Genomic DNA, 60,948 nt, shown 5'->3' with positions numbered 1-60,948 from the left:
ACATATTGGCGACAAAGTATAGGTACACTCAATTTGTACATTAGCAAGAAGCTGGTGCCAGGGACAGCCGAGGTTACCATGGTATGTACCCGGCAAAGGTCTTCAAACATTGCTTGTTAAATAAATATTATCTCAGGAGTATGATAATTAACTTGTCAGTGACAGTAACAACAATGACCCAATAAGGTCCATACGGGGTTAACATTTTTGGGAAGAGGGAAAGTTGTTATAATTGACATATTTGTGTGACGCGAAGAGCAAGATGATGAGAAATGATCAGGTAGGAACATCCTTAAGTGTGAGACGCATGAAGTTTCCATGGTATTTGAATCATACATGTTGTTTCTAACGTATTGGCCGAGAAAGTTGGCCTCAAATCAGTTCCTACGACACATACACACACTCACATACATACCCATATACACACACACTTACAAGCTTCAGTTCTGATCTTTGGTTGTGGAAAGGAGCATACTCCCGTTGGAATCTGATAACAACTCCTTTCACTGCTCATTATTCATTGAGTGCAATCGGTTGATATAAACAGCAGAAATCTGTCAGTGTCAAAACTAGAGAAGTGGTCAAACAATGCACCAACTGATGGCGAAATAATTACACTTATTGTAATGGATGTATGCGTTCTGTACGTGATTATTAAAAGGTAAAGTGTCAGATGAAAATATACGCTGTATGTGCCAAATCATTTGGTCGTTTCAGCTACTGTAGGTACCGGTACTGTTTGTCATTCCTTCTACAGGGTACATCTTGTCATTTTTTCATTTCCTTTTTGCTTTCGTATATTCATTTATTTGGTGAAATTGTGGCTTTGCGCAGCGTCTACGTTTGTGCACGAAGGATCTAAATCCTGGTGGAGCGAACGCGAGACGCTCACATGTAATACAGCGATGGAATTTTAAGACTGTGGATTTTAAGACGATAAGGTCTCAACTAGACCCAATTCTAAGTAGTCCCAGCATCTAAACTTCTGTGCGGACAAGATTATCTTGCGTCCGCAGGACTGATCTTTCAAAACACAGTGTGCACGGTAAAATAATTTACCCTGGCGTCTTGTCACTATATGAACATCACCGCAATACATAGTCACCTTGTCGGGTTGAACGCCGTTTCAATTTCTGTATACGCGCATCTCACTCTCGCAGTTATCTTCAACGGATTTGCCCTTGCCGTCCTTCGGAAGACCAGCGCCAATCTGGATGATGTATCTCACTTCCTTCTACGCGCGCTAGCAACCCTCAGTTGTCTTTATGGCGCTTTCTGCCTTACTACGCGGATCTGCCAGGCAATAATGCTGGAGAGGTATATCGTGATGGGTACCGCGTTCGTAGAGGTGGCGTTTATGATAACCACCCAGGGACTGTTTCTCTTGATCAATCTGAATAGGTACGTAATGGTCGTCAGTCCGTTGAAATACCCAACAATCGTCACACTTTACAGGGCAAAAGTAGCATTTTCCGTGGCATGTTGTTTTTCTCTTACATCCCTCATTTACATGCCGCTCCCAAATTCGCTGTCCGAAAAAGTATTTAAGGCATTCGTCACATGCGACGAAGAGACACTACACAACGTATTGCACTCATTTATTGTACCCATGTACATACCAGGTACTGGTTGCCCTGTCCATCGGGTTGCTGGCGGTGATAACCTTCGTGAATCTGCACACATTTTTCATCGCCAGGCGCCTCGTTCACAGAGTGACCAAGTATCAGAGAGTATCGGGGTTGGCGGGCGAATCCTCCAACTCCCAGTCACGTCCGGACGTTCTCGAAGGAGTGCGAGATTCAGGGTCTCACCCGCACTCCAAAACCTTTTCACTACAGTCAGCGTGCAGGATGAGGAAGTGTTTCAAGACCACCGTCACCCTGACTCTTATCTGTGGTTCGTTCTACCTTCAGTGGGTGCCCAAGATAGCCATCTTGTTAGCCCAGTCCATCGGGATCTTCCTGCCGATGCGCTGTATGGAGATCATAGGAAGCATGACGTACAGTAGCATCTGGTGGAACGTCGTCATTCTCTTTGCCACAGACCGGAAGTTTAAGAGGACCGCAATGGGTATGGCTGAATGCAGCCGTTATAAACGCTAGTGAACAAACCGATGTTTTAATTGCTTAATGGCTAACTCTCCTCTTCATTATATTCATATTATATGATAATTGATATGCTATATAATGATTGATATATCGCGTAGATCACAGCGGAAACTCGGTGTTGATGAGAATACAGTATATCACCTATCCCTAAATACTTAGTGTCGAGTATATTAATATTGACTAGTATGCATCGCATAGACCACTTGAATCTCATTGAAAAAAAAAAAATCCTGGAAGCGATAAACTTAGCTTCCGATGAGTGACCAGTGAGAGAAAATCTCTGTGTAATGAAGGTATGAAGATGCATCCATAGCAAAATTATTCTCTAGCTCATGACGCTATATAGTACATGTGCAACCGCATTAATTTAACACAAATACCCCGTAACAGACAATAGAACCCATGGTATCACCCAGAGAACGCAAGCGTTAAATTGTCACCTCGTGTCTGTTAACATCCCACTTTAAGACGCACACGGACAGCCTCGGAGTAGCTTCCAATTAATCTGGGGATAAAATTTGGCCTTGACTGTCCAGAGTGAGAACATCCGGGTATGCTGTCTGTTGAGACGTCTGCCATTGCAGGTAGATCTTACCTGGAGAGGTCAGATGACGGCAACTTTGCCTCGGGTCATGCCACAAGCGTTGCCGACGTTGTGACATAGGGCCTACTGGCGACAAAGTATACGTACACACAGTTTGTGTATCAGCAGCAAGCTGGCGCCAGGGACGGTCGAGGTTACCATGGTATGTACCCGGAAAAGGTCTTCAAACAACACCTGTTAAGATACTGTCTTAAGTATAATAATTAACATGTCTGTGACAGTAACAGCACTGACCTAGTAAGGTCCATACGGGATTAACATTTGGGGAAGAGTAAAAGTTGTTATAATTGACATATTCGTCTAAAGCGAAAAGCAAAATGATTAGAAATGATCAGGTAGGAACATCCTCTAGTGAGAGACTACCTACGCATAAAGCTATTTGAATCATACATGGTGTCTCTGACGTATTGGCCGAGAAAGTTGGCTTCAAATCAGTTTTCTGAGACCCATACACACACTCACACACACTCACACACACACACACACATTCACAAACACGCTCACATACAAGCTTCAGTTTGTGATCTTTGGTCGCGGAAAGGAGCATACTCCCTTTGGACATTGATAATATATAACTCCGTTCACTGCTCATTATTCATCGAGTGTTATCGATTGATATAAACACCGGTAATCTGTCTGTGTCAAAACTAGAGAAGTGGTCAAACAACGCACCAACTGATGGCGAAATAATTGCACTTGTTGTAATGGGTGTATACGTTCTGTAAGTAATCAAATGAGATTATGAAAAGGCAAAGTGGCAGATGGAAATATATGTGCCAAATCATTCGGCCGTCGCAGCTACTGTAGGTACTGTTTATTATTCCCTCTACAGTACACATCTTGTCATTTTTTTGACTTCCTTTTGGCTTTCGTATATCCATTTATTTGATGAAAACGTGGCTTTGCGCAGCGTCTGCGTTTGTGTAGTAAGGATCTAAATCCTGGTGGAGCATACGTGAGACGCTCACATGTAATACTGTCATGGTATTTTAAGACTGTAGATCTTGACGATTAGGTCTCAACTAGACCAAATTCTAATCCGTCGCCAACTTCATTTTAGCAACCAGGCTAGCTTCTTACACGATTACGATTATTCACACCTCGATCAACAGAATCTCAGATTCGCCGAAGCTGGAGCATCTAAACTTCAGTACGGACAACAGTATCTTACGTCTGCATGACTGATCTTTCAAAACACAGTTTGCACGGTAAAATAATTTACCATGGCGTCTTGTTACTATATGAACATCACCGTAATACATAGTCGCCTTGTCGGGTTGAATGCCGTTTCAATTTCTGTATACGCGCATCTCGCCCTCGCAGTTATCTTCAACGGATTTGCCCTTGCCGTCCTTCGGAAGACCATCGCCAATCTGGATGATGTATCTCACTTCCTTCTACGCGCACTCGCAACCCTCAGTTGTCTCTATGGCGCTTTCTGCCTTACTACGCGGATCTGCCAGGCAATAATGCTGGAGAGGTATATCGTGATGGGTACCGCGTTCGTAGAGGTGGCGTTTATGATAACCACCCAGGGACTGTTTCTCTTGATCAATCTGAATAGGTACGTGATGGTCGTCAGTCCGTTGAAATATCCAACAATCGTCACACTCTACAGGGCAAAAGTAGCATTTTCCGTGGCATGTTGTTTTTCTCTTTTATCCCTCATAAACTTGCCGCTCCCGAATTCGCCGTCCGAAAAAGCATTTAAGGCATTCGTCACATGCGACGAAGAGACACTACACGACGTATTGCACTCAGTAATAGTACCCATGTATATACTGGTTGCCCTGTCCATCGGGTTGCTGGCGGTGATAACGTTCGTGAATCTGCACACATTCGTCATCGCCAGGCGCCTGGTTCACAGAGTGACCAAGTATCAGAGAGTATCGGGATTGGCGAGCGTGTCCTCCAACTCCCAGTCACGTCCGGACGTTCTCCAAGGAGTGCGAGATTCAGGGTTTCATCCGCACTCCAAAACCTTTTCTCCGCAGTCGGCGTGCAGGATGAGGAAGTGTTTCAAGACCACCGTCACCCTGACTCTTATCTGTGGTTCGTTCTACCTCCAGTGGGTGCCAAAGGTAGTCATCATGTTAGCCGAGTCCACCGGGATCTTCCTGCCGATGCGCTGTATGGAGATCATAGGAAGCATGACGTACAGTAGCATCTGGTGGAACGTCGTCATTCTCTTCGCCACCGACCGGAAGTTTAAGAGGACCGCAATGGGTATGGCTGGATGCAGCCGTTATAAACGCTAGTGAACAAACCGATGTTTTATTTTGCTTGATGGCTAACTCTCCTCTTCATCATATTCATATTGAGTAATCATATGCTATATTATGGTTAATATATAGCATAGACCATAGCGGAAACTCGGTGCTGAATGATGAGTATTCAGTATAATATTACCTAGCCCACAGTACAAACTCAGAGTCGATTATATTAAAGGCAACCTAAACCCAAAGAGCGATGTGGATTGAGTGGAAGCAGCAACATTATATAGCACACTAACATCAGTGAAAGTTTTTTTTTGTCATGAAAATTACACATTCCATCAACTTGATATTCACATGTTAAGGGTAGCAATTATTTCCCCTGCTTTCTGAAAGCGGTTAGTCAAGTGCTCTTTCATTATGCTTGAAAGTGGATTTTTGTGAAATTTTAAATGAATGAATGAATGAATGATTTATTACCAAATTTAAGCTCAAGTTTACAATCACAGATAATTTATACAATCATTGAGGATACAATAATAATAATAATACAATTAACAGGAATACAAGACATGAGAGTATAGAATCAAACTTATCAACAGTATGAATATGAAAGTACAAACATATTTACAAGTTTGGTAAAAGGGTCTTTACGTTTTCTTAATATTGTTGTACACATATACGTCATAACCTCTAGTAGTCTCCTCATCCAGCGGTTCTAACAACAAAACTTTAAAAAATTCATAGATTTTGCATCGATTGCCCGTTGTTGGTTTTTTTTTTCAAACTTTCACTGGTGTGTTTTACTAATGCTGCTACTTTGATGCATTCTACATTGTTCTTTGGGGTTGGGTTTCCTTGAGGATGAGTTTGCATCGCACAGATCACAGTTGAAGCTCGGTGTAAAGAAGTCCTTGAGGCTGCGTTCACATAGAAGTATTCGGTATTCGCTATTCGGTATTCGGGCACCAAATACACCGCCACCCGCACCGTCAACTCACCATCCCATGCAGTGAGGATTTCTTCCTCCTACATCCCAGCAAATCTTATTAACAATTTCTAAACTGCATCAGAATGTCAGTCTACATGCTTATTTTTGCTAAAGGGCAAATCCAGACCAAAAGTGTCATTATTTCATAAACGAGAGACGGTATACGCTGCAAGAAAATCGAACAAGCTCGATTCCCACTTTGCTATACTTTTCGCAGCTATTCGTACTTTCGAATAGTGCCCTCCTATGTGAACCGGTGTGAGGAAATCCTATCGTTCGATTCAAGCTATTCGCGTGCCCTCGAAAAACGAGCCCGAATACCCGAATAGTATACTTCTATGTGAACGCAGCCTGAGACCAGGAAAACTTTTTATGAGGTCAACCATGGTGACAACCATTTGCGTGTATACGCCAACTCGCCTCTTTAGAGTGGATGTCCTTAACTTGATGGTTTGTGTATACAAGCTGTGATGACATTTCGTATCATGTATTTGCTCTGTATTTGCCAAGGATTTTGGACCGCGTGTATAACGCTTTCGGGCTTTTTGTGCCTACCGGCGCGCAAAACTCACAAAGGATTAAGGGACCCTTCAATAAAGGAACGTCAATAAAATGACATTTGTGCATTTTACAATTCTAAGCCTAAAACTGGGTTCTGAATATAATACCTAAATCCATTACAAAGAACCAACCAGAACACGGTAAAACGGCTTTACAGTCATCTAAAGTTTACTTACATTTCTTTTATTATTATTGTACACTTGATCTCGCGGGATCACCGCTACATACTCAACTTCCAATGCCTGTGATAACTCGTGCAGGTATTTTTTACAGACATGCTCTTTCTTGAGTGAGGGAGAAAGGCGAGAGAGAGAGAGAGAGAGAGAGACGGAGAGAGAGGGGAGGGAGAAGGAGCGTGAGAGATGCATTCGCCTTTTAGACAGTATAAAATTCTCTCGTGTACTCACGATTGTTATCTCTATTAGAAAAAAAAATCGTGATTGCTATCAAGATACTTCTGTCGTGTGAAAGCTTAATCAAGATTCTAAAATCTTTATTTGGAATTCGGAGTCTGGAGGTACTTTCAAATCCTGATTTGATCGATTCGTGATGCGCACTTATACGGTCTGAAAGACCTATTGACCACCAAAACACGATTTGGGAAGTGGACTATACAGCTCGACCTTGCATTAATATCCGCCCATACTTAGACCGAGTGAAATGTAAAGCAGTCTTCTTACCGTGCACTAGCTACAGCGCACTCTTTGCGAGTTTTAACCGACAAGTCAGTAGGTGCGTGCCTCCAAACCTCAAATTTAGACTAATCACGACTTGTAAAGATGATTACACGATGTATATGTCATAGTTGTCTGAAAGAGCTCAGAGATTGAACTTGAACTTTTTGAACATGAACTTAAACTTTATTCTGTTTCATTTTAGATAAAAACAAAGCTTTTGTGCAATAACAAACCGAAGACAGTGAACCGGCACACAAACATGCAATAGGCCTACATAACATGTAATAACTATAACTGAAACATGGAAACTGCTAACGACCAGGGGTCTTAGAGTAGTTAATTCTCAACAAAAAGAAGAACATAAAACAATATTGTTTTACAATCACAACATCAAAAAAAAATGAAAATATTACAAAAACAGATACAAAAGTAAAACTGTTATTAAGTAATAGTGATTAATCATTTACAACTACAAAATTATTTAAAATCATCATGTATTCCAAAATGGGAAATCTTACCATCTAACAAAATATCTTTTAAGATTCTTCTTGTTAGAATATGTTTGTAGTGAGAGAATTTGTAATTGTATCTGGTAAAGAATGTAAAGAGAGAATATATTTTAGCAATAGATTGCACATATTATCATAAGCTGTACATGGTGTCAAGTTGATTTTTTTTTTCACACTAGAGCAACAAAATAGCAAAATGATTGCCATATCTTTTTTTTAAGTTGGTGATTGATTCTGTGCGACATGGTGTGATACCTTAGCAGTGCTTTGCCACGACGTGTATAAAGAGAGCATAATCAGTCAAACAGAATACTATAAAGTTTCATCGTAATCGGGTTTAGAATTTAAAGTATGAAATAATTACGATTTAACATAATATCTGTAACAATTAATGTTGGTTCAACCACGTTATGCAACTTAGTTATTGCAAGGCGATTATCATCAAACCTCCTGTATCCAGTCGGTTTGTGCACAAAGTATAATCACAAATATCACGTTTTTTAAGCAATGATTATTACTAACAACCCATTTTCCTATAGTTATCATTGCTCTGCAAAGACTATTGCAACACAAAATCATTTGACGTGAATGACACATTCGTTCTGATTTCAGATTAAGAAGGGATTTTCAATGAAGAATTTTTTTGAGTAAGTTGGAGATACATCCGGCCATTAATGTTGTTATTCTGAAAATGACAGCAAGATTTACAAAACTTTCCTATAGGCCTACTTTAGAGCTTCTTTTTCATTCATATAAATTAATCATCATATTACTCTGCTATTAAAGTTCGATATACATTTTCTTTACATTGAACCAATCAAAAATGTTAGTGCCTAACTTTTTACTTTTTATTAATCAAATCAATTACTAGAAGTAAAAAATATTCATACAACATAATATGAAATGACAACGATGTTGCACTAGTACAGCAAGTATGTCTAAAGAGGGAAATATATTCCTATATAATTAATTAAACTAATAATTCAGTGATCATTAATGTACATGACAACCCCATAGAGAACATAATGTGCTATCTCGATAATACTTCGTCATTTTATTTACATATGTCACAGTGGCTACATTCATTCCTTTGTGAAACCACGCAAACCCTGACAATTTTACAATACTCTTATATTTGTCTTGTTTAAAAGAAACACATACATGTATTTCACTGTTATTTGAAAGAATGTCGTTTCACAAGTCATTTTATTTAATGGACTAGAATTTAACCATTGAGTATTTTATAGTTATAATGGTAAATATAGTTGCCGATTGTAATGATTTGACATCGTTTTTCTTGCTATCGTGTAGTTGCATGCGTACGTACAAATTTGTAATTACTCTTCATGGTTTGTCTATTAACACCATTTCAATGAAATGTGGTACTGTACAAAATTACCCCTAAGCCTACACCGTCATAAGTACCTGTTCTCAATCCTGCCTAAAATGAAGCTACAGTGTACTTTAGAGATTCACTATGTGTTTCGCAGAGACTCTAACCCCAAGCACCTTCTGATCTGGAGATTCTCCCGCCTAAGACCCCTAGCAAACGGAAGACGCCAACCTAATGTGCGCGAAGCGCGAAGTTCCTTGTGGCCGGGGTCCAGCTCTAGGGTTCTAGATGTTATCTCGTGCTATCTGAGGCTTATTTTTCAACATACGATAACAGTGAGCAAGAAATGAAATCATTTCAAGCGGGAGAAATTGGATATCAAGCGGAAGAACAGGAGATTTTGCAAAAAATGGGTTGTTGGCGGGAGATCTCCCGTCTAAAGCGGGAGGGTTGGAGTCTCTGGTTTCGGTAATCCAGATTTACATTTTCTATAGAAGAGTTAGACCCGATTCTTGGAAAATGAGCTTCAGTGTTTCCTTTTGTTGCCATATACGGCTGGGACTCCGGTCTGGGCTGAAGTCATCTGAATCTGGCGGCTGTAGTACTGAGCCCCGCTGCCGCCATGCACACCGTTGTCCGGATGTTCAGGTGCGCGAGGGTGGACAGTGTACAGAGTGTTGTCTGTCTCCTCGTAATCACACATGATGTCATGGTATTTAGCGCTCTCCCTCTGCCGAAAATTTAATTGGGCATTCCAGATAATTTATATTATGTCACATTGTATAGTAGATAAATCAACAGTGCCACATATAACAGACATATAACATATACTCTGAAGAAGGATTGTGACATCATAGGCTCTCATATTCCAGTTATGTAGCAATGTAGCTTCGTTACAATCACACTTGCTTTATATAGGTTCACCTGTGTAGAATTCATACATACGTTCGTTTTTTTGTTCTGCTTTCCCGAGCACCTAATCATGTTATTCAGTGTGAAGTTGCTCTGACGTCATATTTGTTCATTGTTATTTGTTATGAATTTTGATAACATTCTTACTCCTAAAAACAACTACTAGAAATCCTGAAACTCGTTTCAAACATGTTTCGCCATGCACTTTATAGATTTTTTTTTTATGCTAAAGTTTAAAAATGGTCTGGAGGTCTCCTTTAAGGTACAGTTGTGACATTCAACGAGGTCGCGTACTAAACATCTTTAAAAAATATCAACAACATCCTGCATCGTTTTTGCCTTGGTTTAAGCATTGTATGATAATAATACTGTCATCCAATTTATATGTCACGAATGGGTGAGGGGAAAATGCATTATGTGTTCAACACTCATGTTCATTATCTTAATTTGATTGTTAAGCTTAAAAAAAAAAGATCTTTAAGAAAAAATAGAAACAGATAGCAGTGAAAGTCACTGCGAAACGATAGCACGGCGATGTTTTAGCACGATCGATTACAATTATGTTCATAGTTATGATATAATATTTTAAGTTATGATATTATAATTACGTATTCCAAGCAATGCCAAAAAGTCTTCAAAAAATAGCTTTTTAAACGTTGGAAATGCCTCACTGCCCAAAAAAAAAAAAAAGCTCTTATATCCAAAGAGAGCTCAGTAGAGGTTTTTAACAAGTGAGAGAATGTGCCTTACAATACGATATTGACAGCTTGATATTACCATGGAGCTACAAAACATGCAGAGGACAACCGACAAGATGTGGCCCGAGGCAAAATGTCAAATTGATAATTAATTATAACAATAATAAAAATGATAATAATGATAATAATAATAATAATAACAACGATGATAATGATAATAATGATGATGATAATTATAATGATTATAGTATACAATAAAAAAAAATAATAATAATAATTAGACAAATTTGTATAGCGCAGCTATTATGTAAATACACTCTGCTGTGCTGAAATGTAACAGAACTCATGACATTGTTACTGATTAGACACACACAAAAAATATATATATATGTATGATTCGTCATACCCATCAATCCATATGATATTCCGTACAATTGGTGCATGGTATATATGAATTGATGTTAAAGGTAATCGAATGTATGTATTGCATAGGATTTCACATCGCATATACAACACTTGGCTGTTCTTGTTAAACAGTGTCAACACTTTGATCAAGGTCGTTGGAAGGTATAACTCCGTATCTTATGTAACTCTCGTCCAAAGCATGCAGAATTGGCGTCACACAATTTAGTACAGTATTACAAATGATCTGTAGTTGAAGTTGTATACAAAGTCCATGTCCATGCACCTTATACAATACAATTGTATACTAAGAGAAGTTGTCGTCATCTACACTTATTATAGTGTATTTTGAACGTATTCAAATTAGGCCACGTTGGTATTTTCACTGCAGTAAGTTTTTTTTGACTTATTTCGTTGATTGTCTCGTGATGTCATTGATTAAAAAAAAGAAGAAGTCACATTTCCCGTATCAAAACAGGAAGTTCGGTTTCTATTGCCATGTCGCACTCCCCCCCCCCCCTTTTTTTTTTCTTCTCTTGTCTTTGGACACCGATTCAAGTGTAACTTGAACTTTGAGGTAAATCCCCTCATTTTTAGAACGGGTGTATTGCGTGAAGAAAGTGAATAAATTGCAAAAAAAAAAAATACAGTACTCTGAAAACGCTGAAATTAAAGGGATACTATATTCATTTGTGTCACGATTGGGCTGCAACTTAAACATGTGAAATGTCAGTGTTATTTTCTCTTTTCATTTTTTTACAGTTCAATTACTGTATTTACATCTAACAAAAGGCAATGTCATAACTATGATGATGATTTAAAGCAATTGCATGGTACTGTATTATGTTTAAAATTGCGCATGATACAAATATATGCAAACAGAAAGAAAATAAGTGCAGCCTGTAAAGTGAAGTACGAAATGCACGTGTGAATGAATGAATGTTTAAGAATATGAGACAAACAATGCATACTTGGAGGATGTAAATAAAGTGATGAAAAAAATTGATCAACTAAAAAGCAGAGCTTCTAGACGTGGATCACTCGGTAAGCAATATGCAAGTAATCTCATATTTTCCCAAAATTTTCTCAGTTTAATGAAAACATATTTTGTCAGCTAGTATGATTAAAACATCTTATTGTCAACAATACTATATAGTAAAAAAAAAAATGTATGAGATTACGGGTGTGACGCAAGATATGAATATATATCGGTACAAACAATATCCATTAAGCCGTGTGACCCAGGGAAATATGGTGACAAGAAACATTAAGTAAATCGGGGTAGGGCCTACACCCAGTTGGTTACACAAGAAAAACAAAGGAAAAATATCATTTGTAAAGAAAAGATGTACTTATGGCAAGAACGAAGAAGACAATGACATTACTACAACACAACGAAGAATAAGGAGAAGGGAGAAGGAGCGGGGAAGAAGAAGAAATAGAAAAAGGAGAAGAAGAGAGAGAGAAAAGAGATGTCTGTGAACAAGCCATTCCAATGTCAGGGCAGAAGAAAGTTCGAAAATCATTACATAAATACGTGATAAACCAAAATGTTATGTAGTATTGTACATCTACTGCAATTACTCTCTCTGTTTATATCTAATGTTAGTAGTATCTAGCAAGCTCTTGTCTAAGCTATTCCAGAAACTTGGTCCTATATGAACAAATGTATTTGTGGTACAGCTCTTATTAGTGAAAGAGGAGTTGGAATCCACTTGGTAGTAGCGTGGGATAGTTGTGTATGACTATTCCGATGAAATAAATGGTAAGATATTTTATGTACAGTACAGCCCAAAAGTTTGGGGCCACCCTTAGATTTAACAGAAAATCATACAAAAATACTGTGTTCTACATTTCTTTCAAATGTACTGATACTGAATGGGGTAAGGCAGTTCCACTTCCTCAAACAAGCATGTTTCCAACATGAATTACAGCTTAATTACCCATTTTTCGGAGATTTTTTTTTTTTTTTTTTTTTTGCTCACACTTTGGATTCATGAAAATTCCCTCCATCTGCCCTGATCACTGCTTTACAGATTCTTGGCATACAAATCTAAAAGTATGATCCAGACAAATGGTGGAAGTTCTGATTCATCCAGGTAACGATCAATAAAGGTACAACATTAAATCAATTCGAACAATAACGTCGGTAGTGCGTCTGCGCCGATTGGCAACGAAGCCTTCCCGCCATCAAATCAGACGAGCTGATGAAGCGTGTAGGATCGGACGTGAAACCGTTGTCGGAATTAAAACAGTAAGTCCAGATGAATTGATTTAATTTTGTACCTTTATGATCCAGGCAATAATTCCCATGCTGACTTTAAGCATTCAAACATCTATTTTTCATTGCTGGGGAAGGAGCAGCCCTCCTGCCTATCAAGTTCATCCCATGCCAGTTCTATAGGAGACTGGGGCAGCCAAATCATGTTCCTCAAGACATTCTGCTCTTGAATGTATGTAGTTCTGGCAAAGCTTAGATGAATGTTTGGGAGCATTGTCTTGTTGCAGGATGAAGTTTTGACCAATGACTCTTAAGCCAGATGGATTTGCAGTATCGAGTGGTAATGCTCTTTGTTCATGTTTCCTTTGACCTGAACCAAGTCTCCAACTCTTTCTCCTCCAAAACATCTCCAGACCATCACTTATCCTCCACCATGCTTCACAGTAGGCACAACACAGCTGTTAATCATATGAGTATATGAATATAGGAACGACCCAAGTCCATGGAAGACCATTTCGAGTAAACTAAAAAAAACTTCGCATGTTTTTTATTTGTCCAATTATATTCTATTTATCTGTGATGGGAAGGCAACATTGCAGATACAAATTAGAACATATATTATTATGACAATTAACATTTACGTTAATCGTGGAGAGGCCATTTTGTGTGGTGGACTTGGGTCGTTCTTTGATTCATATGGATTTGGGTCGTTTTTTTATTCATATACATGATATTCTATGATATAATATGAATGTGAGAATGACCCAAGTCCTTCATTCTTACATTAAATAAGATCTAACTCATTCATTTCAGGCACTTCCGGGGGTAATAAGGATTTATCATTTATACACAAGATGAGTCCATGCATAAGCTACAAGTTCCCATGTTGAACTGAATTTGGCCAAAAATTGGACTTGGGTCGTTTTTATATTCAGGTCTTCATATGTTTTGTCTCCTGTCGCATCTCACACTCTTCTGTTTGTTCCAAATAACAGAAACTTGCTCTCATCCAGTCCAAAGGACCTTCTTCCAATCACCAACAGTCCAATTCTTGTGTTTCTTGGCCAACAACAGTCTTTTACTCTTGTTGACTGGGCGAAGGAGTGGTTCTTTTGCAGCTACCCTTCCACACAGTCCGGAAAGATAATAGAGATGAGCATTCCTTTAACCTGCTCTTTTTAAATGAAATTCAATTGCTATATAAAATCCAGTTGGCATATATTATTTGTTGCTATGTCAGACAAGCCTCGTACAAGCTTTCAGGTTGTCAAAAACACATAAATTTTGAATATAAAACCGACTGGGGTTCACAGAAGTACACTCAAAACCGGTTGGAAACATGTTTGTGTGATGGATGGAACTGCTCTAGCCCATTCAGTATCAATACGTTTGAATAAATGCAGAGTGCAGTGTTTTGTATGATTTTCTTTTAAATCTGAGGTTGGCCCCAAATTTTTGGCCTGTACTGTAACTGATTACAAGCACAATTGAACATATCCTGTCCAAATTGAAAAATACAAATCTTTAACTTTCAAAGTCTTATGATGAAAAAACATAAGTATATGGAGATTACAAAAAAAAAATCCGAGCGCCATCTTTTCTAATAAAAAAGTTTTCTAGTAATATCTAATAATATTCAATAATATTTCCACGATGAACATGGAAGACCCAGGCAGATGGGGGCAGATGCTCGAAACTATCAGGATTGTCATAAATTATGAATTCCTACTATACAAATTACACACACACATACATACACACACTCACACACACACACACACATACATACACACACACACACACACATATATATATATATATATATATATATATATATTTGAGATTTCACGTATTGGGTACACGAAGAAAATAAAGAAACAAATTGGTAATGCGTTTAGGGCAAAGAAAATCTGTGTCGAATAAACTCATACTTTATTGGGCAAAAGTGCATTACCAGTTTGTTTCGTCAAAATAATGATATTCGCACGACATAATAATAACTGTCAATACCGATGTCACTTTATCACGTATTTAGTTTCGTTTTTTTTTTCTTTTAACTGTGTTGTTGTTTAGCAGGGGGGGGGGGACGATTTGCCAAGAGATAATGAATGAACACAGTATGCGCATAATATGTAAATGGGGGAAAATTTGCTCTTTCATGTTGTATTCCAATTTCTACCTTCTTTGTGTAGTTTGCATTTTTATTTCTTTCTTTCTATCTTTCTTTCTTGTTTTGGTGTTGTTTGTTTGTTGGTTGGTTGGTTTGTGGTGCTTACTTTATTAAGCTTTGTCCTGGTCATTATCGATTATGTATTATAATTAGTTGTAGCTGTATGAATCTCAGTTAATACTCGACATTCCAACAAATCAATGAATAAAACCCTCAAACACACAGACGGACACACACAATAAAGAAAGAATAACGAATAATTCTTACGTAGATTTCAGGAGGTTTGCTGAGAGGTGGCCGCTTCTCCACGGGAGGGGGTGGGTTTGACCGGCTACTGGTCCTTCCGCCGTGTGCAGCACCACCACCTGTTACATGATATATTGTCAAAAAAGAGAGAAGGGCTCAAAGGGGATTTCCCCCCCCCCCCCTAACAGATGGTTTGTCACAGATAACGCATAGTAGAACATGTCAGTGGTGTTTGAAGAAAAAGGGACAATTTGTATAAAATTCATAAGGTTTCATCAGTGGAGTTTGAAGGAAAGAGTACAAGCTGTATCAATTTCACGAAGTCTCACAGTTTCAATATCCATGTGCCATAATATTTGGATAATGGGAAAGCCACAAGGATTCGTGATGTGACACGAGTACAAGGCCATGAAGAAAGTATCAAGAAAATTTATCATAGTTTCAGTTTTCTAACATACTTAAGAGTTCTCGAGTTACATCCTTAAAAAGGTGGGGAGAGTAATACTTTCCTCAAAATGAATCAGTAACAAGTCAAATGGAAGTGCACCTTCCCTTTGTATAAAACGATGAACTTTGTTTTAGTATCTCGACCATACTTCCCGATATAAGAATTTTTTAAACCACAGTCTTGTCGAAAAATTGAAAAATTTTATGTCGAAGTTTTCTGCAACCGGGAATCCTTATAATTTGTTTAAGGTAAATTCTGCATGATCAAAATAACATCCAGGCAGCAGAATGAAAGTTTCAATATTTAATAGAACAGTGAATAAAGATAAGAGAGTTGATGGCGTCATGGTGTCACCTGTCTCCCATTTACTTGTAAATATGCTCATTTAATCTTTACTTTACTTTTTGATGAATTCAAGCAGAGGAAATCAAATCCTTCTCAGAAAATTGCTTCAGAGTTAGGACGATTTAGCAGCAATGACTATAGAGTGTGAAGGATCTACAATAATGTTCATTTACACATTATCACAAAAATATTACTCAATAATAATTTCACTATAATTCTTTTTGTACAAACCAACAGAGAGCTGCAAGGCCATTATATCATCACTGTGTCTTAGTCGTTGCATTCTAGTATTAGCGGTATCAATGTTTTGTGACGACATGCTTTACTGTATAATATTCATTCCGAAGTATTTCTTTAAAAGTTCATTTAAGATCATAATGGAGCTAACTGAATGTACTTTTTCGATATTTCTTTATCAGTTACAGTCAATTTCAATTCAGAGAGGGGAAAGATAAAGATAAACTCATAAACACTGCTACAAATGTGGCTCTTAGGTAAGGAATACATTGATGGTAACACGCATTCGCATTGTCGTTCGATTTGTTTCTCTCTCTCTCTCTCTCTCTCTCTCTCTCTATTTGTAAATTATAAAGTATACACTATGTAGACTGTAAAAGCAAAGAAAGATGTACACATAATGTTGTGTATAAGGACAGTCGGTGTCTTTGCTGAAAGAAATACGTCCAACTTACTCTGTTTCCGCACGCAGACGATGACGGCAACGATGGCAATGAAGGCAACACCGATTCCAACACTGAGCCCGACAATGAGCCCCAACTTACTCCCTTCCGATACAACAAACGATAAAAGACAAAAATAATGTCCAAACAGATCCGAGAAAGGTTGGGAGTTGTTACCAGACATTACTTACATTCTGTCGGTCTACTTCGTCATCTGACATTCGTTACATTACTGTCATGCATGTAAATAGATACATTTTCTATAAGCTTCTTGAAATGTGCGTCTTTCTACAAAATGTTCGTTTGTAGGTTCATCAGATTTTACGTAAATTCATCCTCTTTTGTTTCCTATTCAGCAATTGGTACAGTCAATTCTTGATGTTTGTATAAAGAAACAAACAAACAAACTAAGAAGAAGAAGAAGATGATGATGATGACGATTAAAAAATAGGTACACTTTCCAATGTGAGGAACATGCTCAACACAATGCTGAGCAAAATGATTATGTTCCTTAACTTGTGTTATTCTTCCTTTATGAATAAGGGGGATGTAAATTCCCTTTATCAATGATATGCACTTCTTGTACAATTTGCGTTAGCATTTCCTTTCTTCTTATTTCTTTATTGGGTTGGGGGGAGGTCTTTCAAAGCCAGTCTGTGTATTTGTATAAATATTTTGGGTGAAAATTCGAATACTTTACTCAATTTTTCCTCCCTTTTTTCTGTTTTTGTTGTTGCTAACTAATATGCTTTTGTTTGTTAGCTTTGACGTCTTCTTGTGTATGGGTGTAAATGTTTGTGTGTGTGTGTGTGTGTGTGTGTGTGTGTGTGTACGTGTGTGAACGGTTGTGTGTTTTTTTTTTTTGTAGGGGGATTCGCATTTTATTTGTTGCAATGGATAAAAAAACAAACATCAAATGTGTGTCTAAATTGTTACTTTTGTGAAGTTCTATTTTCAAGTGCGGAAATGTTAACAAAGGAAATTTCTATTACGCTGTTATACAGTAATACCAAATTGAAGAGCTGCATGTCTTTGATATTGTTTGAATGAAAGTGAATACTCAGTACTAGATAGCATTGATTGGGGGCGTTTCTGTATCGCGATGAAGTTTTAAAACTAACCGCTGTTTTCAGACACTGGCTTGGAGGTGGCACTGCACACGTTGTTTCCGCAGGTGACCACGAGAGCGTCGGTCCACGATGTGCCGGGCGGTACCGGCAGTTCTTCGCCGATCCCGACGCAGTTGCTATAGGCTGCGGCGACCCCAGTCCCAGCGGTCGTTGAGCTCAGTTGTACACATAAGCCAGGCGGAAGTTGACGAGTGGTATTATCCCGAGCTTTAACCACAAGGACTCCCTTGCCAGGATCATAGACAGCGAGAATGCCTGTGAGAATATTAACCAGTTCATAGTTCAATATCAGCATGTGTAGATAAGAATTACTGCAGACATCTCATACTCTGTATTACTACGTTTCATCCTGTCCATAAGTACTCTCTAAAAAAAAAATCGAGCGAAAATATTCACTCTTAAAGGAGTGAATACAAAAAAGAGTGAATTTTGAGTGAAAATGTTCATTTTCACTCGTTTTAGAGTGACGTCCGGGATCACTCCAAAATCTTCGAGTGATCCCTGAGGTCACTCCAAAATGAGTGAAAATGAACATTTTCACTCAAAATTCACTCCATTTTCACTCTAAATTCACTCTTTTTTGTATTCACTCCTTTAAGAGTGAATATTTTCACTCGATTTTTTTAAGAGAGTACGTGTGTATAGTTTTGCGCATATTTGACTCACTGGCACAGGAAGGGTTAACAGAATTACTTCGGCAAACTGGATAAGAATTATACTTTCATTCCTGTATGAACTATACGTACTGCCTATAATCAGAATACAGGTGAATGATAATTTTTTTTTTTCAACCAACTTTCCTCCTTCCCCCAGTAATTCCAAAGGGCTGGAAAATATTCTTGTTTGATTTGTGTGTCTGTGTGTGTGTGTGTACACCAGACTGTGCACCAAACTGTCGAATTTCAATTCTGAAAATCCGAAACCCTCCCTCGTTCTGTTCTTTTTCAAAGACTTTGTGTGCTAATCTTTTAGACAGATTCCCGAATATCTAAACAAAAGTGTGCACACGATCTGTAACATCAATTTACAAAAAAGAAGAAGAAGAAGAAGAAGAAGGGAGGAAATTTCCCCTCTCATGTAACTCTTCTACCACCTCCCCATCATCTCCCCCCCCCCCCCCAGTCAACTTCCATAAACATAAGTGATGACGCTCATTGAGGAGCAAGAGCTGAGAAAGCGCGATTAAGTCATTAACATTTCAGTGAATATTGATTGTTATTTTTCTTATTTTTTGATGGGGAAAAAATCACCAAAAGTGTGCAGCAGATCGCTTAATTCCCGGCCTGAAAATGAAAACTCTCCCTCGTGTAGGAGGGAGGGATACTCCCTTCCCACATCCTAACCCCCGCTCGGTTGCACCGCTCCCTCGCACAATCTTCCAATCCAAGTTTTGCCCCCCCCCCCCCCCAACAAATCGTGAAAACGGATCGACCCCCTGATGCTGCAGCACTTGCATTTAAGTTTTCACTTTCTGTCTGGAGGTTTCAACTACTCTAATAATTTGTTCCTATGAGGTTTGTGTGGTCAATAACAGAAATTGATAACGTGGGTTATATGCATGGAGTATAGGCTCTATACTTTTGATATTGACCGCACACGTTAACTGTCATAAAAGGAGGAATAAACAATCATGTTATAGTATTGTATACCTCTACTAACTCCGTGATATTTCGCCTTCATTGCATAGGGCGCCTACCATTAGTGCAGGATCTGACAGCAGTGTTCAGGTTGTGAAACAAGTTTGCGGTCTATTCATTGTAACTACACTTTGCGGACTTTTAGTACAGTGTGTAATACAAGTCTATCGTCTGGTATGATTCAATTCAATTCAAGTGACTTCATTTCCACATAAAGTAATACAAAGCAATATACATGGCGTTTACATTAGTACGTAAGATTTAAGGAAATTTGAATCACATAAGTTTCAACATATAAGTGTTGAATCACATAAGTTTTAATCAGAGAGAGAAAAAGTAGAGAGATTTGTCAATGCAGCCCTAATTCCTATATGAAAGCGCGGCGATACGCGTGCAGAATGTCATTAGTTCCTTCCTATAGTCCTAATGCATTCCATATGATATTTGAAAAATATACACAGATACTATTCTTTTTTCAAGATTCCAACAATGTTATCCCAAATCAATAAGTATTCAGCGATGGACAATCCACATCTCCAATACTAGAATTTACTCAAACTTGTAATCCAAGGGATTAGCAATAAAATTAAGAATTTCTTATGACAAATTGTTCACATTTACTCTCCTCTTAGTCTTCCAACTTGAGTCTGCCTATAGCGTTCTTTCCCATTATCTTGCGCTGTGTATATATAGTACGGTAATTGGTGACCGACATTCAATTCATTTGCTTTTTCACGAAAGTTGTTAGTAAATCTTTTTGGCACTATATCATAATCGTTATCATTATGACTCGTATTGATCGGTCCTGGTGTGAGATCTGAAGGCTGTGTAATGAAGTAACTTTGATGCCTTTAGACTCTGGTCGCCCATAGACTAATGCAAATGAAAATCTGCAGATAAATGTTTCTATTTGCATCGATGAATGTGGATATCAATTTCTTATCCAAGGCGTAGCAAATTAAATTAGTTATTTTGATTACAACGATACTCACCCATTTCATCCGGAGAAAGAGCTGTAATTTCGATAGAAAAAAAAGCAAAAGTGCAAATTTTTAAAGTGACATCATGTAAGTGTTAATCAGTCATTTCAAGTGTATCCATAGAAGGCATATTTGCTTCTATGAACATGATAAAGCAAATGAAACAATTCATTAAACAATAGTTTGAATTGAATTTTAACAAGCAAAAATATGTCCAGTTTCGGTGATTTACGCAGGATGAAATTTCAAAAGAGCGGTTATTGTGATCTGATGACACGACATCTACATTAACCTACAGCACTTAAATGCGAACACTGGTGATCCCTGGACGACCCATGGCATTTGCGGAGTTAACATCTTTCCGTTTACTTACACCAGCGAACGGTCCGGAGTTCCCACACGAATGACGGTGGATATTTCAATCATAATCTTCAAGAATTTTCCTTGTTATGTTGCACGTGAGGTATATCACACACACACACAAAAATGTTTTATTTTGCTCTATCTGATGATAACCTTCGAATGCTTTTAAATTTTTGAAAATAGCGCTTGGCCCATTTCTCGATCAAACTCTTCACAATGTGCATCAAATAAATCATACACCAATTAGGAAAAAAAAGCATGACAAACGGTGAAGATCGAGTACTGAATTATTAAAAACAAAGAAAAAGGAGAAAAAAAACGTATATGTATGCATGCAGGGAGATACACCTCCCTAGTCTATGTGATTTCTATAATGGGGAAATGCTTAATATGTTGAATAAAAAGAGCAAGAATGGAGATTTTTTTTTCAGATTTAACAAAGCACAAGTAAGGGTGAGTTTGAGTTTATTGATCTAACCACTGTAAAAACTAATATCAGCTATAAGCTGTTTTTCATCCGTGATATTATAACTATATACAATGTATTACATAACAAAGAAACCATACATTGAAGGAAATTCAGTATAAGATATAAAAATAATCCCAAAAAAAAAACGAACACGAAAAGACAAAAAAAAAGTTACCAAGTAGGCCTATAAGTATATATACAAAAAGATGAAAAAGTGACAAGTTAATGAGAGACTTTAATTACTGACATTGTGGAATAAGAAAATTTGACATAATCAGGTCGAGTAACATCAACAATCAATGTAGCATCTACTATAGCTATTAGCTATTATGACAGCACATGAACATACGCACATACAGTGAAACACACAGACAAAGAAATGACATCGTCAGCACGTGCTGTATTACAGTGTTTTGTACTTCCTCCTTCAAGACAAAGCCCGTGCTTTTTGATGCTCTGTTTCTTGAATGCAGCATCTGAATATCATAAGTTCGGAAAGTTAAAGGACAAGTTCACCTTCATAAACATAAGGATTGAGAAAATGCAACAATATTAGTAGAACACATCAGTGAAAGTTTGAGGAAAATTGGACAATCCATGCAAAAGTTATGAATTTTTTAAATTTTTGTGTTGGAACCGCTGGATTAGGAGACTACTACAGCTTGTGAGTCATATGCGTACAACAGTATAAAGAAAATGTAAAAGAAAATTCAACATATTTTCACTTTTTTCGCATAATAAAAGAGCACTTGACTTGCCTCTTTCTAAAGGCAGGGGGAATAATATCACCCATAAGATTTGTCGGTAACGAGTCAGGGGAATGTGTACTTTTTTCAAAAGATGGAATTTTGTGAAATTCTCTTTATATTTTCCTTATATTGTTGTACGCATGTGACATCTAAGTTATTCATACACTGCAGTAGTCTTCTCATCCAGCGGGTACTGCACAAAAACTTCAAAAATTCATAACTTTTGAACGGATTGTCTGATTTTCCTCAAACTTTCAATGATGTGTTCTACTAATATTGCTACATTCTCTCAATCCTTATGTTTATGAAGGTGAACTTGTCCTTTAACTTCAGCTCCTTGCCCTTTCAAAACTACTGTCCTCGGCAGAGAGACAGCTGTCAAGTGACAGCATTTGAAAGTGGCACATGAAATTATTTTTTACGTTTTATTTCGATGCTCACTTTCTTCAATACATAAATCATATATTTCGTTTCGTTAGCTGTCAAAAGTTGTTTTGTTCATATTAAGCATTCATCATGTGTTCATGGTGGTTCAATAGTTGCCTTTCAGACAAGATAAGTGATGTATGTGACGAGGCTCACTAGCGCGTGGCGAGATTTTTAATTCTCTCGATCCGAATCTACTCGCTCTTACCATGTCAACGTGAGATTACGTTATCCCTGTCCAATATATTACCGGAAACAATTTTGTGATCAATAATAGGCTTCCCATGTATAACATAATACAGGACCGTGTTCTCACTAATCACTGTAATATGCAGCATAGAAATAGTGAATATGTCAATAAGGAATAAATAGGCCCTAGTATCAATCATTATTATCCATTAACTTTGCAGCTGCGTTTAATGTATTGGCCTATACTTTAGATCACTTAAACGAAGTTTAAGAGGAGTGTTCTCTTAACTATTCATATATAAAGTGGATTAAAAACAAATGCAGATATTATCAATAACGTTTCAGAGTGATCATCCCTGAACTATTTGTACACAGATTAAGTCAACGCAGAGATATCATAAACGAACGCGTTACTGGAGTCTAAATACATCAGACATCTCTTTCAAAATGTGTAATTTTGCATAAAGTTCCTTAAAGTCAATGGGTTACGTCATTCCAAGACATCATTAATCCGAAAATGAAACAAAAGTTCGTTTTCTTATACAGTTTGCCATTAAGATACACAAAAATTCCGTAAATACCTAGATGCTCGTTTATTACCCCCCCCCCCCCAAAAAAAATAAATAAATAAATAAATAATAATAATAATGAAATAGGGCAGCTCTTTGATATTTCGTGGCATCATTCGGAAGCAGGTATGTTCGGAAGGTTCATTACACTGTATTCCGAAGGTTATTAGTCCCCAAAAAACAAACAAACATAAGAAGGACCGTATACTTACGGACGTTCAATGATTATAATGAACCTTAAACATCGTGTTTGTTTGTTTTGTTTTTTCGGAATGTAGAACCGTAAAGGGCCTATGCGATGTAATGTTATGTTCGGAATTATGAACTTTTGGAATAACGATCGAACTGCAAGCAAAGTTAATTGCCGTTATAACTGGATAGGAAGACGATAACAGTTTGTGACACTGAGTATAGTAAATAGAACGATGTAAAGGATGCAGTATGTCCTATCTATAGAGAGGATGTGGATGACTTACGGTTTGTGTAGGTGTTTGCGGCTGCTGACTCGTCACTGTAGCCGTAGACTGTGTGCGCGCTGACCTTAATGCTGTACAACGTAAAAGGTTGGAGGTCTACAAGACGGTAACGGGTGGAGGTGATATTGGATATCGTCTGGCAAGCGTTCCCGCCCAACATGGGGCATAACTGGACCTGATATCTTGGGAACGGGCTCCCTGTATCGCCTGCTTGCCAAGTAGCCAACAGAGTCGTTGGTGAGGCAGCGGAAATTTCGACGTTGTTCGGTCTCTTTGGTGAAGCTAGAAGGTGAGCAAAAATTCTAAGTTGGTTAACCAAACTTATACCCATGTACAACCATTTGTGACATCCCGTCTTGAGCAATTCCATTTGTACCATCGGTATTAATATTATATCATACTGTAAAAAGTCGGGTGTTGAATTTCTGCTACATTAACACACGGGTGTCAGTTTGAAATATGAATATAATACTCTATGTATATATTCATGTATTTATGTATTTATTCATTTATTATATAACGATCCTTTTCAGTGTGATACATAGGCCTAATGCTTCTTTCTCACTTGTGACGTCTTTGACTCTTCCATGTGATCCTTTTTTTTTTCTTTCTCAGAGAGGAAACAAGCTTGATTAATACACACAACATAAGTTGCAATACATGGCTCTCAAGACATAATGTGAATTGTCCTACAGATGTGATGAAATCATGTGTGCTTATACAATATACGAAATAGAAAGGATTGAAAATTCACACAGCGTCTACAGTCTTTAGTTCAAGTATAGGTTTTAGAAAATGACACCTACATTATGATAATACCATGTCATTTCGATCCCCCTCTGTATTCCATAAATTCACGGGATTTTGACACACTCTTAATTAACTTTTTGATTCTGAACAGACAGGGTGGTCCACAAGGGGTTTCAGCATGTCGCTGCAACATGCTGAAATTCTTGTGCAACATCTTCAAAAGCCAGCAACATATTGAGCAACATCCCAAAGAATTTGCCAGAAGCTCATAATAAAATGTATTCAAACAAGTGAAAAACATGTGCAAAACAAAAGAAACATACACTTTCTGCAATATTCTTTCTCTCTCTCTCTCTCTCTTTTTCATGAACCAGAAGTGTAGGGGGGGGGGGGGCTGCAGCTCCCCCCCCCCCCCCCGGTTCCGCAGCCCCTGGTATTATCCGCTCTTACATCCAGCTGACGTCTATACCCGATGATAAAATATATTCGACATATTCTGTATAGCTTCACCCACACCTGGCATGCAGGAGATGATAGTAGGCCTATGTGCCTAGAGCAAAACATGATGATTCAATGTCTATGGTTAGCTGACTGGACCAGGCACTTATTTCTTGTCCTTTGTTACTGCATTGATGTTATTAAAAATGCTTACACAGGAAGGGGGATGAGATTTAATGAGCTGAAGACCCCCACTTTTGAAAACGTGGCGCCGGCGGTGTATTGGCCCTTGCACAAAGCTTTACTAGATTTCCCTTTATAATTGCCATAGACTCAAGAAGGGGAAGTTAAAGGTATATCTCTTGCAACAAATCACTGTTGGTGATGGTTACTTATTGCTGATGATGGTAAACTTCGGTGAGGTTGTAGATAACCGAGTTATACCCGTCTTATATTACTTGTTGATGTAGTCTCCATGGCACTTTGCCATTGTTTGCATATTGGATAATGACCAACGTTATTGTTTCAGCCTGATAGCCAACAGTATTCCACAACATCGTTTTCCTTTCTCCGTATAATGCAACCTTTGCAGTGCTCTGTTTGATTCTAACACGTCAACTCGAACATGAGAGGATAATGCCCAATGCAAGCAAGATTATAACTATTTCAAAATAATTCCGACAATGTATTGTCGTCTGACACTTACGTCCCACATCAACTGTTGCGTTGGCGCGAAAGGTCAGGTTGTAATGTGTCGCTACGCAACTAAGATTCTTGTCGCGATCCTGCCCCTGAGCATAAAGGGTAACCGCTCTGCTGGACGTGGACAGAAATGGATTCTCGGGCACCTTGGAATGCTCCGGTTCTCTTACGACATCCTCAATACCGCCAGTTTCGAGAGTTATGTTGGCCGGCGGATTGGATGGGGATTTGATCTCGCAGGTGACATTACGCCCTTTGTTTAGCGGGAGATGGGCGATCCCATTTGTCACGTTAATGCCGCCGACATATATATCAACTCTCTTCGGAGGGTCTGCGAAGCAAACATAAGAGACAGAGAGTAATTGTATCTTATCAATGAAGGAAAATCAAGGCGTGGAGCTGCATTCATATCAGATTACGTCAAGAGCTATGGAAACTCTGATGCCATAGTGAATCTGACTTCGGGCTCAATCTTAGAGTTTCCGTTTCGACTCAAACGGTGAATGGAATCGAAAAAATTCAACCCTCATTGTCTCGATCGTCACTACGTAAATCTTTGCATGCCACGTTAATTTCTTGTCCATAGGTATGTGTGTGAAATTTGTTGCACATTAATTGACTCGTTGGAGCAGAGAGGGTTAAAAAAAGAGGCGACTTAAGTTTAAGGCATCATCGCATTTCGATATCTATTTTCTTCCTCCTGTTTGTGGCGATGTTATGATATCATAATTTTATTGATATCATTTCATTTAATTTTTATTTCATTTCAAAGGAAAATACAAATGCAAACACATATTCTAATGTAGATAACTACAACCAAATCAATACAATATTGTAATTACAGAAAATACTGTGAACTGAAATACAATAAATGTTGTGACAAATACTGAATCAAATTTCTTGGAAATGGAGTTGACTGCTATAGAAAGCAGAGCTTGTAGCTAACTTATCTCCAGTGATCTAAGACAACATAATTATGTAACTGAATATCGTCAAATATATACACACGTTTGCTGACTGGAGGTAAAAACGATTTTATAACGGTGAAGTGGCGTGTCTGTTCAAAGTCGCATTAAGAACGCGAACATACAAATGTAATGTTATTTCAGTATACATATGTACATTTACTCCACATCACATGAACTTACAGGAGACTGCGAGGCGGACTTTATTCTTGCCGAGTCCCGCGGTGCTGATAACCAGACATTCGTACTCCCCATCGTCCTGGAGCTCAATGTTGCCTACTACGAGGTCGACGCCCTCATTCAGACTGCCCGTCACTTCGTACTTGTCCATGTCAGACACCGAGATCGTGCACCGCGTGACGCTCATGCCCGTGCACTCGGTCACGTTGGCGATGGACAGCCCGTCCGCTCTCTCCCAAGTGAGGCGGATACCCTGGTTCGTAGTCCCTTGGAACCTGCAGCGCAGCTTGGCCGATTCTCCGGCGTGGGCGGCTACGACATCGGAAGAAGTCCCCGAAATGCTGGCGGTGGCTGCTACATGCAAAGGTCAAAGTTCAAAAAAAAAAAAACTGTGTAAAATCTAATGGGACAACATAATGATGGGTGTCATATGTTTTTTGTTTTTGTTTTTGTTTTTGTTTTGTTTTTGTTTTTGTTTTTGTTTTTTGGTTTGGGGTTGTTTCCTTTCCTTTTTTTTTTTTACTTACTACGCATGGTTTCGTAGTGGTATATAATTGTCTTCCGTCACTTACAATTAATTTCTTCGTTTATGTGAGGGTTTTTTTTCCCCCATCGTATACCAAAGCATATATGCATTTCATTTTTCCTTGAGCAGTAGTGGCAATCAAGCAACTGTCTATTGAGGTGGTCTCCTGTATTTTTTTAATCATTATTCCAAGAGGTAAATGGCATGGTCGCATATAAATGCTATTCATGCACTTTGTAAGGCATGTGATTAAATTGGTTTATCATTTCATTATATAACATTGTATTTCACATTGTACCTCTTTCTCAATTTGTGTCTAATGTACGTCATGCTGTAAGTACCCTGTTTTATTTGAATTTGGTTGTGTTTATAGAGGAAAAAAAATATCGAAAATAACCAAAACAAACCACAGCAAACCGAACTCGGGAGGAACTTCTGGCAGGCAGTGGCGGATCCGGGGAGAGGGGGGGGGGGGGGCACAACCGGCGCACGCCCCCCCCCCCCTTTATTTTTCATTAACAACAAAAGAAATAGAAAGAAAAAATGAAATGAAACCTGGAAGTTACACCAGAAATATCAGTTGCGCCCCCCCCCCCCTTTACAGATTTCCTGGATCCGCCCCTGACAGGTGTAACGTAGCGTTTGTCGACCATACTGATATAAGACTAAAATGGAATTAACAGCTCACTTGTATTTGACCAGTATTACGCTTTATCTACTTCCATGTTTGACTTGACCTTCAAGCATATTTTCACCAAGTTTTAGAAAATCGAGTCAGCAGAGTCATTTCCTTTTTTTTTTTGACGAATATGACAATAGAAGCTTTATCAATATCGAACATATCATTCAATCAAGATAGAAAAGAAGTGGCTGAAAAGAAGGTGCACCCAATCCTTTATCTTTTTGTCAAAACAACAGAAATAAAACGAGAAAAATGGAGGGGGGCGAGCGCCCCTTTAATTTGGTAAAGGCGCCTTCCTCGATCCGCCCCTGGAAAGTTATGGAACTTTACATATAGGGCTTGAATGTTCCACCGAAAAGTAACCCTAATTGAAAGAAGCAATAATACCATAATAAATCTTGCCAACATATCAATGTGAAGGCAAATTGAATGGAAGACATTGTGACGAGAAAAAAAAATCGTAAAAACAAAAACTAGACTAATTGAAAACCCATGACTTCTGAAAGGTTCCGCTCATACATCATTCCCAGCAAAGATTTTTTTTTCCCTTTCTGTTACAGTCAAGTTGAACAATTGTGAAAATTGCACTTTGGCAAACAGGAAACTAGTGACAGGAACACAGAGCTGGGAAGTTATGATAATGGGATTTTGAAGTTTCACTTCTTTCTTCTTCTTCTTTTTTAATCAAAGCCTAACAGCGGTCATGTCCACATCATTGTAACACTGAGATAAAGAAAAGACAATCTTCATTACAATTGTTCTCTCATTGGTATTCCTACATGTCATCACTAAAATACCATTGTGAAAATGAATAAAAGGAAAATAAATCATAATCTTGATATCATATTTTTGAAGCTACACCAATTTATAACAATAATGACTACGCAAAGGGAAGGAGGGTACGTCAAGCATTACTGCATTATTTCATTTAAAAAAAAATAATAATTTTGGGAGATTTGAGTGTGTGTTTTTCAAACCGATTGAACTTTATCGTGTAGTCAACACATATTTGCCTATTATGTTTTCTTATGAAGACATGTAAAGCTTTAAAAATGTATAGCTTTATCGCTGTTCAATATGAATTCAATCGCCAACAAATTGCGATCTAGTAATGAGAAGATTTAAAAAAAAAAGAATGCCTAAAATTAAACAGTCTCACCTGACATGATGACAGTCACTGACAGCGCAAATAAAAGAAACGCGGTCGACATCTTTGTTTTCCTCTCGATTGTCTGATGGTTGATCGCCCCTGACCCTTGCAGCACAAAAATATGGTCCCCCTCACTGTGTAGACGTGCGGTCGAATGGGTTGACTATGCGAAGAGTTTGGGCTCAACTGCAAATTAAATTGTAGCTGCGCAGAAAAGTATTAATCACGTTCAATCGCGCATCAGGTCACGAGAACGAAATTGAAAGAACGATCAAATTCGTCTTTCGACTTTAACCGATCAAATCCCGGGGAAGTCCCATCTCGGAACGATCAGCTCGTCCTGCACAAATTGACAGCTCCAAATATCACTGTTACATATCGTAAAGGAAACTGAAATCGAGCAGGCTAAACTCAGCGACTCTCAGAAACTTTGAAAAAAAAAATCTGTGAACCTTTTCCACTTTGAGAAAACAAATTTGTAAGTAACATCTCATTGATTTAAAATTGAATTCAAATTTAAATTTAAATTGATTCTAAAGCTAGCAAAATTTCAATCAAAAGGAAAAACCTAAAATAAGTTGTAATATACAAATCAGCTATGCAGTGGTAAAAACATTTTGAAAGTTCTGCAACCTGCAGCCGAACATTACATAGGGCCTAATTATGTTATGAACAACAGAGCGATCAGATGGATGAAAGAGGTCTCTTCTGCTAAGTCACACTAACAATAGATTACTAGTATCAAAATGAAAATAAAAAAACCCACAGTAAGATGCAGCACAAAACAACCATTGTATGTTTTCTGGGAATTGATAAGCTAACCCAGACAGATCTATGCAGCTGAGATTGCCTTTTCGATTTGGACAATGAATAGTCGATAATTACGACAAAATAGAAAGACTGGTCGCGTGATAAACGAATAGATTTTCGATCAAGGCTGTATAATGCTTTAAACAATGAAGAAAAAACCAACTAAATGTTTCCAGCAAGCAGTGCATCTAATTTGTAATGACTTCCTGGCATGATATTCGACACAAAGGGAGCATTCTTTTGCCTTTTTGTTTTCTTTTTCACCTGTGATCGGTGAAACTAACTTTATTGCTTCCTTCCCGCGAAATTCCCACCTGGCCCCAATACTGGATTCATCCAAAGTTCAATTTCTCTTTCAATTAATTACAGTAGGAGACAGAAAAAGAAAAACACGAAAGACTCGGAAATGCAAACATCTGGAAACACCCCCCCCCCCCACACACACACACACACATACACACACAAATAAGGCATAAATTGTATACATTGGTATACAAACTGATGTACAGGACAGAGTGGATCGGTGAGAATTGGATGCGCGAGTTTAACCGTAGTTTTAGACTGTTCCAAAGTTAAACGGGTTACAATTCTCATTAGTCCACGAAATAGACCTGTGCATCATTTGTTTATAAAGTGGGCCCGTAAATTCATGAGATACAACCATTTTCCCCACCATGCGTCCGGTACACCCCCTATATACACAATACAAGACTTGAGCAATGCGTTCGGATTTTACCGGACGCATGGCTCAGTCACTGTGGATCAGTAAAAACGAATGCATGACAATTGACCAATGAGATTGCAGAGATTCTGAAGCCCATTTCATAATATATTATTATAATAACTTTAAAAACAGTAGTAGTTAATTGTATAGCGTATAATGTTCATCTTTCGAAGTTCATAGCGCTTCGAAAAAAAAGAGAAGTAAAATACGTAATTATGAAAGTACGAAACGTGACAAAAGGGGAAAAATAGCAAATAAGCAAACACATACCTGATAAGGAATGAAATGCTCACAAATTGTTAAACGAATTGCGACTTTGCAGCACAAGTGAGAAAATTGAGTTGCCATGTTTTCATCCAATTTGTATTTTGTGCGCACGCGACTGATGTAGATATCGCCTCTCTGAAAAAAAAAAGAGAAGAATATTATGTAAAATAGAAACTGACTCCATTAATGAATCTTGAGCTGTTTATGTTCGTTTAGTTCGACTCAGCGTCATCAAATCCAAGATGAAGGTAGAGTGGACTTCAACTACATCATTTTTTTTTCTAAAATTGGTATTACAAAAAAAAAAAGCCTGACGAATGAATGAATGGGTGAATGAATCAATCGAGAATAAGTTTCCTGTATCTTTTCCGTTTATTTCATTTATAATATATATAATATATGTTGTATTTAAATTCCCTTCAACGCACCTAACTCTCTAAAAAAAAATCGAGTGAAAATATTCACTCTTAAAGGAGTGAATACAAAAAAAGAGTGAATTTAGAGTGAAATTGGAGTGAATTTTGAGTGAAAATTTTCATTTTCATTCATTTTGGAGTGACCTCAGGGATCACTCGAAGATTTTGGAGTGATCCCTGAGGTCACTCCAAAACGAGTGAAAATGAACAATTTCACTCAAAATTCACTCTAATTTCACTCTTTTTTTGTATTCACTCCTTTAAGAGTGAATATTTTCCCTCGATTTTTTTTTTTGAGAGTATGTTCAAACTTAGATAGGACAAATACACGAACAAACAAACGAAACGAACGAACATTTCAGGTGTTTTGCCGCAGTCACCACACGCCAGGCATATAGAATTCCAGATGTTATCGCGAGAATAAGATTTTGATGAAATTCCCAAGCTCTCATGTAACAGGCAAGCTGCTTTTTTCTAGACTTCCATCCTTCCCCAAACCCTTTCCATTCCTATGAAAGAAGGCCTTGTGATGGTATTAGCCCCACTTTAGTGAGAGCTTGACGTGTATACCTTATTATGCACCTTCCCTCCTCCTATATAAACATTATAGTTTCATATTTAAAACAAAACATTAAAACATTCCCACCCACCCCCCCCCCCCAAAAAAAAGTGAATGAATAAACAAATAGATAATAAAGAATTCAATTAAATAAGATTAGATAAGATAAGATAAGAATTTAAAAAGCCCCGTTAGGGAAGAGACAATGCATGTAGGCGTGCCAAGTTTCAATTTCAGTTTTAAAGTTTGGCCAGCAAAGAAAAAACTTTCTTAATGGCACTTGAGGTAAACAATTGCGGTAGCCTTAAATACAAAACAACGAAGGTATGAAGCTCGGCTGAGGGCAGTGGTTTACTTAAAGGGAAAGTTCATCCTGAAAATCACTTTTTGTGTGAAAAGAAGCAGAAAAAAAAAGGAAGAGGATAGTGACTGTTTGATCAGATTAATTCTTATCAATAAGAAAGTTGTGATATCTAAAAATGTGGTCTACCAAGCACAGTATTGACAATTCAACACTAGCACGTGAGCTCATCTTTTCTTTGGCCTGTGTGCAAAAATTCGAGAAATCTTTCATCTTTGATATTGTTGTCGGAGCATCTTTTTCTTTTCTTTCATCTCTTTTATTTTATTTTTTTGTGCATGCTTGCATTGCATTGAAAAAAAAAAACCACTTAGGCCTACACATTATTGTCATACATCAATCGTATTGACGATCCTTATTATTATACAACTGAAGCTGCAAATGTGTGAAAGTCAAAATTTCGTACAATAACTCGCGTTTGACATCACAGATACTACCAATTTGCGTTTCATCGATCACAAAATCATAAAGGACTCGGTTTGCACCCGAATTTGATGAAACTTTAACTGTAGCTGTTTTTTCCCCTAACTTTTGATTCCTATCACATACAATACTTTTGAGAGTGAATTTTCCCCTTAAATAATAATGTAAATACAAGTCCAGATATCCAAACTACTCAAAGTGAAAGGAATGCTATTGCTAAAGATAACAGGCGCTCGGGAGCACTATAGCTACACTGTAAGTCTATACAGGTTTATATGGGTACACTCTATTTACGCTTACTGTATGACTGGTATGTTCATTTTTTTCCTTCCCCAATGTGCAATCATTTTGGGAAGTTTTTCGGTAACGTTATAAAAAAAAAGAATCAAAAAAAAAAATTAAATCAGTCTTTGTTTTATGTGTTTGTGAACTGATGTATGCAAATGAAATATTCACATTTCTCTTTTCATATGGGCGTGAAGCAAAATATTTTAGAACTACATTCCTTATTTTTCCCCATCAAATTCAAAGCCTTCATTAGGCCTTATAGCTTTTTCCTACACTACTGAATCCTCAATTTCACGGCAATGGATATAGATCTTATACGCAATCTCAAGAGAAAAACGAGTAACACAATGCATGTTGCATCTAGGCCTACATGACACTGAAAATAATTCAGATAAAACAAAGTGCAATCATTGACATCACTATCAAAGGCATAAAATCATGAATAGGCCCTATTACAGAGTCACACACCTTGAATAGCGACTTTGGAAATCTGACAACGTTGCAGTCTGCGTAATGTCATTACGAACACGAGATGGCGCAATACCCTCAACAAAGTGGCGAACGAAAATCTTGGAAGCCTGCGGAAAGCGTCTTTTTTTCTTCTTCTTCTTTTTTTCTCGTAACGAAGCGAGTAATGACCTCATGAATATTCATCATGGCCGGCAGAACGTAAGGGGGGGGGGGGGGGGGCTCGGGCCCCTCACTTTTTTTTTTGCACCATACAGAGGAAAACAAGGTGTCACCACTTTGGTCCCCCCCCCCCCCCCCCCCCCCCCCCCCACTTATTTTACTCCGGAAGTGCGTAAGTGGCAGTACAAAGAGATAGATAGAGACCTTGAAGTGTAAACCTTCCGGAAGTGAAAGAAGAAAGATGAGCTGAAGACCTTTTTGTTTTGTTTTGTTATGTTTTGCTTTTTTGCTTGTCAACTCAAGAAACCCGGAAGTGGCACCAGCAGAAGTTGCACAGAAGGCCTTTTTTTTTGTTTGTTTGTTTGTTTGTTTGTTGTTGTTGTTGTTTTTTGGTTAGCTCATGAACCCGGAAGTGCCCCCCCCCCCCCCCCACTTTAGAAAACCTTCCACAGGCCCTGTTATTTGTATTGTCATCATTCGTCATTTCATAGTGTCATTTTAAATGAAAGGCTTGTAGATACATGTATTTTTATTTAATAATTAAAAAATAATATATCACAAAAAAAAAAAGCAATCAACGAAAGAAAACTGCTGGTCCTGAGGACGTGGTTATAATAACAGTTGCCTGTATATCATCATTAACTTGTGCTGTACCTGTAAGTGCATAAGGCGTCCTCTACCTCTAATTAAAATCCTAATTTTCCTTAGAAAATGATTAAAACCTCCATTGCTCACAAATCAGACTTTTGTTTGTCACCAAAGATTAAAAGAAAACAGCATGCTCCCAGTAGTGACACACGCAACATACAGGACTGAACTCGGGTGCCAAAAAACAAAAACAGACAAACAAACAAACAAAAAACACCCAACAACCCAAATAAAAAAACAAATGATAGCTTGAGAATATGAATGCATAAACATACAAACAATGAGTACAATCAACAACTCACTGAATACAGTATGAAATAGATAAAAGTTAATCTTTATTGCTCAGATGGGGCCGCATGGATCTCATAAATATTGATAATTTCACTAGAGAATAAAATGTCCCTCAGGGACTTCAAACTTAAAGTGATACATGTAAAAAAAAAAGATGTGAATATGAATGCAATGGACCATCATTACATTACATATGAAGATATATTTTCCCCCACAATCTGATGTTACTTTATTCATTGGAAATTCATTTAGGTATGATGTGAAGTGTCAGCATATGTTCATTGTATTGAATTGGATGTCTGTTGGTGTACACGATCGGCCACACATCTTAAGGCAGAATAACAAAGAAAGCAAAGTTTTGTTCTAAGTTTAGACTACCTTAACTGAATTTCAGCTGAAATGTCCTTAACCCGTTGAGGACGGTTTGATTTTGCTACAACACGCATTTCCCATAGACATCTGCCCGAGTATACTCGGGACTCGTCCTCAACAGGTTAAATAATGTCTTTGATGATCAACACATCAAAATTTTCTACAAAAGTATGAGCAGTACAACTTTACAAAATTTAAGGTCACTTTTAAAAGTTCCTGTCGGCATGTCTTGCACACCTAGTAAATACGTTTATCATGCTGCTGAGACATCATTCCCAGGCATGCCAAGTTCAAAAAATTTTTATGAGTGAGATTTTCATGAACTCTGCATCTCGGCGCGTGAATGTGTGTGCGAGTGAGGGTGGGAGGGGTTTTTTACCCCTCCCATGGTAGGGAGCTTTTTCAACTTTTAGCTCTTAATAGTGCAATCAGGTGCATACTTAAGTGACTATTTTTTACTTATTTTGAAAGACAGAAGGGAAATATATCTTCAATTGCATGCTCATTATTATAGGCCCAAGTTGCAGACTTCGCCCAATGCTTGAGAAAAATGTGCCATGCGTGAGATCGTGAGATGGCCCCTAAATGCTTGAGTCTCACTCAGAATGTGTGAGACTTGGTAGCTCTGCATTCCACCACAAGCGATGAATAAAAGGCAGAGACTGGCCTATGATCAAAAAATCTCTAAAACATTTCACTATTAAAGAGCAACTTCATGTGGTTTTGATAAACAAAGCAAAAATTACACAGCAAGAATAGGTGAATTTTCATCAAATTGGACGCATAGTCCAAGACTTGCTGGCCTTGTAACAATTCAATTAATTGATTAAATTAATAAATTACTCAATTAATTAATCAATTATTTCATAATGACCATAAATTATCTTCAAATCAGATATGTTAAAGAAATCCATACATCTCCTAAACCCATGTGAGAGCGGAGAAATTATGATATCACTGTCTTGCCTTATTTGCATACAATAATGATGTGGTCGCAACCAAATCACTGCCATTTGAGAAGTGCAACAGGTAGAATTCCATGATTTGACTACAGTCTGTCTGCTACAGAAAATAAAATTTTTCCACCATACTCAATTCGTTTGATTTTACTCCAGTTAAACTCATTTTAAAGGGGATGGCTAGTACCTGATCAGTGGGAATCAGTGGGAATGCTGGGGGATGATTGTTCCAATCCTTGTGGGATTCATTTAAGAGTACACTATGTATCTATTGTTGTGTGGAAATTATTTGCTTCAGAATGGTCTCATATTCAAGTAATGTGCAGTTTAATCGCCCCGTCACGATACAGGCATAGCAACCTGGAAACATGAAACTGCACATTACTTGAATATGAGACCATTCTGAAGTAAATAATTTTCGCACAACAATTGATACATAGTGTACTCTTAAATGAATCCCACAAGGATTGGAACAATCATCCCCCAGCATTCCCACTGATTCCCACTGATCAATCATCCCCCAGCATTCCCACTGATTCCCACTGATCAATTACTAGCCATCCCCTTTAAGTATGGTTTTTGTATTGCATCCATATGAACACGATATGTATAAAATGTACATAAATGAATGAAAATCACTCATTGAGTTGTTAGCATTGTCCCCACTTCCCCTCTGTATACATAAAAAAGTTCATAAAATTCAAAAATATACATATCCAGCATCCTCAACTTCTTATTTTCAATTACCTCACTTTATATAAATTGTACATTGACCTAGCATCCTCTTCTGGGTCTCTGTGAACTAAGTGACTACCCAGTACTATTTGTGACCGTGCACCTCAAAACGAACATAAAGTCGCACACACTGATTTTGCGTGAGGACTGAAAATAAGTGAAATGGGACAACCTAGCCGAACTTGACTTTTCCATATTTTCTGAAAGAGCGGGTCTTCTTTTACATTATGCTAAAATTTGGTATCATTAAACGGGCAGGAAAGTTTGTGTTTTTAGCAGTTTATCTCGAACATTTTTGGCAGAATAGTGTGATTAGATGTGTCTATAGAATCCCTTTTTCATTTCTGAAAAACCTTGTCCACACTCTTCACTTTCAACTCTAATAACTTTTGAAAGGATAGTGCTACTGCTTTGAAAGTTGACATTAATTATGAACACAATGTGTTAATGAGGCATGCTCAATTTCAGTTTAATATGATAATCCCTTCATTGTTGTTACTCTGGTGGTTTACTTCCTGTTTTTTGTTCCATTCATCGCACAGTCAGCACGGTTTGGTAAAGATTAAGCGCTTGAATAGTCACTGTACTTCAGAGCCTCTTTTCTCAGTTCACACTTTTCCCGGGTTTGTGCCTTCTTTCCAATATTTAGATAGGTTAGGAGAGTCCATTTGATTTGAGTTATACATCATTTTAAAGCTTAAAGTCTGCTCTTTCAGAATTTGGTCTTAACTAAATATTCATGTCTGGCGACTTTTTGTTTGTTTTGAGGTGCAGGGTCACATATGATCCTAATATTTCAGCCATTTGTCATATCTAGCGAAGAGAAAATATGAGGGGTGGTGCGGTTTTCACACAGCAATTGATTTTGCCAACCCTCAAACAATGAGTAATAGGTAACTACAAGTACTGAATGTGTGAACATCTTTAATATTAATTACGGACACATATCAAGAACAAAAACAACAACTGTTTAATCTAATCGTCATACATTGTACAGTCTGTATGTGGCAAAGGTATTGTTGCAATTAAAAGGTTAATCCTAAGTCAACAAAGACCTTGTCAAAAAACATTGTGCATTGGGGAGAAAGCTGTGTCTTACTACAGCAATATTGCTGTAAAATATCCAGTGGAAATACTAGTAGCAAGTACAAAGAAAATTTCCTGACAGTATTTGTAGTTACGTTCAGACGGGAGCCCTTAACCTCGAAGTTAGGAAACTTCGAGGTTAGAGCTTGTAGTTATGGACCGTGAAGACGCACTCGTAGTTAGCAAACCTCGAGGTTTGCTCGATGTTTCGAGCCACGAGAAATCTTATGGTTAGCGCTCTAACCACGAGCCGCGGGGGGTCCCCACTCGTAGTTAAGCACCGTGTGGACACAAAAAACAACGAACTCGAAGTTAAGAGTGACCTCGCCGTAAACTCCATCCTCCACAATTTCCCTCTGCTTCCGGGTCAACCTCCCAAACGTACACCACAAATACACTACACGTGAAAAACCTATGACGCACGACACAACAACATCATCTTTTCTTCCCATGCGCTTGATCTCTGAAACTGAACACGTCGAACTCGCTACTGTATTCTATATTCTTCTCTGACGCTAAAAAAAAATGTTTTCGACGAATATCTTCATAAAGGCATAAAGTCATCAGTGCAGTGCTATCTCTGCATACCATGACAGAGAAAAAGAGTACCTGTAAGCGAGTCCGACAGGGTTGGACTAAAGAATAAATAGACGCCTTGTTAGCAGTGTGGGCTGAAACTTCCGGTCACATCGAGTGGGACCCACTCGTAGTTACGGGGGGCAGAAGCTTAACCTCGAGGTTAAGATTCGTCGTGTGGACACACGTCGTAGTTAGGGGGCAAGAGCTAAACCTCGAGGTTTCCTAACCTCGAGGTTAGGGCCTGCCGTCTGAATGTAACTTCTGTCTCTCAACTACAGCTACTACATTTAATTTACAGGTAATGAAATCACCCCTCCTTACTTTGCTATATCATGGCATCAATTACCAGTCTGAAGTTCCATTTCAAACGAGACTTTTAACTCTTTATGTGCCATAGTGGAAATCCCCTGTGTGCCACGTTATTCTGAGATACGAAGGTAGTCATGCTTTGAGAAAGAATTCTGTTTTTCAAATTTGTTTAACTTCTACAGATTTCTGTTAGGATGGGCATAATAGTAGGCAAAGTTAAAGAGGAATGCCAAGCTTTGTTTCAATATAAATTGTATGACGAATCTATTTTCATTTTTTCTTTTGAATGACCAGTTGCTACATTACTGTAAAGGCATGACTTTTGCACATAAAACCGTGACAGAAACTTAGAATGTACGAGCAAATCTAGTTGGGAACATCGGTTGATTGTCGATCACCACATAGAATGCAAGTCGTATATGAGAGGAACAAAAGCACGAGAAACACTTTCATAGTGCCGAGGGATTAGCAGTAATTAGCGATTTATCAATCGGTCTTGGCGGCTTTGTTTGTTGAGCAGAATATGCGAAGTTGGCAGGCCGTCGAATGAGTCAGACGTGCGAACGTGGCACATAAAGAGTTAAACTAGTACAGTGGACTCCCATTATAACGAAGTCTTCAGGACCAGCAGTTTTCTTTCGTTATATTGAAATTTCATAATAACCGAACAAATAAACAATAAAAAACAATGAACAGATAATTTTGCGGCCTGAAATTCTATTTCGCTGTAACAGGAATTTCATTACAGTGTGTATAACCATGTTCGTTATAACAGGAGTACACTGTATTGAAGAAACAGTCACGTTTGTTTGATGCAATTTCATTTCATGACAAGGGTACTTGCATGCAGAACATACCATACTTTTTTCTTACTGACACAGCAGCTAGGAACTAGGAGGACAGGTCAATAGAGGGCGCCATACTCTTGCTCGTGGGCGGGGATGCTTATCACATTTGAACAGGGACACAGTATTATACGTACCCAAGACCTAAACACCCATGACAAATACCTGGTCACATCAGGTTTCCTACCAAATCACGGCACAAAAGCTAGAAATATAAAGAGTTGAGTTCTGAAAATTTACCTTGCTAAAAGAGGGTTTTTTGTTATAATAATATGCGGCCTTTTTATAGCAACGTTACACTGGGTCATGATCAGAGAGCCAGTCAGTTCTGAATCGCCATGTTTGCAGCAAGGTGCTTGAAAAGGTGTAGATATAAGGTGAGATCAAGTCAACACTTTCATTACATATCCTTGGAACAGCTAGGAAGAATACAACATGCAATGTACAAACAACTTTATACAATGTGTATGTACATGCAATGTACATACAACTTATGTACACGCAATGTACATAAGAACTATGTACATGTATCAATTCACAGTACATGGATCTTACTACGGCGCAAAAAAAAATACTGAATATGAAAATGAAAATATGTTTTGTTTGTGCATCAGTGTTCAAGAAATACTAGTGCCATCATATCTGGCGAATTGTTAGATACAACCCTGAATACATCTTTGGTATATCATTCACAAGATGACATAGTTATGCAATTCGATCCTTCAGTTATACATGTATTCATGAAACTTTTCAGGAAGCTCATTTGATGCATTACTTTTAAAGAGACGATACAATCTCCCAGGTAACTCATGAAGCTTTTTTTTTAATTCTTTTGAAGTTTGGCAGCTTATTTTAAATGTATGTATACATAGTTATGTACAAATTATTTCCCTTCATGTATAGAAGTCTATTTCTCAAGAATGAAGTTACAAAACAAAAATGCATCACCTCAGAATACTTTTTTCCAGCCTCTAAATAAAAAAAGGATATAATTCATAACACTGGATTGAATATGACTATTAAAAGTCTTCATTTCCTTCATGTTGTCAAAGTATTCACAAATACAGGGGCATCTAGGCAAAAGACAATTTTCCTAGAACAAACAAATAGCAGTGCTGATTTGACAGAAGCCATATCCATTTAGACAAACAAATTCTCTAACACAAAGAAACTTATCTCCTCCAGAGGAATTTACACTTACTATTATTTCAAATGACAAGAATGACAGAAAAGTCAGCATAATCTCACAACCAATTACAAGTTTCATTGCCACCGTCTGTTACCAGGCTAACATGACTGACTAAAATTCCACAGGAAATGAAAGAACCAGTAGTGTGGGAACACCATGCAACAGGAAGGTTGGCCTGACTCGGATAAATTTGAAAATCCCTGTAACACCTTGTGTACAGTTTTTATACGCTCCACACACAAATCTCTATTGGAGTCGAATGCCACTGTGGGCGCTTCAATGTACATATTCGCTGATGTGCAATTCCATGCTTGCAGACCTGTGCTAGTTGTGGTTTTCGAATGTACGCTGGTTGGCTGCAAACGAAGACGATGGGTTCCATTTCATATTGAAAAGTTGCCATGACAGCAACTCTTGCTGGAAAGGCAGTTGTTGTAGTAACAACAATGGTCAAGCTTCCTAATCGGTTGTTGCTATGGGAAGTTGCTATTCTAGCAAGAGTTGCTATCCTAGCATCTTTTATGAAATGGGGCCCAGTTGAATCTAGCCTTTTGTCAAGGCCCTCTCGCTGTATGATGGCAGCCGCTATGACTGGCGAATGAAGAGAGCCCAGACGAGCGTTACAGCGCGAGGGCCTTTTAAGATCTGCTTTATGCATTATTATTCATGACACATGAACCCTACTGAATAGTCATATTGACGGGTTCCAGTCGACCAATGGAATGGCACACTCCCCACATTCATTGCCTTGTCGTTCGCATGCATCACTGACCACCAGTGGAGGTCTGTGGCATGCAATCAGTGTATGCACTTCGGGATCAGGCAGACAGACACTCTGATTGGTCGACTTAAGCTCACAAAATCTGGGGAGCAAAAGTCAGTAATTCAAAGGGCTACAAAAGGATGCAATGCAGATCTCAAAAGGCCCTCGCGCAACCCCATCCAGCTGTGCTCTCTTCACCATACGGCAAGCAGGCCTTGGGACAAGGCTAAGTTCAATCATGCAAGCCTTTGGTCCCCGTTAGGGTACTGGGTCTGGAATCACTCAAGCATTTGCTGAAGTCACCACACTGTTTTCCTGGTCTTGCATTTGCTTGAGATCACTTTTGCATGGATCATTTGTCGAGTCCCAGATGGGGGGAGGGTTTCCTACACCTTTTAAGAGTCCGGGACATCAGCTTTCTCTGGAGGCGGTCTCGGGGTGGCAGGCCCCCTTTTGCCTTTCTTGACGCGCTTGTCGTAGTAGCGGTACATGGCACGGAAGTGCTTGTCCTTGAGGATAATGTGAGGGCGCTTCGCCTGCATGAACACCTGCGCCTCCTGTGGTGTGCAGTGGTTTAACTATTGACAGAAATAGAAAAAGAGAGAAAAATGACTACGAAAAAAGTTTAATTATGCAATTTGTGCTGGTAAACAGTGTATTGTATATCAATGGTATTGTAAGCTGATAAATACGATAAAGCAAATTTAGCAAAAATCCAATGCTTCTTTCTTCAGTTTACGTCAACAATGATTACATCAGATTCCCAGAGCTCTGTCATTCATCGATCGATCGTTATCATACTTGGCATACCTGCGTCCCATTAGACATATTCCAAAAATACATATTCTATAGCTAAATTAATGTTATATACTGTATATGCTGTTATTTTCGCGTACAGATATTTTCGCGAATTAGGAGGTCAAAGACATTTTCGCGAATTGACACAGAAGTCTTCGTAAGCACAATATTACATTAGCGCATGGTGAGATTTTCACGTGTTGTTAAATTCGCGGTCCAACCATGATTCGCGAAATTTGTGAAAATGAAAAATAAACAAAAAAATAAAAAATAATTTAAAAAATAACAGCTTATAGAGTATTTTTTTCTCCTTCATTAATCTGATTGATTATGCAAATATGCTAATATGTCACTCGCTCCCCCCCCCCAATTCTACGAGTGAAGGCTAAAAATGACACCCACTTTCATCAGACTTTACAGAGATAATATACTTTCACAGGACAGCAAGACAATGGAGATTAAGTATTATAGCGGAGTGTACCTCAATCGCAATGGTCTTGGTTCAAATCTGGGCCTCTCTACTCGGATAGTACAAATGAGTACCCGGCAGGCAGGAGAATGTAAAGGTGATTGTACTCAAAATGTGATGCCATAATGTGGCAACTTGAGAGAAAGGTTCCATCTGGAGTCAAATGACTAATACCATAATCAAAATTACCACAAAAGTGTAATTTTTTTTTTGTTGCACCAGTTAATTTTTACATTGGGCGCGGTTAGGCAAATTTCACATGCTTTTAATTTCCCAGTATCAAAACATTCGACGGTTTTAAACATATGACAAGCAAAATGTACCTTTTGAGCTTAATCTTTGTGCTAGTCTTTAGTCCTTCGAAATGTATGAATGTCAACACCACTAAAATTTCCATTTTTTACACCACAGCGCACTCCCGTTACAATGAAGTACTCCGGACTGCAGTTTTCTTTCTTCATGTTGAAATTTCATTACAGTCGAAAGGTAGAGTATGTAACTGTATGTAGACGACTATTTTTGACCTCAATTCTCACATCATTGTAATGAGCATTTTGTTAAAACTGCATTTGTTATAAACAGGAGTGCACTGTACCAAAAACTTTCCATACCTCCATGAGGTAGCATCCAACCAAGGTGGCGCTCCTCGTCCTCCCCGCCTTGCAGTGGACGTAGACGGAGTTCCCCTCCTCCGCATGCTTCTGGATGAAACGTACCCCTTGTTCCAGGAAATCCTGGTTCGGCACCCCACTGAAGTCTACCGTTGGAAGATGCAATTGCTCTATGCCATGGCTGGCCCACTCCTGCACACAGAGGGAACAGGATAAGAATTTTTTTTTTAAATCAGATAGGTTAAAGGTCAAGAGTCCCATGGTGATTTTTCTTTTTCAGGGTGACTTTTGTATTTTCAACTCATATTCTGTTTGTACAATGCTGAAGAGATTCTTTACTGCTGCATTATATCTGAACCAAATCTACAAAGCACATTTCAATCTAAAATTGACATATTTACCAATTGCACAAAACAATTTTACAATCATCAAAAAACAACAACAAATATGAGACAGAAGCAAAACACTTTCACGTGTATTGCCATTTTAATGATCCAACATGAATCTCATCATTTAGAGGCTTCTACTAAACTCTGCACTTGAAATCTTGTATTGGAATAAGTAAGAACTCAAGTCACTTTTTTTTTCAAGTCTATTGTATGATATACTAGCAATTTGGCTTTTTTTTTAGTAAATCAAAATAAAGGGATATAGTGCAAGACCAAATCACAAATGTTATTTCATGGACTTGTCAGCCAGGTTAATAAAGTAAAGGGAAATCTGCTCTATGTTACTATACATCTTGGTGCTGTGGAGTGAATGATAATGCACATTATGAATGCAACTAGACAGATGGTCATGGAAAAATGTGCTAAAGGTGATGTACAAGTGTGCGTCTCCCACGCATGACGAGCTGATGTTCTCTGTCACTGCGTTTGATTCTATTTATTTCGCTCTGAACATCGACAATCGATAAGACCAGGATAGCAAACAAAGCCTCCGAGTACATTAATCCTTGCATTTTGTTGCTGTTTTCCCCTTCTTTTTAGCTGCACTGTCTGTTCTGCCCAACCTCAGGTGGACCAGACATTATCCACACTTTTCAGGGATCAAACTGGAATATTTGGTATCTCTATTATTTTCATTTAAATTGGCACTGGGGTCACCTGCGGAGCAAGTGGCACCTACAGTGTCAACATATTGACAGACGCCTCGCTCATGGACGCTGCGACAATGAGCCGAACACACCCTGTCTAGATGGAGCTAGACACTGCATGAAACCTGAATAAACAGACAGTGTGGGCTTCATGTATGTTTTACTTGTGAACGTAGAATAACCTTCGAAAACTTTATACCCAGCTACAGCATAGCATGATTCAAAAACATATAATTATGTTTAATATTGCTGTCAGACAGTACCTGAGGTAACATATGAAGTGTAACAAGTATATCAAATACATGTGTACTGGAATAATTATCTTTGCTTCTTTGCTTTTCTGCTTTGTCCCTGAAGAAAGAGCTGAATAGGAAGGAAGTACTTTTTCATGAGTGCAACATTGCTGTTGTTGTTGTTTTTTTAACCTTAAATGTTTGTTTTTGAGCCACAATTTGAAGAATATGTTTGTAATGCAAGCAGGGTTGCAAATGTGTAACGGGAAACCAAGTTAACAATAACATATCAAAGATGTACAACATCAAATGAACCAAGTTTATGAGTGTTTCCATTCAATGCAGTTAAATCCTCCATACGTTACATCTCCTGGGACTGAAAAAAAAAAACTTTCTACTTTGTAATTGTACAGAAAATTCAACTTATGCAGGATGAAAAACAAAAGATGATAAAGGAAGGGGTCCTGGAAAAGGTGATCAACCTCAGTGATAACTGACTTTATGTGACTTTGACATCTGAACAGCCAATGCATTTTAGACAAACATTCATGTTTTACCTGTGGCTAAGAAGGATCATTACTGAATTGTTGACTGTTGTAACAGTAGAACTCTACATGCAGATTTGTGGCTCAGAAGAATACATCAAATCAGGGGGGTACAGTCGAGTCCTGTTATCAAATTCCTCAGAGCCAGCAGTGCTCTTTCACTATCGATTTGGAATTTTGCACCATACATGTTTGGTGACCTGATTTGTTACTTTTGTCATAACAACATTTATTTAAAAAACATTATCATTTATTATTGTAAAGGGATCACCCTGTACTGTACACTAGGAGCAAAAATCACAAACCTCTTTGTTGGGTGTCCGACCCTGAAGTTCAAAGTCCTCATTGAGGGAAATAACGCCTCTCACGTTCTCCTTTTCCTTTAGCTGAAACACAAGCAAAGTGATATGGGGAGGAAAAGAAACACCATGGGTCAGTGAAGACAAGGTACATGTATATGATTAGAGGTTGGACAATTTGAACTGTCCCCAATGAAGCCACTAATTTTCAAATCTACATTGTACATTACATATGAACAGTGTCCTTTTCAAGGGGAACGAAACCCAAACTTATTACAAGGATGACGTGAATGCAAAAATATTGCTAACAAAATAAATGCAATAGACCCCTAACGGCCAACAGTATTACCGACTGTATAGTTAACATCGTAAAAGGCCACAGCACATTTGAGGCAGATTAATTGGTCTATATTTAATGTAAGTGAAGTTTGAGGAAAATAAAACAATCTCTTCAAAAGTTGTAATTGTATGTGTACAATTTTTTTTTAAAGTTCCAGTACCACCTTTGCTGGATGTGAAGACTACCAGAATTTGCGATGTCATAAGACAACATGAAGAAAAAATATTGTATTTCGGCTGTTACACAAAGTACACATTTAATTGTAACTGTATAAAGGGTAATTGTGGGTGTGTATACAATACACTGTATTCTTTTTGACGAACATCCAATACAAGTTCCCTGGTATGAAGTAAAACCTCTAAAATCAAAAAGAGGAAGACTTCCAGATATGAATATCAAAAGACATCCTTTCAGTTTTCTACACCCGTAGATAGCTCTAAAATATTCTACCACTTTATGAATAAAAATATTTGAGTCAATTTTAGAGTGTTGTCTGACAATGCCATTTTTGGCATATTTGTCCATGATACCAGAAAAACACTCTACAAACAGCATGGCCATGGTTTGATTCTATACACTGCCCATGCATTTACTTTCAATAAATGTCATTGAGAACTAATACTGCTAGATGTTTAAATACCAAGAATAATTTGCAAAAGTAACAGGATAGTACTTGAATAAAATTATTGCATATAATGGAGGAATAAAGCTACAATGTAGAGGTCAACTCTGAAGGAACAGTAAATGAAATGTAAACAATTGAACAAAACACACTCTGCTACCCCAGAAATCAATGTCAAAGGTGAACAGATTTACATTACATTGTATGTACATGTACATAAAAACGCAACACTAACCAAATGAATAAAAAACACAAAGTACCAAATATTTATACAAAGATAGGAGTAAAAAGCAGAGACAAGAGACCTAGTAAAAGGAAAAAAACGTACAAGCTGTATATTAGCATGTTGACTTTGTGCATTGTACAATGTGTAGGTCAGGAACGCACTTTATCCTAACCTACTGTATTTGTACAACAACTGTAACTCTGATATGATTTCATTCAAGTGTTGCCAATTATATCACAAAAAGTAAGCATTTGAATCCCCCATCTCAACCAAAACTTAACCATCCCTTTAATGCTAAATTGGAATCTTCCATTCCCCTCGCCCTCCTGGTGGTCAATAAAAATGTCCAACTATCAAATGAAGAGCTAGCAGACTTCTACACAGTCGGCAGTAAAGGTGTGTGCAATAGGGGTGCAATATACTGTGTGTGCCACTGGTCAGTAACTGGAGTGGTGACCAGTCCTTATTGATTTTCCGATCAAACACACCCATTGTTCGTCTCACCCATTTGTTTGCAGTCTCTTGATTGATATTGGCATGCGACTAACTTTCAGAATATGGCATGCCTTTTAAACTGTGAAGCAGATGTATACACTGTGAGTTTATATTTCTGAGTATGGCTACACTCTTAACTTGAGTATGATAACATTGCCGTTGTTACTTAAAGTAGATCCATTCTCATTGCCATAACTTACACCGATATCTAGAATTGGGCCTGGTCAGTTGTCTTAGAGAAATAAATACCAGATTAACAAATTTGACTATTAAAGAAAGAACACACAAATACAATCTAGTAGTCCATGTGCAAATTAAGTTTACATAATAACCATAATACACTCATATTCTTTGAACAGTGTCTTCTGAAATTTCTTTTGTGCAAAGGAAACTGATAAAAGCTACTTATTAAGCTCCTAATTTTCTGCTGCAATTTGGCATCCACTGTGTGCGGTATGCGTAATGTACAAAACTAAAATTGAACATGTTTGTAATACTAAACACATTCTTGCTTTTCAGACACACCCTGTTCGCCAGATTTCATAGCACTATTTGTAGTATACAATATATTCTACCTCATCGTGTCTAGCATTGGTTGAGAAGTAAAGTTTGTTAGAAATAAGGAAACACTAATTTATGCTTTCTCCTGTGATATACTGTACTGTATTTCTGGAATGATTTTGTCCTCTTGAAATTTGGTAAAGAATCTAATGAAAACTGTCGTCCCTCATACATAGTGATACAGTATTTGTACCATTATTCCAGTGGGGAGGAAAAACAAATTAACTCAGCATTTTTGAATCAATATGTCCATCAGCCTGTGAATCACATAAGAAAAGATCATTTTGATAATTTAACCAATCTACAGTTAGCATACTGGTGGGACTTGTATACAATGTACTACATTGTATACAAGTCCCACCAGTATGCTATACAATGTACTACATTGTATATCACCCGCTAAATGGAAAATAACCAACAATATCTGCAGTGCAAAAATGAAAGATTCTACTCTGTAAACTTCGCTCAGTGGAGTGATTGAAAACCATAGCTATTCAAAAATTATTGTCATCCACACGAGCACAAACATGACTTACAATACAAAATACTATTAAAGTGGATCTCGCCTCCCACACGCCCACATAATATGTTGAGGGCGAGGTCGCTCAATGAATTGCTTTTGGTTAGATACTTCTGAAGACTGAATACAGTCGGATCTTGTTTGTATGAGGTCACACTCGTTCCTACACAATACGGATGAGTGACTATACGAGCCATTGCCTCTGTTTTTGTCCTGGACCACTGAGCCAAATAGGCTCGTGGAATGCACGCAACTGCACCCTGTAAACCGACCTCATACAATATGTGCAGAACTGTTGTAGTCTGGAACTTGGATCTAATTTGCATGCAAAATCCTAAATCCTTACCAACACTTCTTTCTCACTTAACTTTCACTTCGGAAGTCTGATGACATCATCTCAAAGCTCCTTATAGTTAGTAGTTATGCAAATTTACCCCTTACATGTTGAATTCTCTTTTGCACTACAGTTACCTGAAAGCAGACTTTTAAAGAACAGGGTGATGGCCTATGGTTGTCATGCTGTGTTTATTTGCCATGAAGTCATTGTATAAAATGTGTAAAGATTGAATACCATCAGATCTCAACCAAAACATCCATTCGTACAGTTGTATGTACAGTGTACACTTAAATATGTGTGTAGATTGGATACCAGTAATCACTTTGCTATCAGAGAAATATAGATGAGGACTGAAGCCATCTGTGACAGAAAAAATGGTATCAAAATCAGCTCTTCCTCAATGCCAATGGGTTAACTTTTGTGTAAAATTCTGGGAAACCAGTTTTGTGAAATGTTATAGAGCACACCGTTCTGAGAGGATTTCAAAGCTTATTTGCTGAAAATCAGTTTTAGATTGCTGAGATATCCAAAGTAATCCTAATAAAAGGTGGGTCCCACCTTGTTTTAGATGCATCTCTGTCATTTCAAACCAATTTTCATGGAATTACGTGGAATTACATGCTCTTTCATAAGAGGTTTCTCATTATCTCACACACACACAAAAAAGAAGAAGTTAGAAACCTGAAACCACACAGGAGATATCGACACACACTTGCCCGAGTGTGTACTCGGGACTTATAATCCTCATCTCAACCAATACTTACTACACTAGACTATGTACAGTATTCGTTAAAGTTTGTTTATTGTTTTTAGGCCCTAGCTGATCCATTGTCAAATATGGTTCAGTTAACAATAGTTCATGCAAGCAATGGTCTACTCTCCTTTAGAAGAATTACAGTAGGTACCAATCAATCAGGAAAGTGTAGGTTCAAATCATCCTCCTGTCTACGACCTGCTTTTGTCTATCAAAAAGTTGGCATAACAAGGTCAAATTCACCAATCTGCACAGATTCCAAAATTACATATGGACCAGTTGCAAAATAATTGGTAATTTTTTTAGTTTCTGGAAATCATCAATTCACATTCTCATCAAGCAAAATGATCTGATGACTGCCCTATTAGTGTTGTACAGATGCACAAAGATGGGAGTTTCTGAAGAGTCTTTGGAAGTTGAAGGTTGTCGACATTTGGCTTAACCCTATCAAGCCCAAGCTATTTTGACCCAGGGCTCGCAGGCCTATACAGTACTTTTTTATTATTTGATGTATCATCGTCATATTTGGCACATGGGTAGAGTAACTCATACTTTACACGACAGTACATTTGAATTTTCTCAAGGTCACCCATGGAGGGCGCTATTTTCCAAAATATAACGAAATACATAGGAAATATGCTAAAAACATGATTTTTCTGCTTAATTTCTTTATCCCCATTATATGTTATTATAGACCAATCATTTTATATTTGTCACAAATGATAAGCACGTGGAATCTTATGGTTGAACTTTCTCAAGGTCACCACATGGGGGCGCTATTCGTGTGAACATAATAATACATTATGAGACCCGAGATGAAATGTTTGGGATGGGTACATGTGTAGTTATGACATTTCATATTTGCATAATAGTGGAATTTTAAGATTGCAAATTGAAAATATATTCAACTAATGATATTAGAGGCATAGCTTGGGCGAGGGAATCAAAATAACACAAAATAGAAGGGCAATCTTTAGAAAGTATTATTGTTTTCAATTATCTCTATTGTTTTATATGCCTTTGTCACATAAAAGCAAAGGAAATAATAAAAACTTTCGAGGACCATAATTACTTCAAATTTTGCTCCTTCACCAAATTTCAGCCAAGAAACACCCATTTCCATAACTGTAATGCTGTTAAATAAAATAGGAACAGAAAAAAGATGCAAAATCTGACTGACATGGTTGTCAGTTGATGGTTGCCATAGCAACCAGCAACATCAAATATAGCTAAATTATATATATCAAAATGTTCGCAATAAGATTTTAGGAAAAGTCACCATATTGAATTGAAATCGGATTTTGGGTGAAGGAGTAGCAAATGAAAGTCTGGTGGGGGGGGGGGGGGCACAATGTGCCCCCCCCCCCCCTTGGGCTTTATAGGGTTAATATTCATGGGGATACTTTATGGTAAACAGACAGAGGTCAAAGAGCTCACTTACAGTATGGGACTACAGAATGGTGGGGGGGGGGGCATGTGCTGCAGCCTCTGCCTTACATTTTGTGTTTTGCTCATTAAAGAAAAAATAAATGAATAAAAAATATCAGAGTCCAGCAGCCCTCCCCTCTGAAAAATGTTCCATGGCCCATGAGATAGACACACACCATTACAGCTTTTATAAATAAAGACAAAGTTAATAGGCCTCCTACGTAAAACTAATCTCACTGATGATGTGTAACCTATTTAGATGAAATTAAATGAGACAATCTTCCTAGAGAGTAGAGGTATCACATCATACACCCTGACGAATTTCAACTTTCCACATACATGTATATTGTACATTGCCTAAACTGTAACTGAATTTCTTTACTAGAACTTCTACATGTATCTCTTTCAGTCTTTGACTTTAGCTTCAAACATACCTGAGAAATGTAACTCCTGAATGGTAATGCTCCAAGGATCACTGTCGTATCTATCCTGTCGTACCAGTTTCGTGACGACACGTTCTTCATAAACACGTTCCAGTAGAGCGTGGTGTAGAATAGTGCTTTGCCCATTGTGATGTGACGAGTGTTCAAGATGAATCCGGTATGGCTGTAAAAATCAATGTCAGTACATTATGCACAATCTTAAAAAAAGTAAAACTTCAAGGCATCATCCTCCTGCTAACACTTAGTGAAAACACTTTGGATTCCCTTGCCTTATAAAAACCACAGCAAACTGTGGTACTAACTGTTCAGACCACACTCTAACCCCAATTCATTCACAGGGTGTATTAAAGTGGATGCTGTGATACTCGAGCTCGGAGTGCAGTGATAGTGTAAGACAATTAAATCTAATTGACAAGGAAAACACGCATCTTACCGTCTGAACCTCTAGTTGTTTTCACTGCAAATACAAGAATAAAATTCTCAACAGTCGAAAGCTGTCAGTAATCCACACAGTGACATACAGTAATTCTAACCCTCGATTCGAGGGTCACGCTATTATACGAACACATACAACTACTGTACACACAAAGTCAATGCTACTCTGCTCACCGGCAGTTTCCAGCGCTGAGAGTTTCCAGCGAACGCTCTAATAGCGGCCCGCCCGGCGTCTGCGGCTTGCGAAGAGGATGGGAGTCCGATACAATCACACGTGCTGCTTCACTTCACCACCACGATGGACAGACGTGAGGCTACTGTTTGTTGACTCTTAGCGGATCACTTTCTCGCCTTGGATTTGTCGATGTCGAGTCCTGATCCATGCGGCGGAGTTTGTTTTCTACTAGTTAGGCTGAAAAGTGGACTTCAGTGAATGGAGAGCGTAACGAAATCCATCACGATAGACACCCGCGTGCTTCCACAACATACTGTACGGTAATACAGCTACTAACGTGCAGGGACGCGACGGTGTGTGTATGGTGGACGTGCATCGTGTGGGCAGCAACAGCAGGTAGCAGCAGTGGCATTGCCGCGATTGCGACTTGCCGTTTGACGTTCCCCGAACATGCCGAACCGCCGAAATGACTGGCTGAGGAGACTACTAGAGTTTATAAAGTAAAAGAAATAAAATAAAAAATGATTAAAATAAAAAAATTATAGAGCAGTGTTTGGCGTAATACTGGAAAACGCCACAAAACGCAAAACAACAACAACAACGTCAGTGTGAACAAAAAAATAAAAGAATTCCACCAAAAAAAAAAAAATCATTCTTCATGAAAATTGCACATTTCATCAACTTGTTATTGACATGAATTATGTTAAGGGTAATATAGTTCCCCCTGGTTTATGAAAGAGGTAATGATATGTTTAATTTTCGTTACATTTACTTAACATTGTTGTTCAAAAATGAATGTTATAAACTGAAGTTGTCTCCTCATCCAGTCATTGCAACACAAAAACTATAAAAAATTCATAACTTTTGCATCGATTGTCCAATATTCCAAAAACTTTCATTGATGTGTTCTAATTGGTAATGTTGCTGCTTTCACTCAATCCACATCGCTCTTTATATGAAGAGTTTGTTCTTAAAAAGCGATAAATCCATATTTGCCAAATGGAGATATTTGCGATTAAAGGTCAAGAAAAATAAAGAGATTAATAAGAAAAAATTTGCTTCTTTTGACCATAACTTCAAAAATATACCTTTATATGCAGTGAACAATATATCATTTAAAAGGTATTATTTTGTACTTTATAATAGAGACCGTACTTCAAAATCTTCAAAAATGGACTTATCGGTTTTTGAAAACAAACTCTTCATATTTTGGCTTCCTTTAAATCTGGGAAAGTTGGACAATCCATCGAAAACATTTCGGTGTAGGCCCAACAGCCATCTCTGGATGAGAAAACTATACTAGTATTATAATTCGTGACGTCATATACATGGACAATCATAATTAGCAAAGAAAAATCTCAATTATAAAGAAAATTCAACATTTTTTGAAAGGAAAGTAGGGCCTACATAGGTTTCAGAAAGACATATATCAAAGGGAATGATATTCCCCTGCCTTTTAGATTATCTGGTATAAGGAAAGGTATAGCTATAATAGGGAGAATTGTTTTATTTTCTTAAATTCTGATATATTTTTTGAATTGTTAGCTAAATTTATGCCTGTGGTATTCAACATATTTTCCACTTTTCTAGCATGAATTCAACACTCTCATGTAAGTCTGTTCAACCTATGTTAGAAAACTGTATGAATAACACAGGCAGAGCTAACAGAATAAGCCCACCCTTAAAACGATTCCCCCTATGCAGTATGTCCCCCCCCCCCCCCAAAAAAAAAAAAAAAAAAGAGAAAATACAACGGGGCCCTCCGCAATGATATCTTTAAAATATCGCATCAATCTAAATACAAATTCAGGGTAAGAAACTGTAACTCATTGCCAACATCTTACAGAAAACCCCACTCGATTTGCTTCAGTGGTCGAAGAGAAATACGGAATTTTGAAGAGGATGTCGGGAATCTCTTCCCTCCAAGTTCTGTCGATTATTCACACACAAGATCTTCGAAGTGCTGAAATTGGAAGAATCAGACTCATGACATGCTTTACAACAATCTACATTTCTCTGTGACCGATTAACCAAATTAAATGGAGTTTTCTGCAATAGAGCTAAAATGTTATACTTTATAAGACCCTGAAGTAGCATTTGGACAGTTTAGTCATATTGGGTGTTATCAGTGCAAAAATCTGATTGTAATTTTTTTTTTTTTGGGGGGGGGGGGACATACTGTACATGTCAGTTCTTATGGTTCAATATCTGCCTTGATATGTTTGTATCTTTTCTCAACCTTACTAGTTATAGTCAACCTGTTATATTTTAAGATCCTGAAGTAGCATTAAAAAAAAATAACCATATTGGGTGTTATCAATGCAAAAATCTGTTTGTAAATTTTTTAGGACATACTGCAGGTTTATGTCCCCGAAAAATTCCAATCAGATTTTTGAATTGAACACCCAATGTGATCGACCTGTGTGAGTGCTACTTCAGGGCCTCAAAATTTAAAATCTTAGCTCTATTTTGCAGAAAACCCCATTTAATTTGGTTAAGCGGTCACAGAGAAATGTAGATTGTTGTAAAGCATGTCATGAGTCTGATTTTTCCAATTTTAGCAATTCAGTGCTCTTGTGTGTGAATAATAGACAGAACTTGGAGGAAAGAGATTCCTGACATCCTCTACAAAACTCCTCATTTCTCTTTAGCCACTCACTGAAGCAAATCAAATGGGGTTTTCTGTAAGATGTGGGCAATGAGTTAAAGTTTCATACCCTGAATATGTATTTAGATTGATTCACTATATCTTCAAAGATTTGCTGAGGGTCCCGTTGTAATTTTTTGGGGATGTACTGTACTATACCCTTCCTAACCATTCATATACTATAATACCCAAACGATCTTGAACCCCCTTCATAAGTATATTCAAGTACTCGATCTCCCTCCCCTGCAAAATCAGCCTAGATACATTACCAGACAGACATCGCTGTATCAACGGGTGCACGTCACGAGACCGACACCCACGAGTCATACAGCCCACGAGTCACACAGCTCACGAGTCGTAAAGCTCACAATGGATACAGCCCATGAGTTATACAGCTCACGAGTCATAACAGCCCATGAGTCATACAGCTCACAAGTCATACAGCCCAATGAGTTCGACACTAAGCCAACAAGACCTACGAGACCGACACATTAAGCGCCGTGTTGTCTCTGTCGAACTCGTTGGCTGTTTTTACCTAGTGTCGAACTCATGGGCTTTATTAATTGTCTAGTGTCGAATTCATGGGCTGTATGACTCGTGAGTTGTATGACTCATGGACCTGTTTTCAATGTCAATCTCGTGGGCTGTATGACTCGTGGGTGTCGGTCTAGTGGGATGACCCCGCTGTAACTCCTCCCGTCTTCCTTGGTTCCCAATAAAAAAAAAATAAAAAAAAGGAAAAGAAGAAGAATATCACACTAGTGAATTGCTTTGTTTTAGTGTTTTTGTTTTAGTTTTTGCTGCTTTTTTGTTTTGGTATATAGAAGGGGGGGGGTAGGATTCTAACCTTGGCTTTGGTATAGCCTGGTATTTCCTGGTATGTATAGACAGACAATATCATTAAGAAAAAGGAGAACTGTCATTAGAAGAAAAAAAAAACATAAACCTGCGCCTATTTGGTATATAACAAGGCTGCGTTTTGCTGATGTTTGTTTGCTTGTTTTTTATTCATTGCTTATCTGTTTATCTGTTGATTAGCAATACTGGAATTCATTAATGGATTTATAGATAATATAAGGGAACAAGTCCGTTGGGTTAAAATGGAGGGATTTGAGTTTAAAGGTGGTTATCATGATCCTGGGTCAAAGATTTGGTTCTGAGAATCCAAGCACATGCATTAATCAGTGATATTTCTTTTATTTGTTTTATTCATTCATTTATTCCTTCATTCATTTTCCTTGTCAACCGATTTTGGTATATAGAAGTGACAGCAAAGAATGTGAAGATTTTTGTTGTTTTCTTTTTTCTTTTTTTGCTTGTCATGACCCATCGTCATTGGGTCACCCCCCCCCCCCCCCCCCCCCATTAGCAAAAAAAAAAAAAAGCTAGTACACCCTCCTGGAGTGACACTCCGGCCTCTGAGTGGAAGTTTGTGTCGCCTAGCTGAGCGCTTCTGATTTTCCAGAGAGCAGCTGAACCTTCTGGGGTTGTATCACCCCTCTCCCCCATCGTTTGAAAAACTTGACAAAAAAAATCTAATCGACAACAACAACAACAAGAAGAAGAGAAAATCACCCCCCCCCCCTCATACACACACACAAATTGTTCCGCGGTCCTTTCAAAAAAAAAATGATTACAAAGTAATACGGGAATAAGTTGCAATGATCAATGCTGATGTGATACCAACTCTCGCTGCATTGTTATCACAATGAATAACAAGAATCCTGCTCCTTGAGTGGCTGATGCTAATAAAGATGATGTTTTAGCAAGAGTTGCTAACATCTTTTCTTTTTTCTTTTTTTAAACTGGGGCCCATGCACACACTGTATTGCTGGCCTGCAATCTTATGGGGTGCATGGGGTATCACTCTTGAATTTCTATATGTCGATATACTGCATGGTCCAGGATTCTGTAAACAACATTCATAAATCAACAACAAAAAAAAGACAAACGTAGAACAGAGATGATTGTGTGGAAGGGGCATTATCTGGCAATGAGATGACGTCATAATGATCGATTAGGAAGAAAGTGTGGGGTAATGGGGTTCATTATACAGGGATTTGGAAAATGCTCCGCTGCAGCCACGACTAACATTTTTGTTGTTATTGTTGTTGTCCTTGTTTATTATTTCTAGGTTCCGAGTGTGTTCTATAATATTATACGCAAGCATGCACTGGCATAGAATAATGATGCATGTCACGTCCCCGAGTCGCTATAAACGCCCATTGAGAATTGCTTATTGTAGTACAATGTATAAAGGCCCTGGCCTACCAGTATACGGGCATTATTGTCCTATAAGTCGTTTAGGGGACTCGGCGAGTGATTCCTTATTCCTTTTTATAATCTCATGACCAAGTTTTGTTAGACATTAGCCTTTTATCGTTTGCTGTTCGTTGTTTTCGGAATCCTCTCTGCTCAGTAGCCGATTATCTGACAACGTGCCGAAGAACTTGCTGCAGCATAGGACAATGAATACAAAATTATTATGAAATATGCTCCGGGTGACGCAATTGATACATAAACAGGTAAATACTGCTAAAGTTAGACAAACAGACAAAGATACCCCCCCCCCCATAAAAAAGCATTGATAGCTCATGGAATACGTAAAAATACTATAGGTAGCAAGTTAAACATTTCATTGTCAGTGGCGGATCCAGAGGGGGGTGCAACCGGCGTACGCCCCCACCCTTTATTTTTCGTTCAAAACAAAAGAAATAGTTCAAAGAAAAAAAAAAGAAATGAAACCCGGAAGTGGCACCAGAAATATTAGTCACGCCCCACCCCCCCCCCCCTTTACAGAATTCCTGGATCCGCCCCTGATTGTTCATCTGTTACAAGCAGAAAGTGAACTGGCTGATGTGACAGAGTACAGGGCTGCCAACACTCGAAACTAGTTGAGAGTGAGACACCCATAGGCCAATGCTATAATTATTATTAGGAGTCTAAATGAGTGAGATCAATAGAAATGCATGCAAATGAAATCAAGTTTTAGAGTGAGAAAGGACCAAAATGAGTGAGTCTCACGCTCAATGCGTGAGAGTTGGCAACCCTGCAGAGTGAAAGAAAGAGAGAAACAGAAATAAACATCAGACAGACAAAGAGGCATACAAACAACCGACATATAGACAGACAAATATACTTGATAAACAGACAAACTGTTCTTGTTAAAAACAAGTGGGGACAATATTCAGTTTTTTTCGTACAGCATAATTATTGAATATAATAGGGATGTAAATAATGATAGAGACAGTATAATAATGCTATCTACTATACTAGTCATATCCCTCAAATACCGATTCTTGGGGTTTTTTCTCTGTCTCCATCACATCTCGCCCCTCCCCTATTCAAAGGAAGTAGGAAGAGCCACCTCCTTGCTTATTTTCTTTGTCTTCCTTTTATAGCCATCTCCTCAGATCCCTAATTTAGTCTTCTTCTCTTCTCGTTCCTCAATTTGTCTTTCTTTCTTCGTTTGTTTCTTTCTTCTTGTTCTCCTTTCTTCTCTTCTCCTTCCTCCTTTTTCTACTTGTTCATTTTTAGTAAATGCTGAGTAATTCATTTCATCCGATGTTTAATCATCGTATGACCGCAGACTGTCCAAATGAATCGACTGCAGCTGTGCAGCTGAACATTGTGCCGCCGTCAAATACCGAATAGCGCCCTCTACGTTATATAACGTTGTCGCTTCCAAGCTTGTTGATAGATTACGCACACCGTTGACTCCAATAGGCACGGCATCCTCTCCAGAAAAAAAGAAGAAGAAGAAGAAGAAGAAGAAAAAAGAAGAAAACCAAAAAAACAAGCAATCAAACATAAAGTTTTATTTGAAGAGTTTGTTCGCAAAAACCGATAAGTCCATTTTTGAAGATTTTGAAGCATACGGTCTCTGTCATAAAGTACAAAACTTTAAATGATATATTGGTCGCTGCATATAAATGTACATTTTTGAAGCTATATGGTCAAAAGAAGCAAAAAAATTCTTATTATTTTCTTTATTTTTCTTGACCTTTAATCGCAAATATCTCCATTTGGCAAACATGGATTTATCGCTTTTTGCGAACAAACTCTTTATTTTGGATCGTACTGGAATAGCTCATTCGACGATGAGATATTCCTGACTATGCTGATGTTGTTATTGTTTATTTCTTAAATAAATTGTTTTACATATCGCGGAGGTGTTCAGACACATTAGAGAATAATTTTCTTCGAGCAATTTCGGGCGAGATGATTTTTGTGTTTTTGTTTTATTTCTTTATTGATTTTTATGTTTAACTTCTTCTATAACTCCTCCTCGTCTTCTTCTTCTTTGTCGTCTTCGTTGCCGTCGTCGTCGTCGTCTGCTTCTTCTCCATCATCTTTTTTAATTTCTTTGTTAGCACATCCAAAGAATATCCCGTTACGCGGCCTGTGTTCGTATACTATGGTGTGGGGGTGCATATTATAGCATGAGGGTGGTTTGCTGTTGTTTCTTATAGGTGCCTATATAACATAGACGTTGATTGAAAAGGAAAGACAGAGAGAGAGAGAGAGAGAGAGGTGGGGGGGGGGGGAGGGAGGGAGGGAGGGAGGGAGGGAGGGAGAGAAACGCCCTACTTTTGGCAAACGCGTTATGATTTTTTCCTCAGTGAAGATTTAACTACTCTACATGTAAAGCGTTTTTTCTTGTTTTTGTTTTTGTTTCGTTTTGTTTTGTTTTGTTTTGTTTTTGTGTGTGTAACCAGGAAAAGTCAAGGCCCAGCTGTTGTAAGCTGTTGTAATGGGAACAAACCAAAGAGGTTCTCAGAGGGAAGGCCTATTATTCACTTCTTGGGTCCAATTCAGATCGTTTCTCCAGATATAGCACCTCAGAACAGGTTGGGGATGGGGAACGTTTTTCATCTGCGTGCATTGCAGTCCATTATACGTGCATTACATTGGTTGCCTGTAAAGCAGAGAATCATATTTAAAACTCTGTTAATTGTATATAGAGCTATTCATGGAACAGCAGTGTACATACAGGAACTGGTAGAGTTAAAATATCATTTCAAACATGTTATCACCTCCGAAGTTCACATGATCATACATTATTGAAATATCCATCGGGGAAATCAAAAGTTACTCTCGGTGACAGGGCATTTTTGTATGCTGCACCAAAATTATGGAATAATCTCCCTTTGTTTTTAAGACAAGCAGTTACAATTAATGAGATTAAGGTCAGGTTAAAAAGTCATATAATAGCTGCGCAATATAAATGTCCTTTATTATATATATACATATATAATATATATATGAAATGAAGAGTTTGTTTGCAAAAACCGATAAGTCCATATTTGCCAAATGGAGATATTTGCGATTAAAGGTCAAGAAAAATAAAGAGAATAATAAGAACATTTCTGCTTCTTTTGTCCGAAACTTCAAAAATGTCCCTTTTGTAGAGACCAATATATCATTTAAAAGGTATTACTTTGTACTTTATGGCAGAGACCATACAACTTCAAAATCTTCAAAAATGGACTTATCGGTTTTTGCGAACAAACTCTTCATATACATGTAAATATATATATATATATATATGTATATATATGTGTGTGTGTGTGTGTGTGTGTGTGTGTAAAGGAAGGGGCGGCGAGGGTCAAGGGTATTGCACGTGGTTGGGTCAAGGCCAACGGTAATACCCCTTTAGTCATGGTCGCGTCCTGTTATAAGGGGTTGGGCAAGTGTAGTTGTGGTTTCTGGAAGTAATCGATTAGAGCACAATGCCAACTACTTATAAAGCGTCAGTCTGCGTTTTTTCGGAGCCCTGTCAATGTCAATCACCAACTACCACATAGCGACGAAGGTCTATGTAAAAACTGTGTATAAATTTGATTTAAAAAAGGACAAAAGTTGCGCCCCTGACGTTTGTCATGAATTCTACCGCACAATGGTATGTCTCATTTTGTCCTGGAGTGTAGTGTTTCTTATATATATATATATATATATATATATATATATATATATATATATATATGTTTGTGTGTGTGTGTGTATGTGTGTGTGAAATGTCTATGCGCGAGTGGGTTTAAAAGAATTATTGACATCGGACTTGTATATAAACATTTATATAGATAGATATATAGATATAGATACTGTAGATATAATGGATAGATAATAGATAGAAAGAACGATAGATTTTACGAAATGAT

The 60,948-nt window shown here is 38.0% G+C and overlaps 2 protein-coding genes across 3 annotated transcripts; both read right to left on the bottom strand.

The window, feature by feature from the left end:
- Nucleotides 1-9,522: 9,522 nt before the first annotated feature.
- On the bottom strand, nt 9,523-29,651 carry LOC139712254 (uncharacterized). Its single transcript, XM_071624092.1, has 9 exons — nt 29,509-29,651; nt 27,145-27,495; nt 26,001-26,327; nt 24,107-24,388; nt 20,878-20,898; nt 18,240-18,503; nt 17,131-17,223; nt 15,667-15,764; nt 9,523-9,726 (listed from the first exon to the last, which is right to left on the bottom strand). Exons 1-9 carry the CDS (start codon nt 29,558-29,560, stop codon nt 9,523-9,525), a joined length of 1,692 nt encoding a protein of 563 aa, XP_071480193.1. The 5' UTR covers nt 29,561-29,651.
- Nucleotides 29,652-40,355: 10,704 nt separating this feature from the next.
- Nucleotides 40,356-52,441, bottom strand: LOC139712247 (phosphatidylglycerophosphatase and protein-tyrosine phosphatase 1-like). 2 transcript variants are annotated; one of them, XM_071624086.1, is made up of 5 exons: nt 52,140-52,441; nt 51,522-51,693; nt 45,811-45,891; nt 43,632-43,823; nt 40,356-42,331 (listed from the first exon to the last, which is right to left on the bottom strand). In XM_071624086.1, exons 2-5 carry the CDS (start codon nt 51,654-51,656, stop codon nt 42,149-42,151), a joined length of 591 nt encoding a protein of 196 aa, XP_071480187.1. In that variant the 5' UTR covers nt 51,657-51,693; nt 52,140-52,441; the 3' UTR covers nt 40,356-42,148. The 2 variants fall into 2 exon arrangements, with proteins under 2 accessions (XP_071480187.1, XP_071480188.1); XM_071624087.1 differs by lacking the exon at nt 52,140-52,441 and adding an exon at nt 51,964-52,099.
- Between the last annotated feature and the right edge of the window lie 8,507 nt (nt 52,442-60,948).

This window comes from Diadema antillarum, unplaced genomic scaffold, assembly GCF_040938485.1.
Source record: "Diadema antillarum isolate AM-2024a unplaced genomic scaffold, OU_Dant_1.0 seq00001779_RagTag, whole genome shotgun sequence".
Lineage (NCBI taxonomy): Eukaryota > Metazoa > Echinodermata > Echinoidea > Diadematoida > Diadematidae > Diadema > Diadema antillarum.
The sequence above is the reverse complement of the archived record's forward strand: the minus strand, read 5'-3'. Positions and strand labels throughout refer to the sequence as shown.

Bases quoted from the DNA above. Each gene is read 5' to 3' on its own strand.
- LOC139712247 (XM_071624086.1), bottom strand. From the start codon at position 51,656: ATGGGCAAAGCACTATTCTACACCACGCTCTACTGGAACGTGTTTATG. The intron at 43,824-45,810 runs GTTTGTGATTTT...CTCTGTGTGCAG, and splicing joins GTCGGACACCCAACAAAGAG to GAGTGGGCCAGCCATGGCAT. The intron at 42,332-43,631 runs GTATGGAAAGTT...TTCTGTCAATAG, and splicing joins TTGGATGCTACCTCATGGAG to TTAAACCACTGCACACCACA.
- LOC139712254 (XM_071624092.1), bottom strand. From the start codon at position 29,560: ATGTCGACCGCGTTTCTTTTATTTGCGCTGTCAGTGACTGTCATCATG. The intron at 24,389-26,000 runs GTAAGTGTCAGA...CTCACCTTCTAG, and splicing joins CGCAACAGTTGATGTGGGAC to CTTCACCAAAGAGACCGAAC. The intron at 17,224-18,239 runs GTTAGTTTTAAA...TTGTATCGGAAG, and splicing joins GCCAGTGTCTGAAAACAGCG to GGAGTAAGTTGGGGCTCATT.